Genomic DNA, 56,306 nt, shown 5'->3' with positions numbered 1-56,306 from the left:
GCAGCTCAGGAAGAAACATCTAACGGCAAAGAAACAGTGGGGTATTTGAAGCAAGATCTTTGCCGGGGGCCTTCTGTCCCTAAGCCAAATGGGAGCCCCAAGAACCCGAGTGCGGACCCAGAGCCCAGTGGTGCGCCCTCCTCTGAGTCTTGCTGGTATCTGCATTTAGCTCCACCGCAGCAGACATCCTGGGCAGAGAACCGCTCCCCTAGGTCTTTGTGATCTCCTGCGGGAGCCCTCACAGGTACATTTTCTTTTTTGTGTAGCAGTCAGAAAGCCTGAAAGACATAATTTAGCCACTAGAACTTCTGCTGCCTCACGAACATCACATTTTACCGTCTCCTGTGCTACATCTTAAAAGCAGCACATACTTATTTGGGTGCTAGACAGGCCCCTTAAGCCTGGTTCCTCTTAGGTTTCTGATTCTGCGTCCAAAAATTTTACTGTCACATCCCTCAGGCAGACAGGAGACCAACTGTGTCAACAGAATTCCTTTTTTTTTTCTTAATGTTTAACGTTTTACTTGGAAATAATTTCAAACTTAGAGGAAAGTTACAATTAGAACTCATCGAGTTAATACAGATACAATACTTTATCAAAACTACCATTCGTATACCAATTTGTCAATTGATGCAATTTTACAGGATTTTTCCTCCAATACGGGATCCAGTGTCGGGTCAAATAATGCATTTATTTGCCTTGTCTCTTTAGCCTCCTTTAATCTGGAAACTTTTTCTCTTTTTTTTTTTTTTTGCGGTACGCGGGCCTCTCACTGTTGTGGCCTCTCCCGTTGCAGAGCACAGGCTCTGGACGCACAGGCTCAGCGGCCATGGCTCACGGGACCAGCGACTCCGCGGCATGTGGGATCTTCCCGGACCGGGGCTCGAACCCGTGTCCCCTGCATCGGCAGGCGGATTCAGGGAAGCTCCCACAAAGGTATTTTAAAAGCAAGAGAGGGCTTCCCTGGTGGCGCAGTGGTTGAGAATCCGCCTGCCGATGCAGGGGACACGGGTTCGAGCCCCGGTCCGGAAAGATCCCACATGCCGCGGAGCAACTGGGACCATGAGCCACAACTACTGAGCCTGCGCATCTGGAGCCTGTGCTCCGCAACAGGAGAGGCCGCGACAGTGAGAGGCCCGCGCACCGCAATGAAGAGTGGCCCCGGCTTGCCGCAACCAGAGAAAGCCCTCGCGCAGAAACGAAGACCCAACGCAGCCAAATAAATAAATAAATAAATAAAGCAAGAGAATGTAAAGGAAAGTTGTGTATTAACCCAAAGCACAGCACCATAAAAGATTATGTGGTACAAAGACACTCAGCAACAGGGTGATACAGAAGGTTGTTAAGTGTTATTTCAAGGCCACGTACAGCTCAAATCAAATAATGCTGCCAAGCTGGCCTCGAGAACAGTGCTACTCACAGTGCTGTTCCAAGACTGGGTAAGGAGCGTGCCCTGCGGTGGAGACCAACATAATGCTTCGTTCACTGACGAAGTCTTGCTGGGAACAAAAAACTTCAGCTGAAGCAAACAAAACAATGTGCTTAGAACACAAAGAGCTGGTTGAAGCACCACACTGAATAATACTGCTCTAGAGTCTTGGGTACAGGCCAACGATACATCACACACACACAACCTTCACTCTCACCCTCACCCACACACACCCACACCCCACTCCCCCACCCCACCCCCCCCACACCCTTCACCCTCCACCCTATCCCAGAAGTCATGGGAACAGAATAAAACTGATCAATCTACTGAGACAAATGTAAACTCTTATGTCAGCAGTAGTTAAGCAAGAAGGTGTCTAGTCAATTGCACAGGAAGGAGCGGCACATTTTCCCTTTGCTTAGTAGCAACACTGTCAACCCAGCCTTCCTCCAGCCCAGGTGGATCACCATTAATCAAATTTTGAAAATATCCAATCACATTTTCAGGAGAGGGCAGCATTACTTTTTTAATAAACACGTTCTTGACATCTGTTGATGTGTTGACTAGAATTTAAACTACAGCCACATTTGTCTTGTCTTTAATTCAAAAGCAACTATATATTACAGTATATTCTACTTTAGAATATAAAGGAGACTACAACAGTAAATAACACTACACCCATTAAAGTAATGTAACAGTGCTTGGATCTTATAACATTTCCTTAAAATGCAACAAAAGTAGAGGTTGTTTTTAGCTATCGAGTTCAGTTTGCACGCTTTTCTTTTAACAGTTACAAAGATGTTCAAAAAAACCAGGCATCCTTTCTCTACTAGAAAGGAATGATTGTGCTCGGAGTTCACCATTATCACCCAGAATCAAAAATTTCTTTCCATTCCCTTCTTCCTCCCATACCACATCCCTCAGTCTCTCCTGAATGTGTCTTCTGTGGCCTGGCCCAACCTGATCCATCTCATTCCTAACTCTCAGCTCTTGGCAGGACCTACTTGTATGTCACGAAATTCATCAGCAGATTTAGGCTCAGCCTCAAGCTAGTCTTCAAGTACAAAGTGATGCCACATATTAACAACACCATAGCTAGACAGCAGATACACTTGCTTTCTTTTCTAAAATGGAAAAAAAAAGAAAACCCTGGGACTTCCCTCGTGGTGCAGTGGTAAAGAATCCGCCTTCCAATGCAGGCGACACATGTTCGATCCCTGGTCCGGGAAGATCCCACATGCCTCGGAGCAACAAAGCCCGTGTGCTACAACTACTAAGCCTGTCCTCTAGAGACCGCGTGCCACAACTACTGAAGCCTGTGCGCCTAGAGCCCGTGCTCTACAACAGAAGCCACCGCAATGAGAAGCCCGTGCACCGCAACGAAGAGTAGCCCCTGCTCGCCGCAACTCGAGAAAGCCCATGCGCAGCAACAAAGACCCAACGTAGCCATAAATAAAAATTAATTTAAAAAAGAAAACCCTCTAATTCTATTTACCCCAAACTGTGTTCTAACAGTAGTAGTATCATCATTTTTAATCTTACACAGTACACAGAGACTTTGAAAGCATAGAGCCGGAGGGCGGGGCTTGAGTAGGATTCTTAGTGTCTATCTACCAATGCTGTTTTTAACCTCTACCACAAGAAAAATATTTGCTGAAAGCCAATCTAGTTCCCACGTGAGTCTAACTCCTTTATTATTTTTCCCCCATGCCAATCGAACAAAAAAGAAAAAGTGGACATATATTCATTTTTAAAGAATATCTGTTTCATACCATGAACCTATCTCAGGAGGAAGAATGTTCTCGGTTGACACTTATTCTGTCTCAAAACACACACTGGATATTTCATTTTTAATGCTTTGCCTACTGCAAATTCATTGTAAATGAACTCACTCCACTGATAAAACATAAAACCTTTTAAAAAAACAACAGGGGGGGGCTTCCCTGGTGGCACAGTGGTTGAGATTCCACCTGCCGATGCAGGGGACATGGGTTCATGCCCCGGTCCGGGAAGATCCCACATGCCACGGAACAGCTGGGCCCGTGAGCCATGGCCACTGGGCCTGCATGTCTGAAGCCTGTGCTCCGCAATGGGAGAGGCCACAACAGTGAGAGGCTCGCGTACCGCAAAAAAAAAAAAAAAAAAAAAAAAAAACAGGGGGACTTCCCTGGTGGTGCAGTGGTTAAGAATCCGCCTGCCAATGCATGGGACACGGGTTCGATCCCTGGTCCAGGAAGATCCCACATGCCGCGGAGTAACTAAGGCCGTGCACAACTTCTGAGCCTGTGCTCTAGAGCCCGCGAGCCACAACTACTGAAGCCCATGTGCCCTAGAGCCCATGCACCTCAACTACTGAGCCCACACACTGCACTACTGAAGCCCACGTGCTCTAGGGCCCGAGTGCCACAACTACCGAGCCCGTGTGCCACAACTACTGAAGCCCGCACGCCTAGAGGCCGTGCTCTGCAACAACAGAAGCCACTGCAATGAGAAGCCCGTGTGCCGCAACGAAGAGTACCCCCGCTTGCCGCAACTAGAGAAAGCCCGCAGGCAGCAACAGAGAGCCAACACAGCCAAAAATAAATTTTAAAAATTAAAAAATAAAAAAATAAAAGTTTGAAAAAAAAAAAGCAAAACAGGATAACCCAGTGATGTCCAACAGTCCAGGTCAATATAACCTCACCTTTGATGTGGATTGTGACCCACAAGTACACTACCAAGCTGTTACACGTACTTCCTTAGGTGAGTTTAAGCTGCTCTTGCGGCTGTGGGCCTCTCCACAACTGTCATCTATCTATGCATCAAAAAACTCAGAAAACTTCACAGCAGCATTCCAAAATGGTCTTTATTTTCACATCTAATATACCAATAGGAGTTGGAATAGAAAGAAGCTACTGACTTTCAACTTTACAGTAAGGCCAAATCTTTTCCTATCCTTAGGTCAATTTTATAATGAATAACTGGTGAATGTAATAGGTTGTGTGTCATTTACCACGGTGGTAAATGAAGTCATTACTGCTGTTCAAAAAAGGCCCTAAGGCCATCCTATTAGAAAGAGATAAATGGCACCGAATGATATAACAGAACTAAAAAAAGACCAAGGAGACATCTTTGTTCTGTGAGATCAGAAGCGAGAAAGAGACGACCTGGCTGAAATAAAACAACAGACACATGAAATTTCTCATTTGTAATTTTAATCGAAAGCATTGCTATTCATTTTTTAAAGTCTTTCCTTATAAGCACCAAATTTTAATACCTATATCAATTTGGGGGGAAAAGAAACTCCCGTCAAGAGCTTCCCTCCAGAAGAAAACAATGATGTTCATTCTTCCAAACAATCAAATTCGAAGTCTACCAAAACAGAAACAAAAGAAGCCCACACAGAAAAACAAAAACAAAAACAAAAATCACATTCTAGAGGTTCAGTGCATTTAGCAGCCTTCACTGTGCTGTCTAATCATCCTTCAAAAAAATAACACCCTAGTTCACCAAAATATACATTTTCCATTTGATTTTTAAATTAAAAAATAATTAAAAAAAGGAAACTTGAAGGAATTCACAACTAATTGCCTGACTCCTTTCGATGTCATGTACAGCATATGAAGGTCAGGAAGGCTATTTGCAGCACACATGATTAGGGGAAATTGATTTTCAAGGTTTAGCTTTCTTCCAAACAGTGTAAAATACCCACCTGCACAAGGAGTCAAGGAATAAGAACAGGTAATTCAAGGAAAAGCAGGCATCACTTCAAATTTGTTTACTGGCCTACAAACTGGAAGATGGATGAAAGCTTCAGAGCTTACAGCACTGTGGTAATGAGAATGAAGACCTCTTAAACAAGGGCACTTTGCAGCCAGGATGCCCACCACCTGTGACGTCGCGGGGTGGGGAGGGAGGGCAGCAGGTGAGCAAAGAAAAGATTAAAGGGACACAAATATCCTCTCAGGTAACACTTCTGCTTCCAAGGACTCTAAAATGTTTTGGGGAATTAACAAGAGAGGAGAGACAAAGAAAAGAGGGAGGTGAGAAGTGGGGTGGGGGGGATGGGAGGAAGAGAGAAAGGAGGGAGGTGGGAGAAGAGGGAGCTAGGAAGAGAAGGGGGAGAAAGGTGGAAGGATGGAGAGGAAAGAGGAACCAGAGGGGAGCCAGAGGGCGAAAGCCTTTTCTCCCGGTGTCATCAACTGCTTTCTAAAGTCTTTCAATGTATAAAGAAGAGCTGGAAAAAAAAAAAAAAGAAGAGCTGGCTATAACAAATGCTCTGGCTATAACAAATGCTCTGGAGAGGAACCCTGATGAACATGCTCGCCTGTTCGCCAGGGAGAGGTGTCAAAGCTCTCCACAGGCCAGGAGGAACCTGGCGGCCCCTCCTCCCTGGGAGACTGTCATGGTCACAGAGCTCAGGCTAGCAGGCAGCCATGAAACCTGCTCTCACAGGAAGCTAGACCCTGCCACCTCCGGTATGGTAGCTTTGGTCTACAGACCACAGTCCGGTTTTTAGGAGGAAGAAATGCACTATAAATTTCCAATGACAATGCTTTCATTTGGCATTTCTCTGGGTTCTTTTCTTATTTCCCTGGACTAACTTTACTAAGTGGAACTAATGGAGAACATCAACATTAACTTTATGATGCCCACCATTATTTTTAGCTCTATCTCTACTGCAAATCAGAATCAAGTGAAGTGTAGAAACTAATATTAAAGTAGGGTAATTTTAACATAAAAGGACAATGAGCTTCTTCAGTCAGCCTGCTCCAGCTGGGACGGTGTCTAGCTTGGGGCTTCTGAAGCTTTAAAGTGCACATCAATCTCCTGGCAGGCTGGTCAAGACAGGTCACCAGGCCCCACCCTCCAGTGTTTCTGACTGGGCAGCAGGCTGGGGCAGGGCTCGAGAAACTAGTTCCCAGGGGATGCCACAGGTCTGGGGACTGCCTGTGAGAACCAGTGGTGCCAGACCATTAAAACCACCTGAGAAGCTGTGTCAGGCCACACCCCAGCATCTGAGGGGCGGGGGGTGGGGGGGTGGGGACCAGGGCCTTACATGTACTATACAACTAATTCTGTTTCTTTAAAATGTTAAACAGGCATGATATTTACATGGAGGTTCTGATTTGGCAACACAATGTGGTCAAAGGATACAATTCCAAGTATGAAGGGACACAGACGATCTCCTTCGAGAATTCCACAGGACAATACAGGTGCCCCAGCTGTTCTTCATAGAGTGACAGGGCTTCAGTCAAATTGACACAGTTTCCCTAAATCAAAGAGAGAAAAGCAAACAATAGGATTCTTAAGTCCTACTGAACGTCCCACTCATTTGAAGGTCTCTAATAAATGAGCAATTCTAGCTTTAGATAAAAGTTCAGCTCTGAAAATGAGATAAGGTTTCTGTACTTTCACAAATTGCACTGAGTTCTATTTATAGATCCATTAGCTCATTATCCTTCTACCTCATTTAACAAGCCATTTCAAATTATTCGAGTATGAAGCAACAGAAACCAGTGAGACCAATTTCTCATTAGTGACACAGTCATTGTATCAACACCATGCAATTAGCAAAGATTCATACACATAACCCATTCAAAATAGTCACCACTGTGTTGAGAATGAAGTATCAAAAAGATAATGTTCTTGGCTTCCAGAAACTACAACCCTCTTAAGAGTCTAAGATGTTGACACAGAACTATATTCACACCTCTGTGCTTTCCCCCAAAATCTTGTGATTTATTTTATTTATTTCAATAAGAGAACAAAAGTCTATTCAGGATGTATACACTAAGGATATTCCCCAGTTCTACTCTTTATCAAACATTTTCTCTTGACTTCATTGTTCTAATTTTTCTCCCTTTTTTGCCACCCCTTTTCTGTCTCCCCAGCAGGTAGGAGTGCTCCATGAAATATAGTGGAAGTCTGCTGGGAAAGATTTATTTTTTGAAATGTGTTCTTTTTTTAAACTCTTGAAGTATAGCTGATTTACAATATTGTGTTAGTTTCAGCTGTACAGCAAAGTGATTCAGTTATATATACTATATATATTATTATATATTATATATAGATAGATAGATAGATAGATATATCTATATCTATGTATCTTTTCAGGTTATTTTCCATTACAGGTTATTACAAGATATTGCACAGAGTTGCCTCTGCTATACAGTAGGTCCTTGTTTATCTATTTTATATATAGTAGTTTGTATCTATTAATCCCAAACTCCTAATTTATCCCTCCTCCTCCCTTTTCCCCTTTGGTAACTATAAGTTTGTTTTCTATGTCTGTGGGTCTGTTTCTGTTTTGTATATAGATTCATTTGTATGTTTTTTTTGTGGTACGCAGGCCTCTCACTGTTGCGGCCTCTCCCATTGCGGAGCACAGGCTCCAGATGCGCAGGCTCAGTGGCCATGGTTCACGGGCCCAGCCGCTCCGTGGCATGTGGGATCCTCCCAGATGGGGGCACGAACCCGCGTCCCCTGCATTGGCAGGCGGACTCTCAACCACTGCGCCACCAGGGAAGCCCTGTATTAATTTTTAGATTCCACATATAACTGATACTTGATTCTGGACAATCAAGGATAAATACAGTGACCCAGCTCCTTCAACTTTCTTCCAGCCTCCAACTTAGATAGGATATGTGGAGCTGCAGCAGCCACTCTAGGACCATTAAAAAAAAAAAGGTGAAGAGAATCAGAAATGCTGGCCAAGACACAGGAGAGCTGCTGAATGCATACAGTACCTGCATAATTCTACAGCAGTGATTCTCAATCTTTAATGTATGTATGAATCATAGGGGGCCTTATTAAAATGAAGATTTTCATTCAGTAGATCTGGGGTAGGGTTTATCATTTGAGCACAATTTTCCCCCAAGGGCTTTTCATAATGGATTTAGAAAACAAGATGGATATTTAATACCAACGATTTCCTCTTAACCTCTAAAATTCTTATATATTTATTTATTTAATTTGGTTGCGCAGGTCTTGGTTGCGACAGGCGTGCTCCTTAGTTGTGGCACATGTACTCCTTAGTTGTGGCCAGCAGGCTCCTTAGTTGCAGCTCACCAGCACCTTATTTGCAGCTCACCAGCACCTTAGTTGCAGCACATGTACTCCTCAGTTGTGGCTGGTGGGCTCCTTAGTTGCGGCTTGAGGGCTCCTTAGTTGCAGTTTGCTGGCTCCTTAGTTGCAGCTCACAGGCTCCTTAGTTGCAGCATGCGAACTCTTAGTTGCGGCATGCATGTGGGATCTAGTTCCCTGACCAAGGATCAAACCCGGGCCCCCTGCATTGGGAGCATGGAGTTTTAACCACTGTGCCACCAGGGAAGTCCCAACCTCTGAAGTTCTTAACATTTGGAAGACAACTGAATATATGTGCTGATCACATTCCCTCATAAGAACTTTGCTATCAATTTGCCTCAAAATAGCCAAGTATAATGTAAGATGAAAATTATTCACATATAATAAAGCAGCCTGTGATATAAGCGTTCCTGAGGATGGCTTTCAAAACCAAAGAACCAGTCAGTCATGGGCAAGTGGGTAGACAGAACTATTCCAAGGGCTGGCCTGGGCGGTTTTAACGTAGCACATTCGCTCAGCACATCGTCATCCTTCAGTGCCAGCCTGTTTAGTAACCCATCATCTAGGGTCCTGCAGTGGGAACTGGCCAAAGTGCCCTTGGCCAGCATATAATTTGGTTTCAACATCAAGTTCACCATGAGAGTACATAAACACCACATGTGTAATTTAAGATTCACAAATAGAAAACACTGCCCGGTTGTTTTTAGAACACCTCACTACCGGGGAAGCTATAGAATGGAAATGCCACCAAGGTTCACAGTTCAAGGTTTTCCTTGCCATCTTAAAAATGACACCATGCTCTCTCTTTACAGAGGGTATATGGGAAGTCCTCCTTACAAAGAATGTGGTAAAGAAATAGGATAGTTTCAATTTATGCTTCCCCAAAATTGTCAAAAAGCAGTTTCAAAAAGAAAAAAAAAACCCACAGATACCTACCCAAAAAAAGTAATGTGATACATTTCACTTTTCTATGTATTTAAATGGAACTACACTGTTCTTTTCTTACGACACATGAAGGATGCATAATAACAATCTAATAGCAAAGAATTAAGAAGTTTCTCCTTGCCTCATGTTAGCTGTGGGTGACACTTGCTTTATTACTTTATAGATTTTAGTTCTGTTTGTATCTTTTACACAGCTTGTGTGATTTCTGTAATATAAAAAAGTCTGGACTTCTCTGGTGGTCCAGTGGCTAAGACTCTGCACTCCCAAAGCAGGGTGCCCGGGTTCGATCCCTGGTCAGGGAACTTGATCCCACATGCGTGCTGCAACTAAGAGTTCGCATGCCGCAACTGAAAAGATCCCACATGCCGCAACTAAAAAAAAAAGTCTGGAAGAATACCTCCTTAAGGACACCATTTTTATCTAGTTCAAAAGCAAGCAAAAACAATATGATGATTTAGCAGATCACATGTGTGTAAAACATCTATAAAGAAAGCACAAGAGTAACTGAAACAAAAAAATCACACTAAAAATGGGTTACTTCCAGAAGGCGGGAGGGGATTAGGGAGGAATGCAGACGAGTCAAGCGTACTGGTAACATCCATGACTGCGGGGGGACGGGGAAGTTAATATCTTTGTATCATAACTAATATGAATACCACACACATATTTTTGTACTTTGAAATAACCTACAGTGTTTTTTTATAATGAGGGGTGGGGGGAACCTGCCTCCTAGTCCCACAAAAGCAATTCTTCCCTGGATTCAAATTCCCCTAGCCTGCCAGCGGTGGATCGATGAATCCCCACACATTCCAGGACGCCTTCCCCAGCTCTGTGGCCCACAGACAAGGCTGTCTTCAACCAGTCACAGTGACACTAGTGACATCATGAACTTGCCATTGTGATGCAAGCAGTTTTAGGCAGGAACATTTAGCTTTTGTCAGTCACCAAGTTAACAAGCCAAACAACATTTTTGTCCCATCTTTAATCTTACTCCATTTCTAAGCTACAGGCTCAGGGAAGGGGGGTGGGTGTGAATTAAAGGTATCTCCTGAGCATACCACGTGGTAGTTTTTGAAAGTATTACACTGTGGGAATGACATCAGTACATACTGAGTCAAACCACACTGCAGCTCTTGACTCCTGCTTCTTCAAAGGCCTACGCCCCCTTGGTTCATATGACACATTCAACCACCCAACATACTGTGGGATTCCTGGGTATCATAAAAAGAGATCGCCTTGAGTTTCCAACTATAATGAATGCGGGGGTGGGAAGGATGTCCTAATACATCTTTTGGACAATTCTTAGAAACCAGCACAGCCTTGAGTATTTAAGGTGATTTTTAGTAAAAGTTGGCTGGCAAAGGCCAGGTTATCAAAGCCTGAATCATTAGTATTTAGGAATGGGCGGGGATGATCTGTCAAGTAAGCCTTTCTATTAGTTGTCCATACTGAGAAAGCAGTTCCCCAAGGAAGCAGTGTACCAGGTAAATACAACAAAAGAAAACACTCGTGCTTTCTTCCTAACGGTACCTATTCTCTACTATAAACTGACTGGTTTGCAGTAGATCCAAATTGTTTTCAGTCACTTTTGATTAAAGATGTCAGAGCCTCACAGTCTCCCCAACTTAAGCTCCATGAGACTTCTATTTGCAGAAACATAAAAAGAACCAATTTCTATCAATATATGCTCTGCTTGAGAAATATCCACTTATGAAAAGCCCAACTCACTGAATTCGGGTTGTTTTTATAAGAATAAGACCACTTGGTTTGAGCAGGTTTCATTGTAGAGTTCCTGTAAAGCAGGGGTCAGAACCCTTTACAGGGTTCCTGTAAAGGGCCAGACAGAAAATATTTTAGGCTTTGCAGATCATATAGTTTTCACCAAAAGTGCTCCAAAGCTGCCGCTGTAGCAAAAGCAGCCATGGACGCTCTGTAATGAATGGGCATGACTGTGTGCCAAGAAAACTGCAAAAACTAGCAGTAGATGAGATCTGGCCCGTGGTTTACAGACCCCTGGACCCATGGCATTTAAAAAGTCAATTCTACAATGTGTTTTAAAAATCATTCTTAAGGATCAGGGTAAGAAAAAGTCCATTCGTCGACAGTTGTCTGTTCCCTTGAAGCTTGCCAACACTTTCACCAAGTGCAAGGTCCAGGATTAATTGCCCGTGCAGGGGGAGGAGGAAGAAAACAGGATGGGATGGAAACTAATTCAAGGTGTCTCTTAAGTTGCCCAGCTGTTTTCGGCACTATGAATCTCAGATCCCGTAAACTGTCTGGGGTCTGCTTAAAAAAGTCTCCTTGGGAGAATAAAGTTAGGACCTTTCTAGTAGCTCTTGACATTTAACTATAACAATGCTTTAAAAAAGTTGGGGGGGAGGTGGAATTCTCCTGAAAATGCTGAAGAATTAATTACAGGGACCAGAGTACAATACTGTTTATCTTCTGCTTATGAATCAAGGGATTTTTGTACCAAGTAAAAAGACGGATCATCAATTAGCTGCTTTTGCTGTCATTTTCGAAAAGTTAAGGACTTTAGTAGGTTATATATATATGTATTTTTTACATATCAAGAAATACTAACTTCAAACCTTTTAAAATTAAGAATCCCCTAGAAAATGAGGAAAATACAATTTGCTTCCACCTGGTGGCAGCAGCTCATACTACAGCCAGAGCAGTTTATGAAATTATGTAGATGGCTTTTCCACTAAGAATCTCCTAGAGGATGAGGGGAAAAACCACGGTCTGTGTCTCCATCTAGTGGCAGTAACTCATACTACAGCCAAAGCAGTTTATGAAATTATGCTGATGGCTTTTCCACTAAGAATTTCCTAGAGCAGCGGTCCCCAACCTTTTTGGCACCAGGGACCAGTTTTGTGGAAGACAGTTTTTCCACGGAAGGTGGGGGGATGGTTCAGGCGGTAATGTGAGCCATGGGGAGCGGCAGATGAAGCTTCGCTGGTTCACTCGCCGCTCCCCTCCTGCTGTGCGGCCCGATTCCTCACAGGCCACAGGCCGGTACTGGCCCATGGCCCGGGAGTTGGGGACCCCTGCCCTAGAGTTTGGGGGTGGGGGGTGGAATCACAGTCTGTGTCTCCATCTGGTGACAACTGCTTATACTACATCCAAAGCCCAAGTTTAATAAATCAGAAGGTTGTGGTAACAGGACACAACAGAACTCATTAATTCCCTAAAAATGACAGGTCAGCTATTTACAAACTTACTGCTTGAGAACATAATCCAATTATACTGGTCTGTCCTTGAAATTTTTTTCAGTACAATACGGTTTTATTTATCCACTTCTCTATTACATCTTTAACTACTTCCTTCCATATTGACAATGTTGGGGATGATAGAATTAATATATTGCATAATTGCTCAATTGCTTTATGCCACATTACAAATATAACAACCTCAATAACAATACTAATACCATCACCACCAACATGATTACTGAAAATATACAAAGGATTTTTGCATATACTTGTCCCAGTCTCCCCCACTCACCACTATTTTTAATAGTTGTACTATCCCTACATTGTCAGAGCATACAGCCATTACATACTATACGCACTCCCTTTTAACCTTCATTTAGTCTTAATTTTACAAGTAACTAAATAGTTAGTGCTACCATTAGTCTTTATGTTAAAGTCTCCTTAAGTATTTTGGCTGTGTGAAGCACAAAACATAAAATTTGAGAGTTTTGGGAAAAAAACACTTAAGTAAGTCTATACCTGTGTAAAATATTTCCCATCCTGTTTCAATACTTTCATTGAGAGGTCAAGAATCAGTCTGAGAAACTCCCATGTGGAATCTGGATGTAAAAAAAAAAAATTAAGTTTTATAAATATGAGTTTACGTGCATGAGAAACAACATCTAAAGTCAAACATTCACATTAATATTCAACAATACAAAAAATAAGAAATAGCCATGAGCTTCTTTAAGACCCAATATTCGAGGGCTTATTCGTGAATGACAGCATACTGTCACATATTTTGTGTCTTGGACACACGTGCACATACACGCATACACAAGCAAGATCAAAAGCAAATGTGCATGTACGTAGCAGTGTCCTCACCATACCCATAAAGATTTGACACAAAGGCAGTGGTTGAAATCTGAAAGACAACAGCTTTAAGTAACGGGGAAAGCAGCAACATCTCAAGAGAGAAACTGCAAGGGTGAGGGTCAGCGAGGGTCATCAGGTGGTGACCCGAGTCTGGAAACTCAGCAGGAAGACAAGGTAATAGAAAAAACATGAACACTGAAATCCTAAGCTAGCAGTAATTTCGAGTGGTGGTCTGAGAAGGGGAACTGTCTCTGGTGTGGCTTAGAAAGGTCACCATATTGTCCCAGTACAGGTTAAAAAAATCACAGTATGTAAAAATAAGTTATCCAACAAGCTAGTGTCTCAATGGTATGAGTCATTTTATTTCATGCTTACTTCAAACAACTGAATTAATTTTTCTCATTTAATGGCAAAACAGGATTTGACCAAAGCCAAATATAGCCATCTTTCCACCTCTGGCCTCAGTTTAACTACCTTTAATAAATGAAGGAACTTTTCTAGACAATCTCTTAATATCCTTTCATTCTCACATGGTGCCAAGAAAAACGTTTCCATGAACATTATCTTGGTTAAAAAGAAAAAACAGAATCTACCTTCTTCCGGAGATGTGGAGATTGGAACAGCTGTCAAATCATTAATCACATAATCAAACTCTCTCCCTTCTTTGGCGTACCTCTTCAGTACTGGAATACAGTCTTCTATTAGAACCTTCCAGAGAGAACAGGAACAGATGCGGGTGAGCCAACACATATGGAAGTAGTTAAACACTTGTAAAAGGAAAGGGGAGACGGCATGTGGGGGTTGAGGGCCACAGCACCCTGCCGCACAAGCAAAAATGACTTCCACCCATACCTGCTAAGAGCTAAAATTCAGGACCTACTGCATGCTTTACAACTCCTCGCAGGTACTATTATCATCCCCATTTTACAAATAGAGACACAAACGAGAGAGGTCACAAAGCCTGCTCAAAGGCACCCAATAAGAAACGGAGCCAAGAAGCACACCTAGATCTGAAAACCAAGTTCACACTTTTAACTCTAATCTATACTGCCTATCCTACTGCATGTATTTTCTTCTACTTTTAGTTTTTCTTTTATACTAAGCACTGAATGACTTTGTTGTCTATTGATTTATTTTTTGCACCTTACCTCTAATACCTCAAGTACTGATGGTAATAAAGCCATGTGATAAACGCCAGCTCTCACAATCACAGAGTTATTAACAAGCAGAGTATAGCAGGTAGAAGCTGGAATTCTCATACAGATCCTTTACAGTAAATACAGGAAATAAGTTTGGGGTTTGCCGTATCTTTGGAGTACTGAAGCTATGAGCTAGGGACCCACCTAGCTGTAGGCAAATTCCTGAACAAGAAAGGAGTTATTCTCCTTGTCTTTTCATTTTTCTACTTAACAAAAAACATGTTCGTGTATAAAAAAAAAAATCACATGTAACAAGTCAGAAATCGAGCTTGCCACAATTCCCTAAGATAAACTATTCCAGATTTTTTCCTATAAATGCTCTTACACATATCCTCAAAACCACAATTCTTGAAGAAACTGGATCTTCCTGTCCGGTTGTTACATAACTCGTTTCATTTAATGCATCAAGTGCAACCATGCAAAGATCTAGAAGGCACTAACACCTCAGCCGCCTCCAACTACGTATCAGTCTTGTTTGATATGTTCAGTTTTCCCTTGTGCTCAAAGTCTTGTGCACATTCACCCGCACATAAACACAAATGCTTGTTCTCGTTTGTATAACTAGGATCACACACATCGTTCTGAACTTGGCAACTTTCACCTAACACCATTCCAGGTAATGATGTTTTTTTAAAAATATTAACATACCACTAAAAGTGCTATATATTCTTACCATCGTCAAGTCTTGGTCTCTACAAACACAGCCATAACAAACCTCCTTGTATAGATGACGGTTGCCTGGATGCCCAAACATTGGGTTGCCAGAACAAAAGGCATGTGTACTTTACTTTTTAATTCTGAAGGCAATTCTTGCTCCATAAAGCACCTGTGTCCTTGCAGCCTTCCCAGTACTGGATGTTGTCCCCGTTGTTTTATTTTGTCGAGTCCCTTGCTAACTTTTCACAAGAACTTCATGCCACCAATAGGGGCAAGCAGCTTGTCATAAGTTTGCAGGCTATTTGACTTTCGTCTTCTGAAAAGTACCAATGAAAGCGAGTACCCCTAAAGCTGAATTCCTCTGCCAACTTTATGATTAACCTCTCTATCCAAAACTTTATTCCCTTTCTTGTCCCACACCTGTTCCCCTCAAGCCTGAGGAGTATCAAAGAAGTTGGGGGCGGGGGGTGTTGAAACTGAGCAGGGCCCTGCGGGCCCTCCCGGGTACAAAACCTTTCTGTATCCCTACACCTAACAATCTGATACATAACTCTGGGATCTTCGACAGGAACTAAGGCCCCCACCCACGTGGAGGCTGGTAACTTCAGGCTGAGCACAAGTACTTACAACCATTAGACTGATGACTGAGAATCCAGTTAACACCACCGGGGTACCTCACCACCAACCAATCAGAAGAAAACTACACACCCTGCAGCTCTCCCCTCAAATTTGCCTTAAAAAACTCTTCCCTGAAAACCCATTAGAGCTTGACCTGCCTGTTCCTGCTTGGCCCTTGCAATAAACCTTTCTTTGCTCCAAACGCTGAAGTTTGTTTGTTCGGCCTCACTGTGTATCAGGCACACGAATTAGGTTTCACCAGTTTTGATGAGCCAACCAAGAGACTGTGCCCGAGACAGGTCGACCCTGGCCGAGGGCAGCCTTCTTCCCCGAGTCCCCAACAGCCACCAGAGCTCACTTCACTCAGAGGAACTTGGAGGGACGCTCCCTGGCGATGCCGGATGCCAGCCCTTTCAGCACAGGACTGTTTAGAACCAAGAAACATTCTGACCTACGGCCCACCTTAGGTATTGGTTTGGGCTGAGTCTCTCCAGCATGCGTGAGCTAGGAATTCTACCGGCTCCGTCTAGGTTCATTCCCTTTCAGGAAGTGAGCCACTCTGGGTTCACTGAGAGTCAATCTGATTCTCTTTTGGGAGTCAGACGAATCTGTTTGGAGGCCTCCATCTGGGAGTGGGAAAGCAATTTTGAAATATACCTTATCTGATCTCTTGTCTATGCGACCGTATTTGTTTTTTATATCTGTGTATCAGTCAGTACTTGCATTGGCTGGTTAAGATATCTCTGGTAATGGAGCTCATACTGACACCATGGTTATTCTTCCCTATTGCACTGGCTTCACCTACAGCAAAGAAATCTTCCCTTCTAGTTACAAAAAACATGTTCATGTAAAAAAAAAAAAATCACATGTAACAAATCAGAAATCGAGCTTGACACAATTCCCTAAGATAAAGGGACTAGGGGACTAGGCTTGGTCATTTGGCTTCACCTCTGATAGGGCATTGGTTGGCTCTCTCCCCTTCTGGGGCTAGGGAACTGTGACCCTGAGATTGTTCTGCATTGCATTGGTTTGCTCTTTGCTTGGTATTTGACACCACCAGCCATGAATAACTATGGATGAGCACAGCTCTGGTCCATCTTGTAGTCCCCTAGAGTACATTTTTCAGAACTGGGAGATCAGCTTTGCTCCCATGAATGAAAGAAAATATTCATCGTAACACTGCCTGGCCTCAGTACGCCTTGGGATCTGGACAACAATGGCCCTCTAAATTATAACAGCATCTTTCAACTAGAACTGTTTTATAAAAGGGAAGTGAAATGGGGTGAAATTCCTTATGTATAGGCTTTTATGCTATGTCATATCTAACTGAGCCTTTTGGAACTGATTTGGCTTTTATTTTGGGTGTGAGCATGAGTGTCTTGGTACAGGAGTCCCAATCCTGTTCTCTCTTCCTGGTTTTAACCCTCTTTAAGGGAGTCTTGGTAACCTGAACGCTGATTCAAGTTCATCTGGAAGGGAAGCATGTGAATGTGCGTGAGTGATATGTATTACTGTCTATTACTGTTATTGATTTAAACCGAATTGGCTACTTACAAACTGAAGGAAATCTCACCCTGAAAATGGCTAAGATGGGGCTCTTCTGACATTCCAAAACTAGTTTGTGTGTGCACAGTTAGTAGAGGTTAGCTAATACCTTGGAGATGAAAATGATCTACCTGGGCTCTCAGAAACTTTAATCGTCTGTGATCCCTGACACCGGGGTGGGAGTGGGGGGGACGGGGACAGGGAAGGGGGCTTTTTAAACACAAACAGGAAAACTTTTACATCTGTGTCTATATAGACATATGTATGTCTATGTGTACATTATAAATATGTGTCTATCTCCAAATGGCATTGACAAGATTGGTTTGTGGATGAGTTCCATTTAACTGACCTAAACAAAATTATGTGCTTATTTAAATTCTCAGAAATATAAAAAACTAGTTAAATTTCAGGGTCATGTGATCTGGGAAACATTATTAAATTGATATTTGGTATTAAATCTAACTTAAGCATGTTGGTTTAATATACACATGTCTTTAGAGTCATCAGTATTAAGTATAATACTTTTATTGCATCTAGGGTTACTGAAAGTTCATATTGTTATAAAATTTGTCAACAAAAAAAACAACTTGATGAGACATTTGAGTAAATTAAATGTAAATTAGCTAAGTTTTCTAGGAGAAACCTTCTTTTCAAATGTTTAAAAAATAAGGGAAGGGCTTCCCTGGTAGCGCAGTGGTTGGGAGCCCGCCTGCCGATGCAGGGAACACAGGTTCGTGCCCCAGTCCGGGAAGATCCCACATGCCACGGAGCAGCTGGGCCCGTGAGCCATGGCCGCTGAGCCTGCGCGTCCGGAGCCTGTGCTCCGCAACGGGAGAGGCCACAACAGTGAGAGGCCCGCGTACCTCAAAAAAAAAAAAAAAAAAAAAAAAAGGCTGATGACGCATGCGCCCTTTTTGGCCAACTGCATCATTGTCGAAGTTCTGCCGCTTTTCATGTGCTTTAAAGGCGAGTCCAATCTACCTCTTGAAAACTGTTTCCTGCAATTCTGCATTGCTTTCAAATCCTCTTCGTTGCCTTACCTCAATATATTTTTGGACGATAGTTATCATTTATAACTCTGCAGGTTTGTGAATTGCAGTGCCCCTGAGCTCCATTTTTCAACTCGCTTATTTAGGAGCTGGCCGCAAAACCCCAGGATTGCTTCAGGCCCTATTCTGGTTCCGGGGGGCAGGCTGATCCTTTGGTTAATTCTTCTTCCTGATTGGAAATTAGAGTGACGTGCCTGTCCAAACACCTAGAGCTAGTCTCTCATTGGTTCCCCTACTTCCCGTTCATCCTCCGGCCAAATTGCACACTGTATGAAACAGGAGGTTAAAGGTGCTGATTCTCCAAGTGGGGAGATTGTTAGTAAAGCGGCTGGAATGGCAAACCCGCGCACCAGGAGATGAAAAATGAGGTGCGTTTTAGAAACCTTTCCCGATCACACGGTGTACCATCGTCTGGGTTTCCCATGCAGGTTGTAGCTATAGGAAGATTTCCTTGAACCTGGAGATTTGGGACCCTTGGAATGGGTACCACGCAGTATTACTTTAAAGGGTCTGCATTTGCTCACCCAACCTCACCAATCCTCTCAGCCCCAAGATTGCCCAGCCTTATGTCTCATCCAGCTGTGCGTCTAGATGTGGTCAATCCAGGTTGCATCACAGCCCCTGAACGAATTTTGTAAAAATTTCTCTTTCACTGTCTTTTTTTTTGTAATTTATTTTTATAATGGGGTATCTGATTTTCACTGCTGTGTTTATGCCGCTTTACACCCACTTGATTCACTTACAAAGAGATATCAATAAACGTTTTTTTAAGATTCTTAAAAAAAAAAAAGAATAGGCTGATGCAAGACTGGAGTTTGGTTTTTTGGTTTTCTCTCTCTGCTGGCAAAACAAAGTTTTCTTACAATGCTAAGCTGCTTTCAATAACAGATTGTGAGTTTTTTTGCCTTTCTGAGGGATCTGACTGTAACTTTCTATATTTGCCTTTGAGATCTTTTATTGTCACTTTGGTTAGGTGAATGGGTATTGTTTCACAATGACCTATGATCTTATTTGACCAGGTGTTTTGAAACTTTTTAATATTTTTGACAAACGTCCCAAATATCAAATTCTAACTGACGTTCTTTTGACCTCCAGCTAACTTTAGGATGCTTCAGAAGAACCCTAAGGCATCTCAGAGATTAAATGAACTAGGATACTTCAGTATGTTAAATTACATGGGAAGCATTGTCAAATGAATGTTAAGCCTTATCAGGTTATACGGTATGGGCAAATGTTTTTATATTCTTAAAATTATATGAAACACAACATTATAAATCAACTATACTCCAGTAAATTTTTTTTAATTATATGGAATTTCTCAAAGTCTGGTGTGTCCTGATAAAATGTTACTCATAGTTCTAGTTATTATAACCAAGTTTTTGGTCAATTACATTGGGATCAGGTGTTTAACTGTACCTTTTAAGTCTTGTCACTCAGTTACTGTTTTACTGTTTTTCCAAAAGTGCTTCATCTTCAAGAAGATTCATAAAAAGGACTTTTTGACATGTCCAAGTCTCAAATTTCAGATCATATCGATGAACTGGGTAAGCAATTACAGAATCCTAACAGAAAAACCTGGCGTCTTCATAAACACTGTTAACAAAAAGGATTACTGAGTGAACTGGTGAATATGGTTATAATTTTTATGGTTTTTGTCTAAAATACTACTGGTTTTGATCTGTGTTTTCCAGATATAAGGAAACACTTCCCCTCAAGCTAATTATGACTTACAGCAATGAAACAATGATTTTTTTTTTTCTACCTGAGCCCTCCAAAAATTGGCAACTCAGATTTCCCAGCAACCTTATCAAGGTGAACAAGAAAGGTCACTACCTGACAAGCGCAGGAGTCTCAAGATGTTTTGGAGACCTCTAGAAGAGAGGAATTCACCCAGATCTACAGACATGGCAGGCAGAATCTGTGGCAAGCCCTTGGCATAGCTTTCCTGGCCCTGAGGGGCCTTTTAAAAATTCAGTCTGGGATTCCTTATGAAAAGTTCCAGCACAGCCAATTTAAAGGATCAATTACACGTATGTAAATAAATCAGACCAAGTTTGTGAAAGTCTGATTTCCATAATTTGGCTAAAATATTTGGTAAAAAATGAGGGTAATTTTGGAGAAAGATTGTTTCAATAGATATTAAATTCTAGTTCTGTTGGGGTCTGTATTTATTGCCTAAGACTTACTTCCCAGATAGCTCCTTGTTATATAGTTGTAAAGTTTAACCGAATTATTAAAGACACTGAGCTTGTTTCTGAAGCTTATAACAGCAACCTATCTTGAGATGAAGATCAGATGTCCCATGACCTGTGTGTGACAAGGCCCTATCAAAATTGAAAGCTACTGTGTTAACCATATTGTTGCCCCCAATGTTCAGGATAGAAAGAAAATTTTCTAGTGAAGTTGTCAGGGTATAACTACTCATACATGACATATGTAATTGCTAGCTTTAAGTCTACTGCTAAAAGCACATACACACTGCTCGTGTTACAATTCGGTATAATTAACTAAATGTGTAGCCTGTGAAATGTTTCCCCATTAGCATATACCTCTGAGCCTGTTGACAGCATCTGATTAGTTTTCCCCCAAAGTAGATACCTAGGCAAATTTATATAAACAAAAAGGAGGCCTAGCACAGAGGAACATGAGGGACCCAGGGGGAGGCAGCAACCACCCTGACATCGAGGGACAAGTACTTTGGTCTACTGAAAGATTTGCAATCAAAAGGGGAAATGATAGAAAAATCTTCACATATGGAAGTATGGGGGAGTTTAACTTAAACTTTACTGACCAGAGCGGCCTGGTCATATGGTACATATGCTTTGGCCATTGAGGAGGGGAATGAATTTGTCAAGTCAAAATGGAAGACATGTGGTTCAGACATCCAAGGTAGAACTAGGTGGCCTTTGAGGACGTGATTTTAGACACATCTGTCTTGTTGAGAACTTGAATTTTCTGAACTGTATCAGACTCTGGGATACCACCAGCCATTCTCAAAGTAGTGCTGGCTGGCAGCTGCAACCTTATCTCAAGGTCTCCTCTTGTAACTATTAAATTTTTTAGACAACAAAACTGCTTTAGATCATACATTAGCAGAAAAAGGAGACATGTAATGGCCAATAGCTCCTTTCATGTTAATATCACATCAAAAGTTATAACCTACTTAGGGGGAGACTTGTAACCAGTTAATGTAATTTTATCTAAGTGCCAGGTCCAGATTGGTTTTCAGGCTCATTCTCCTGAATTTCTCAGGGAATGATATCTACTTTCCAAGGTCTGTGTGGGTTGTCACTACTACTCCTACTCCTAGATCTGGCACACCAAAACAGTGGACTAAAGAACTGAGATCTTTTTTTTTAAAAGAATTGTTTTGATGTGGACCATTTTTAAAGTCTTTATTGAATTTGTTACAATATTGCTTCTGTTTTATGTTTTAGTTTTTTGGCCATGAGGCATGTGGGATCCTAGCTCCCAGACCAGGGATCAAACCTGTACCCCCTGCATTGGAAGGCGAAGTCTTAACCACTGGACCACCAGGGAAGTCCCAGGAACTGAGATCTTAATCATACAAGACTCTGATTCAAGACTTGGAACTTGGGAGTATTTCCAACTCAGTGTCCACTCCCCAAGGTGAGGCAGGACTATGCCCCATTTTAGCAGGAAGCAGACAGACAGGTCATCACCCCATTCCCTCAAAGATTTGGAGAAGGTTGAAACAGGGGTGGGGTATTAAAACTGAGTCATCCATCTCCCCAGCCCCCAAAAGTGGACTCCCTCGGCGGAGTTTATGATTAACCTCTTTATCCAAAAGTTTATTCCCTTTCTTATCCCACACCTGTTCCCATCAAGACTGAGGAGTATCAAAGAAAAGGGGAATTTAAAGTGAGTGGGGCGCCGCAGGCCCCTCCCAGGTACAAGTCTTTCTGTGTCCCTATAGATAACAATCTGATACATAACAGAGTTCTTAACCAGGAACTAAAGCCCCCACCCAGGCAGAGGACAGTAACTTCAGGCTGTGCACAAGCACATGGACCCAGCCTGGCTGAAACAAGATGGCTGATGATTTGAGATTTCTTTAACACCACCCTGTTACCATCAACCAGAGGAAGGTCACACACCCTGCACCTTCCCCCAAATTTTGCCTGTAAAACCACTTCCCTAGACACCACCAGGGAGTTCGGGTCTTTATCACATGAGCTGCCTGTTCTTTGCTTGCCCTTTGCAATAAACTTTGCTCCAAATTCCATTTCAGTTTGTTTGGCCTCACTGTGCACTGGGCACACGAACTTGGGGTCTACAACACCAGTTTATATCCTTTGCACCTTTAGTTAATATTTTAAAATATTAGTAGGGGCTCTTTGTATTATTAAAGGGATTAATTCCCTATCATGTTTGTTGCCATTATTTTCAGACTTTTGGCTTGGTTTATATAGTATGATGTTACTACTTACTGGTTTCTTGTCTTTCATTATGAGGTTTCCCAACTCCAAGGTTAGATACTCTAAATTTCTCTAAATGTATTAGTTTTAGTATCTAGAGCTTAAGTCATCTGAAATTATTTTTTCTATGGCTTCTAGGGTTAATTTTGTTCTCATGCAGATGGACAGCCCATTATGTCGACATTTACTAAATCAACTAAACCTTTTCCCAAACTGAAAACACTTAGGTCCATATATTAGCTTTGTGTCTACACAAACACCAAGGTGTGGTCAAGTCTCTGTGCCATACTTTTATATTTGTCATCATCATACTTCCTCTATTTGCTTACTGTACTTCACAGTAAATTAATGAGGACAAATCTCCCTTCACTGTGATCTTTTTTTAATTTTTTCTTGGCGAGTCTTAGATAATTACGGTTTCAAGAGAACTTCAAAATCATTTGGTCTAATTCTAAAAACCCCCTTGGGGATTATGGTACTTTTTCATCTAAGAAATAACTTGTCTCTCCACATATTCACACTTCAGTTGCTTGTCTATCAATAAGATCTTAACATAATTCTATCAGTCTCAAAATCATTCCTGTTAAATTTATTCCTAGTATCAACTGGTTATTATTTTGAAAACGATTTCTGGCCCACACTCAATTTCCATTCAAACTTTTGCATTTACAATAAGGAAAAAAGTTTTAGTCTGCCTTTATCCTATCGCTACACCAAATTCTCATGAGTTCAGCTTGTTTTCTAGATGAGTTTTCTATATTTTGTGAGCATTCATGTCCTCTGCAAGTAATGTGGTTCTGTCTATGTTTCTACTGTTTTCGTTTTCCTACCTTACTGCATTAAGGAGTCAAAAACAAGGTTAAACAGAGCATCCTCTTCTACTTCCTAGTTTTAGTGGAAAACGCTTATGTATTTTGCCATTTAATACAGTATCTTTACATTTCTGATCGTTTCTATTATGTTTAGGTAGTTTCCCTTCTCTTGTAATTTTCTTACCAAGTTTTTATTAAGACTGCTAAATATTCTCAAATGGTTTGTCACCTGTTAATACCAAATTATTTTATTATTTTTATAATGGATTGTGTTGACAATAGATTTATGGATTGTGTTAAGAGATTTAAGATTCATATCTCTTCGGGCTTCCCTGGTGGCGCAGTGGTTCTGCCGATGCAGGGGACGCGGGTTCGTGCCCCAGTCCAGGAGGATCCCACGTGCCGCAGAGCGGCTAGTCCCGTGAGCCACGGCCGCTGAGCCTGCGCTCCGCAACGGGAGAGGCCACAACAGTGAGAGGCCCGCGTACCGCAAAAAAAAAAAAAAAGATTCATATCTTTATACTTAACTAAATTTTTTTTGGACATAACTGAAAATTCTTTAAACTGCTAGATTTACTGCTTATAAATCTATTTTCTAAAAAAGGATAACATTAATTATGTTTTATAAATGATAAACAGTTGCAAGGACCTGGTATTTTTTTAATGGTAGTATTTTAATGGCTAAGGGGCTTGCCTACTGCTGTCCCACAGACCAGGAACCCCCACCCCTTTAGAGCTCCAGGAAAACTCTCAGCCTCATAAGAATTTTTCAGACTCCCCCTGGTGGCTTTTCTGTTCCTGAAAGGGAACTCCACAGTACTGAAGGTTTAGGTTTGCGGTTCTTGTTACATTTTTTTCTTAATCCATAAGTCAACCTAAGGAGCCGCCAGGGAGACATGAATTTGAAACATTCCTCTAAAGTTACCCTATAAATTGCCCTTTAAACTCCCTAAACTTACTGTCTTCATCTACAAAATAGAAACAGTTGCCACTTGATACACATGTGAGGATTAACACTTTAGGCAGAGGGTCTGGCTAACAATGCAAACATTTGCAAACAATGGTAACTTTTAGCTCATTGTGAAAAGTCTGTCATGCTCTGAAGAACCTAAATTCCCCCTCTTCTTTTTCATGTGTATAGCATTATATTTTGACTTCCGTGTATACTATAGTATGCTCACTGCCAAAAGCATAGTTTCCATCCATTACCATACAGTTTGATCCCCTTTAGCCATTTCACCCTCCCCTACCCCTTCCCCTCTGAGAAGCACTACTCTGTTCTCTGTATCTATGTATTTTTATTTGGTTTTTTTTTTCCTTTATTTAAATTTTTTTTTACATTCCACATGAGTGAAATCAGTATTTTTACAGTATTTTTCTTTCTCCATCTGACTTTATGCTAAGTGGAAATAATACCCTCAAGGTTCATCCACGTTGTCACAAATGTCAAGATTTCTTTCTTTTTTTATGGCTGAGTAGGATTCTATTGTGTATGTATACACCACATCTTCTTTATCCGTTCATCTGTTGATGGACAGTTAGGGTGCTTCCATATCTTGGCTATTGTAAATAATGCTGCAATAAACATGGAGGTGCACGTATCTTTTCGAATTAGTGTTACCCTTTTCTTCAAATAAACACCCAGGATTGGAACTGCTGCATCCTCCCTCCCTTTTTAAACTTTCCAACAGTGTAAGTGAAATACGTACTTTCTTTTCCTTTTGCCCATAAAACTATCACAACTGCATTTTAACATTGATATAATTTCTCTCTGTTTAAAAAATTAACACACGTGGGCTTCCCTGGTGGCACAGTGGTTGAGAGTCCGCCTGCCGATGCAGGGGACGCGGGTTTGTGCCCCGGTCTGGGAAGATCCCACATGCCGCACAGCGGCTGGCCCTGTGAGCCATGGCCACTGAGCCTGCGCGTCTGGAGCCTGTGCTCCGCAATGGGAGAGGCCACAACAGTGAGAGGCCCGTGTACCGCAAAAAAAAAAAAAAAAAGAAAAGAAAAGAAAAAATTAACACATGTACCATGAAATCGAATTTGGATACACACGTATTAGAGAACATGGGTAGGTGTAGGTAATTTACATAACAAATGAAAGCATTCATCTATATGTTTATAAAACTAGAGGTACACATTTAAGATTCTGGTCAAATAAAAATATGCATTTGCTTAGTTATCTTGTTCTACCTAATAATGTAGGTATGGGCACCTAACATATGAATCCTCAAAATACAATACAAAATGTATCCTATAGGGCTTCCCTGGTGGCGCAGTGGTTGAGAGTCCGCCTGCCGATGCAGGGGACACGGGTTCGTGCCCCGGTCCGGGAAGATCCCACATGCCGCGGAGCGGCTGGGCCCATGAGCCAAGGCCGCTGAGCCTGTGCGTCCGGAGCCTGTGCTCCGCAACAGGAGAGGCCGCAACAGTGAGAGGCCCGCGTACCGCAAAAAAAAAAAAAAAAAATGTATCCTATAAACTATAATGATCAGTCAACTTACAAGCACAGTAGAATTTAGGAACTTATTTGCTTAGCAAGAATCAATTATTCCTACATCAAACATCATCTACACCCTCTAATAAGTACCTGAATTCCTTCTCAAAGACCCAGACACAGAAAGACTCAGGCTAAAGAGACAAAAGTCAAAAGTGGTGGTTGCCAAGTCATAAAGAAGGTACATGGCATCTTTTATACAAGAATGACTTAATGTTATTAAATTCAAAGAATCTGGAGTTAGCCATTTCTTTCTTTCTTTCTTTCTTTTAAACTATATGTACACACCTTCCCTGAATACAAATGTATATAGAACTCACATAAAGAGAATAAAGGCTAGCAGAACAGGCTACCTCAAAATACGGTGCTTTGGCACATTGAACATTTTGAGCTGTAGGCACTTGAAAATCAGCAAATGTAGGGAGAGGCTTTCTCTGAACTCCCCTTTATCTGCCTAAAGACACATCCTCCAAAAGGAATTCAACTGCCATAGATCCCCTCCCCGAGGAATTCAACCAGGGAGGATGGCCTCTTATCACAGCAGATAAGGCTGACACCACACCCAGACAAACTCTGTCACAAACTATCATACTTCTTTTTCTACTCTTCTAAGGGCCCTGTTCATTTTTCCTAAGTCATTTATTCTCCCTTAAGACTCCTACATCCCTCTGACCCTATTAGGATCATATTTAAGCCTAAATTCTAAAGCTACCTCTGAGTTGCTCATTTTTCTGTGCATCTCCCATAAATACATGAGTTTAAAACATTTAATAACTTGTTTTTCCTCTTGTTAGTCTTTTATTACGGGGGTCTCAGGCAAGTACTAGAAGGGTAGAGGGAAAATTTTTCCTCCCCTACAAGATGACCTATCATCTTGATTATTTATCTTCTTAACCAATTATACTTAAAGCTGTTTTCAGAAGGCACAGTTCTGATCAACATATTATCAGTTGACATAATAAAAAAACATTATCTGATAAATATAATTACCTGATAGCAGTCTCCTTTAAGATTGTCTAGGACATCACCACATGTTTTTCGCATGTATTTCTTACATCCGTCAATCACCATTTGGTCAATGTTCGAAATAGGTTAAGGAGAAATTTCCCCTGGATTTGGATGTATCAAAGAATTCTGAGATATACTTTTTAAAAAGGTTAAGATGAACATAACATTTTTTAACACTAATTTGCATATCTTAAGTTTAAAAAATGATAAATGAGACAATGACTTCATTTGTTGTGCACCAAGGACACTCAAAAGGAACTCAATTTTCTTCTAATGAAGAAGCCATTTCAGCAATTGCTGAACAGTAGACACAGTACAAAGGTTACTGTTACTTGCTCTTTAATTCTCAACTCTGCTTCTTTGTTGGTAGCCATATAAAAAGGTACTGGTGGGCTTCCCTGGTGGCGCAGTGGTTGGGGGTCCGCCTGCCGATGCAGGCGACACGGGTTCTTGCCCCGGTCTGGGAAGATCCCACATGCTGCGGAGCAGCTGGGCCCGTGAGCCACGGCCGCTGAGCCTGCGCGTCCAGAGCCTGTACTCGGCAACAGGAGAGGCCACAACAGTGAGAGGCCCGCGTACAGGGAAAAAAAAAAAAAAAAAGGTACTGGTACTAAGTCGAAATGTTTGTTCAAGGTAGTCTTTATAACACATTTACCTCGTAACATTAACTTGAGTCTTAAGACAAAAAACGAGGAAGAAAACAAACAAAGCCCACTTAACTTGATCTCTTATACCACAAAGGATATCTCTACCATAGTGACCATCTTTGGTTTCAGTTTGACTATTTCACATAATATGCCCCCATCTCCGCCTCCTAGAATCAGTACATCTTTGCCAGTGTAATCTTCTTTGCCGCTGCCCATGATGGCCCGGGTATACGCCAGATCACTTTCCGCCAAATCTAAGGAGAAGAAACATCCAAAATGGTGACTATAACCAAAGCCATACACCACCTGACTTATACCAGGAAGTGCTAGAATCTAGAAAATTCAGAAATTTTCATTTTCAATCTTTAAAAACAGCAGTATACAGAGGTGTTGTTTTTCTGGTTTTTTGGATTGTGGACTTTCATCAACCCTACTCATCTTAACACCCAACATAAAATGTTACCTACATAGATTATATACATATATACTTTAGTCAGTAGGAAGAAAATTCAGTCTTTAGACTGTTCTGATATGATAATTAAAAAGCAATTGCATGTGTCCAGATGAAATATGAAGCAGAGTTGCTTCAAAAGAATATGAGAGAGGGCTTCCCTGGTGGCGCAGTGGTTGAGAGTCCGCCTGCCGATGCAGGGGACACGGGTTCGTGCCCCGGTCCGGGAGGATCCCACATGCCGCGGAGCGGCTGGGCCCGTGAGCCATGGCCGCTGAGCCTGCACGTCCGGAGCCTGTGCTCCGCAACGGGAGAGGCCACAAGAGTGAGAGGCCCGCGTACCGCAAAAAAAAAAAGAATATGAGAGGTATGTATGTCCATGCCTCTCTCTCACTTTGTCACAGACATATATATACACTACCAAACGTAAGGTAGATAGCTAGTGGGAAGCAGCCGCATAGCACAGGGATCAGCTCAGGGAGATCAGCTCTCGGTGCTTTGTGACCGCCTAGAGGGGTGGGATAGGGAGGGTGGGAGGGAGGGAGGGAGACGCAAGAGGGAAGAGATATGGGAACATATGTATATTTATAACTGATTCCCTTTGTTATAAAGCAGAAACTAACACACCATTGTAAAGCAATTATACTCCAATAAAGATGTAAAAAAAAAAAAAAGAATATGAGAGGGAGAAAAGTAGACCGGAGTTCAGGGGAAACAAGATTGGCCAGGAGTTTATAATCGTTGGCACTCAAGGGTGAGTATATGTCGGTTCATCTTACTGTTTTGTCTACTTTGGTTTGGAATTTCCCATCTAAAAGACTTCTTTAAAAATAAGCAACATAAAATAGATAACCAACAAGGACCTACTGTATAGCCAAGGACCTACTGTATAGCACAGGGAACTCTACTCAATATCTTGTAATAACCTATAATGGGAGAGAATATAAATAACAATAATATATATTCATATACATATGTATAACTGAATCACTCTACTGTACACCTGAAACTAACAACACTGTAAATCAACTATACTTCAATAAAAATTTTTTTTTAAAAAGGCAATTACATTTTCTTTTGAAATACAATCTAAATACTAATCACTAAGAAAACTAAGGAAAAAAGAGTAACAAGACAAAATTTTCATGGCTCTACTATAAAACATGAAAGCCCAGACAAGCCACAGGTTAATCCAATGCAAATACTCATATCAAAAAAAAAAAACAACCCAGCAGGGCCATGGACAAATCTGGACAAATCCACAACGGTGGTATGTGTCAGGAAAACACAATCTAATACATTGTCACTTTGTCATGCGATTGGGGTAGGGATGGAATACTTACTAACATCCCCACTGAGGATGAGAATATTTCCAAATTGTTTTGAGTGTAAAATTTTAATGTTCTGGTAAGGTGAGTCTTCATCATACACCACTTCATCTATGTCGTACTCAACCAGGCGGCCATCTGCAGTGGGCCAGTATCTGTCAATGGCCCCTCCTCGAACTATGGGTGGTAATCTGGAAAAAAAGGAAAACAGGAATGAGTCTTAAAAGAAAGGCTGCTTAGGTGAGGCTGCCTTAAAAGAGGACCTGGGAACAAGCATGTGCAGGAGCCACATGACCCCAGGCAGACTCCTAAATAGTACACAACCAATCTAAAACTTGCGCTTTGAGGTTTATACAAACATGGCCACTACCAAATTTCAACACTGTTGTACATTAAGAATTTACTTTTTAAAAAACCTTTCTGGCATACTTTAAATTTTCCCTAAAAAATGTTGAAGGAGAAAATGGCCATTACAAACATCATCCTTCACCCCCAAATACTCCAGCAGGAATCTGTTAAGATTGCCTACATAGCTACTTTGTCACTACCACATCCATTGAAGTCCACATGGATGGAATACCAGCACCTAGTAAGGAATCCATGTTCAAGTATCCCCAACTGCCAATTATCTCCTTCAGAGCTATTCTACTTTTGAATGAAGAATCATATACTGTATTTTGCTGTTTCGCTTTTTTACCCTCATTTAATCGAAAATAGTCCGTTGCAGGAATAGACACAGACAGAGAATGGACTTGAGGACACGGATGAAGTGAGAGATTGGCATGGACATATATACACTACCCAACGTAAAATAGATAGCTAGTGGGAAGCAGCCTCATAGCACAGGGAGATCAGCTTGGTGCTTTGTGACCACCGAGAGGGGTGGGATAGGGAGGGTGGGAGGGAGACGCAAGAGGGAAGAGATATGGGGATATATGTATATGTATAACTGATTCACTTTGTTATAAAGCAGAACTAACACAGCACTGTAAAGCAATTATACTCCAATAAAGATGTTAAAAAAGAAAAGAGAAAAAAAAAAGAAAAGAAAATAGTCTGTTGGCGTCGTCACCTCTTCCCCGTGTTTCATGACATTGACATCACAGCAAAGTCCAGACCAGGTGTTCTGCAGGAAATCCCTCAAGTGGGTTTGCCTGAAGATCTCTTCAATAGAGTCAAGTTGGCATATCATGCAAGCATCACATCAGGGGCACGAGATGTGTTCCTGTCCTATTATTGGTGATGCAAAGAGTGACCACATGGTTAAAGCAGATGCCCACGAGATCCCTACACTTGCAAAGGTACCGTTTTTCCTTTTGAAATTACTAAGCAGGGTGTGGAGCGGTCCTGTGAAACTGAGTCAAGGTCCTGATCTTTCAACAAACCTTCACCAGTGGCTTTGGCATGTAGAACATTCTTGCCTGAACCAATTATTACGAGAAGAGCTGCAAACTGATGATTTTCTCATTCAGTTCTTTCTGTTAATACTGAGTATTTTAGATAGGGTGAATGTACTAGAAACTAACAGCAGAGGACACTACATGAAAAGGAAAACCAGACCTGGAAAGGGGGCTTGGCAAATTAAGTGGAACACAAACAAGATGAGAACTCACTGCATACATAACACAACCATGGGCAAGTCCTGTGTTCTCAAGTACAGTGGGGTTTACAGTAAACAAGCCACAGGTACCTAAAATGCTGGGCTGGGCTACCTCTGACTCGCTTTGATAAGTCTTTGCTCTTCCGCTCACCTGTTTCCAAGAATACAGTCTGAACTTGTTACAGGTTAATAAGGCTTTCTATGAGGAAATACTAACATCTGCAAAAAGCACTGAATTTACAAAGCAAATTCCCATAAACTGTCATTTAATCCTAACTCCTCCTAATTTAACCACTTCTTCATCTTCCAGGAGAACAAACTCAGCTGTTGGAATTAGGCAGATCAGAGGTTTTTCTTGTAAAATGTGGCACCCCAAACAGGACAAACCCCGAGAGTAGGCAAACAGGACTTGGGGGAAGCCTCTTCCACCTCTGGCTGATCGGTGGTGGGTGGCATGAGGTGGGAGCATGAGCTACCTGTGACACTGGATGAAAGTAACAAATAGCAACTCAAGGGCTTTCAGGGGAGGAAACTTACCCCTCGGGTCGGACAACTGGCCAGCTATCGGCAATTACTGAACTATGCACAAACCCAATGAAAACAATGTCCATTCTCAATTGAGTCAGTGGTGCCTTGGGTGCAGGTAAGAGCTCTTTCCTCCACAGCAACACAGTGGTTTTTAAAGAGATGCAAAGAAGCAAGGATCTTTTTCTTTTTAACATCTTTATTGGAGTATAATTGCTTTACAATGATGTGTTAGTTTCTGCTTTATAACAAAGTGAATCAGTTATACATATACACATGTTCCCATAGCTCTTCCCTCTTGCATCTCCCTCCCTCCCACCCCTCTAGGTGGTCACAAAGCACCGAGGTGATGCAAGGATCTTTAAGGATGGGGAAGCCATCACCTTGATCATACCGAGCAGGACCCTGTGGGGCTCCTGGGCACAAAAGCCTTTCTGTGTCCCCCATTTCTTGATTACAAGAAACGGGGCTTCATTCAGCCTTCAAGACCTTCCCTGAGTGCCGATGGGCAGTTCAAACAGATGCTAATTAGGGAAGGGAGGGGATGTGCAGAAGAGGGAGGAACAGTCAAAGGAAACAATAGTGCAGCCTTGGGGCAGGGTCCTGGTTCCCCTCAAGGGACACACATAACAATATCTTTGAGCTGTTTTGCAGATACTGAAGCCCCCACCAGGTGGCAGAAGTTAACTGCATGCTGCCCACCAGCACGTAGACCCCAGACCAGTTGCAACCAGAAGGCTGATGATGCTGACGCCCACTTACCTCCCCACCAGCCAATCAGAAGAATGTCCACGAGTGGATCACGCTCTCCTTGAACCATTACTATAAAACTCCTCACTACCCCCTCCAGGTCGGGACACGCAGTTCTGACGGCATTAGTCCACTGTGGCCCCCTTTGCCTGGCAAAGCAATAAACCTATTCTTTTCTACTTCACCCAAAACTCTGTCTCCAAGATTTAATTCAGTGTTGGGGTACAGAGGCCGGATTTGGCTTCACTAACATGAAGCACATCTCCCTGAAATGGGCTTTGGGAGATATTCTGGAGCCCTACATAACTCTCTTTTCAACCTTCACTACAGAAAGTTGAAAATAGATGGTAGAGAGAAAGACAGAATATGTCCCGGGCCTCAGGTACACCTTGTAAATTGCAAGAATTTTTCTTTTCAACAAAACATTACTGATGTAAGCTTGTTTTTCCTGTTTCTTTTCTTTTGAATAGCAGGATATGAAAATAAAGTTTCTAATGAATCCCATGGCTTCTTAATTCAGATTTAAATCACTGGCCACAGGGGAGTAATCATTTCAGATGTTACTGAGTCATTTGTTAATGATTCAGTCTCTAACAATGTCATTCCCCAGACAGAAAAGTGGCACCATTCTTGTCCTTTTGAGGCCAAAAACAAAGGGCCTACAACAAAGTATTCCCAACAACTTCCTGCCCCCTCCACCCTGATTTTATGAAAAGATGTAAAAACAGTGACAAGGAAAAACAAGGCCTGTGCTGTTTTGAACTGAAGATCGGAAGTATAACTGCATTCTCACTTCAAAAACTCCCATATCAAAACCACAAAGGAACCAGACTTCTCATGAGTGGGGAAGCCCATAAATGCATTCCATCTATTTGCTCACTCCTAGAAGTAATCCCAATAAAAACCAGACCAATTAAAAAAAAATCAGGCATTTTGATGTTGGCCAATTCATTATCACCGAGTTAAAGACACAGTGGGAACCCGTTCAATTCAGATGGACCAGGAAAGATTAGGAAAATTCTGCAAGCAGGAAAAGAGGGAAATTCCAGAAAAGATTGTAGGTGTGGACAAGTTCTTTAAGGATGGGGAAGGGCCCGAGGACACGTAAGCTGAACTTGGGTGGGGTAAACAAGTCTGGGTGCTCCAACAGGTTTCAATCAAGTGGCCGAGTTCTACACTGTGTCCTGCTCTCTTCACATGCAGTTTCCTGCTTTGTGTCCATGTTGGAGGTTAAACAATTTTCCAGTTATCTTACATCTGCCCTGGGGCTTTCCTCTAGGCTGATCAAATTTAGCAGGATAAGCCATTATGTACTTAACTGTTCTTAAACAGCCAATAAGGACTCCCTCTTGTGGAAAGTGCCCTGAAATGGAGAAGTCTGTATTCTGGATGGTCACTTCCATCAGTGATGCCCCGACCTTACCGAAGTCTCTCTGTGTTTCTGCATCTACGGGTTTGCCTTTATGAGCAAGGGACAAGCCCACTTTTGAGGGCCTGATAAGGAGCCACCCAGGCAGGGCAAGGCAGAACCGCTCAGAATTACCTGCTGTGCAGCCATGATTAATTCCCAGGACCTACCAGACTCTATCCCTCGCAACAAATGTCAAAACTATTACTTCTATCAAAGCTCTTTTAACATCTGACACCACTGACAAATACTTCTGTTCTGTCCAACAGAACATTTCTGGCACCACAGAAATGTTCTTTATCTGCGTTGTCCAATATGGCAGTCACTAGCCATTAGCTAGAGACATGAGGCGAGACTGAGGAACTGAACTGTTTTTTTATTAACTTAGTTTTAAATAGTCACATGTGGCATATAGTGGCTGCACTCCTCAAGAAAGGTTAATGGTCTTCGTTTTCATCTGAAAAGAACCCACCAGGGGCTGCTCAAGGTGGGTGGCCTCTGAAACTCTTAGTACCTTGCAGTGTCAATGTCATCTTACCTGAAAGCACTGAGGCAAATTTTCTATCATCCCATGCTGTCATAAATCTCTTAAAACTGCTTAATTCTACTCTGGGGCCCAGAACTCTGAGGAAAGACAAGACAATCTTTTCTCTTTACTGGACAGGGTCGAGGCGTTTTCTAGCTCCCCTTCGAGGTGCCAGCCCCACCTGATTCTCTGCGTTACACAGTTCCAGCCCCTTGGAATCACTGTACACTCCCTTCTGCCTTTGTTCCACTTTGTCTAGCATCTCTTTCTCTCATATACAGTTAGTCTTCTGTTGTAAGGGCCCACTACCTCAGTCTACCAAGTGGCCAGAAGCAGAAGTCGACTTTGATCTCTTCTACATCTTAGACACTGCTCAGGGATAACACCACCATTCTGATTATTTTATCGATGAACCAAATATAAAAGAACATTCAGGAGTGGACTTACCGCTTCACCCGCTCAGTACTGTCCTGACTCAATTCTTTCATTCTTTCTTCTACTTTGTTCAAAAGCTGCAATCAAAAGAAAAGAAATGGGCTTATCGAATAAGCTGAGTGGAACAGGAGGTTGAGACTGTGTTGGCAGAGCTGTGATACTGGCAGATGCCCAGATACACCTGTCCTCCCTAACCCCTACAGCAGCCTGCAGGCCTGGCACAATTCCACACGCCACTAGCGCAACACAGTGTCAACCTCGCTTCAGCCTAAAGTACCAACAAAATAATGGCAAAGGGAAAGCCTCAAGAATATTGCAGCTGTAACATCCTGGATAAAGGTTTACATTCCCTCCAGTGCAAAAGTAAAATCATAACTCAGTACTCAAGCAGTCAAGGGAAAGATGACAGCCAGGTTCCTAAAAACTACTGAGGAACAACTATTTTTCTTCTAAAATCACTTACTTGAAGGGAGGCAAGTTTAAAATTAAGTGAATATTTAAGATAAAATAGAAATTTTATTGAAAAAAAATAAGTGAAACTCAGCAAATAGGTGAAAATAATTTTATCATTAAACTGAGCAGTTTTTGTGATCCTCAAATACTTGAGTAAATAAAAGTGGAAAACTGACACTGTCAACTTCTTTGCCTTGTGCATCACCGTCGTAACTCTGAAGGTCCAGCAACACCAATCCATGCGGGTAAATTCTCAAATTGGCAAAGCTACAGAGGAAAGCATAATTTTAAGGTTAGGAATTGTATCACGGCACTCAAAAGAAAAAAGACACCAACCCAGTTAAAAGGCAAAACCACCGCTCTTTTTTCCCTATATTACATAATTGTCCCTGTTGCTTTCTCATTAGAGCCTCTTCATGGGGGCAGGGAAGCCAATCATTTAGGGAAGATTTTAGAGAGAGCCATCAAGTGCTAAGGTTTTCAAAACAGGTTCTTGGGTCCAGAAAGTGATTCAGCAGCAAGTCCTACGCATCTGATTTTTAAGAAGGTTCCCCAGCAGTGATTGACTCCTCCTTAAAAGGAAGCGAGGGTGGTGAAGAGCAAACTGGGTTCTCCCAATTACCCTCAGAGTTCAAAACAGAGCCGTGGTATTTCTTTTGTTTGTTTGAATAAATTTATTTATTTATTTATTTTTGGCTGCGTTGGGTCTTCGTTGCTGTGCACGGGCTTTCTCTAGTTGTGGCGAGCAGGGGCTACTCTTCGTTGCGGTGCGCAGGCTTCTCATTACAGTGGCTTCTCTTGTTGTGGAGCACGGGCTCTAGGCGTGCGGGCTTCAGTAGCTGTGGCACACGGGCTCAGTAGTTGTGGCTCGTGGGCTCTAGAGCGCAGGCTCAGTAGCTGTGGCACACGGGCTTAGTTGCTCTGTGGCATGTGGGACCTTTCCGGACCAGGGCTCGAACCCGTGTCCCCTGCACTGGCAGGCAGATTCTTCACCACTGCGCCACCAGGGAAGTCCCCAGAGCCGTGTTTTTCTGACTGCAAGCAGGTGGTGGCTAAATTCACTGAGCTCGGGGCCTGCAAGCCAGATCCAGCCCGCGGCATGTTTTGTAAAGCCTGCAGATTAAGTATGTTTTTTTACATTTTTAAAGAGTTGCTTAAGAAAAAAGAGGGAGTATGTGACAGGGACCTTAAGTAGCTCCTTACAGGAAAAGCTTTAACCTCTAATTTAGTGTATCTGACCAGCTTTTTTATGGAATAAAAATAAAGAGTGTATTACACATGTGTAAGAATTATCTGAAGAAACTTTTCTTTCAATTAGACATGTATATTTCTATACATGCAGATGTGTATGTGCACATCTGATATAAAATCACTTCTTACTATAAGGTGTGGTTAAAGAAACGTTTGAATGACACTAAATAAGATGAAGAATTCTGTTTGGAGAATACGGGCAGTGTGCTTAGATTAAAAAAATAAATACAACTGTGGGAGTTCCCTGGTGGTCAGTGGTTAAGAATCCGCCTTCCAATGCAGGGGACATGGGTTCAATCCCTGTTCGGGGAACTAAGATCCCACACGCTGCGAAGCAACTAAGCCCTTGCGCTCTAGAGCCTGCGCAGCACAACTAGAGAGCCTGTGCTGCAACAGAAGATCCCGCGTGCCGCAACGAAGATCCTGCGTGCCACAACTAAGACCCGATGCAGCCAAATAAATAAAATAAATATTAAAAAAAAATACAACTAGTTAATTTTCACCTTCAGCCCTTAAATGGCCTCAAAATCAAGTTCAGGCCCAGGACACCACAAACTCATCTGCACCTGCACGAGCTGACCACCCCCACCCACCACCACCACCAGTCACATAAAGGAGAGGGGCCAGGGGTAAAGGAAGGAGAGAGAAATGCCACCTCTTAACCAGCTAGGTGGTTCTAGCAAAGAATCCCCCACCAGAGAACCTAGGAACACAGAGAATGCCGAAAGGTAGAGTCAAACCTCACCGGATTAAAACCGGAAATAAAGAAAGAGGAAAAGTTGCAAGGGGGAGAAAATGGAGACCAAGAAAAAAGGTGACTGAGGACCAGGACCACACACAAAGGCGTCATTAACCAGAAGTGAGGCCACCCTTTACACACACATCCACCCACACATACAAACACACATCCCCACCCCTACACACACACACACACACACACACACACACACACACACACACACTGCTGAAGTGCTCAGACCTGAATAGGAGCACTCAAGGCCGCCTCACCTGCCGTTTTTGTTTACGTAGGTCGCTAAATAGCCATGGTCCTGCCAGGTGTGCACCGACTCCATCATCCCCTGCTCCTGGAAAATGGACTGGAGGCCTTTCAGAATGGTCTCACCATCAGCTGGAGAACAGGGGGAGAAGGCAAGATGGTCAGAATGAAACATTCAGAAGCAAAGCCAGCGAGGCACAGTTTGATGAATGAACTTTCAAGAAAACCTGAACAGAGCTGCCAGCGTCGCTTATCCCCTTTGTCATGAGCTACAACGTTCTGAACCCTATAAGGAGAGGCTTCAGATTACCAGGGAACAAAATAAGAATGGCAACACCAACCACAAAACAGCTGTGCCAAAAATGCAGACAGATATTCAGGAAACTAGAAATAGTCTAACAAAATATTCAGGCTAGCCAGAAACCAGAAATACAAACACAATAAAAGACATTCCACTTTAGCTTAAGTAAGTTAATGAGAATACAGAGTACTAGAAAAAGAATTCCATCCACTGTTGATGGGTATCATAAAAAACTTCAAAACTTTTGGCTTTGTGTTCCAGGTTTTCTACAATAAGGATGGCTTGTTTTTATTATTGGAAAAAATAAATGGCGCCACTCAGTAACCTATCTCTAACTGGTAGAAACTGAACAACAATTCAATATGGTACAAGCTGCTAGGCACTGTGACCCCATCTCCCATCCCACTACCTGCTACCCAAGTGGAGCTCAGGTCAAGGACTGAGGTCAAGGTTATAGAAATTGCGTTAACCTCTGTAGGTTCACTTGAAGCCACAATCTTCAAGAACATCCATCATTATGATATTTAGATAAAAACAAAATGCAATTTATTCTTATCTAGTTGTACCTGCAAAAGTACTCACTCCTTGAGAAGGGTAAGATAAAGAAGCAAGATGAGACAAAAGGAATTACTCTGTATTCTCAGGAGCCCACCACAGGCTGGTGCTTTTTCCACACAAAGGAAAAGAGCAGGGGCTGCAAAGCGTCAAAACAAAGCATCCCTGTGACCTGAACCGAGGGCAAAAGAAAAAAAAAACAAGATCCACAGCTGACCACAGTGTGGTTTCACAAGAAAATTACACTAGAATTCCTTCCAGAAACTAAGGAGTGCCAAAACAGACTGGAAGGATTTCCACAATCTACGCAAGAGTCTATCTCCAATGACATTTGGAACTATGCTCCCAACACCTTCCAGTGCACAATAAGAACGAAGGCCACAAACTGGGTTCAGAGGCCAAACTGGGCAGCACATGTGTCTTATTCTGGCCTATGCAGACATTTTAAAAAATGTAAATTGCCACTTACATAGCAGATGATTTCATCCACTCCAACTGTCGTGGGTGGAATAGTGACCCCCAAAAGATATGTCCACACCCTAATCCCCAGAACTTGGGAGTGCGACCTGATTTGGAAAAGGGTTTTTGCAGATGTAGTTAATTTAAGGATCTAGCGATGGATCATCCTGGAGCCTCCAGGTGGGTCCTAATTCCAGTTAAGTCCTTATTAGAGACTGAAGCCTGGAAGACCCAGGGAGGAGGAGGAGGGGGAGGGGAGGGGAGAGGGGAGGGGAGGGGAGAGGGGAGGGGAGGGGAGAGGGGAGGGGAGAGGGGAGGGGAGAGGGGAGGGGAGGGGAGGGGAGGGGAGGGGAGGGGAGGGGAGGGGAGGGGAGGGGAGGGGGAGGGGAGGGGAGGGGAGGGGAGGGGAGGGGAGGAGAGGGGAGGGGAGGGGAGGGGAGGGGGAGGGAGGGGAGGGGAAGGGGAGGGGAGGGGAGGGGAGGGGAGGGGAGGGGAGGGGAGGGGAGGGGAGGGGGAGGGGAGGGAGGAAGACAAAGACTGGTGTGATAATGGCTACAAGCCAAGAACACGTGGAGCCACCAGAATCTGGAAGAGGCAAGCAAGGACTCTCCCCTAGAGCCCTTAGAGGGAGTGAGTGTGGCCCTGATGATACTCTGTTTTCAGACTCTAGCCTCCAAAACTGGAAGAGAACGCGTTTCTGTAGTTTTAAGTCACCCAGTTTGTAGTACTTTGTTACAACAGCCCTGGCCAACTAATATACCCACCAAAAGTCCTATTTTAACTCTGCTTAACAAACAAAAGCAAATGGAGTAGCAAAAATGGCAGTGAAGGAGTGATTTTTTTAATCTTCTCAATCTCCAAACACAGAGCAATTAGGCTAGCACAACCAAACCTCACAGACAACATTTAGAACAAAACTAAATGACAGACTGCATCCCCAAACAGCACACCAGGAGTAGGTAGAGACAAGCAGCCCTGGCCCACAGACCTGGTGGGGTACCAGCAAGTGTGAGAGAAGTGAGCAGAGCGAAGGGACTGCAAACCCCCATAAAAATACCAACAGCGGCTCACCCACAAAGGAGGGGGGCTCCTCCTTTCAGAAGGCAGTGAGCGCCCAGCAGGTCGCGGGGACCTGGGCAGGGTGGAAGAGCCACGACCTGTGCCCGGCCAAAATGAACTGAGGCCCCTTCAGGAAAAAGCCCCGCATCGGGAAGGGACCACTGGAGCAGCGGCCACACCACGGCCCCACCCGAGCACAAGCACCGCCCAGCATGAGCAGTGGCCTCCAGTCTCATTCGAGTCTCCCTCGTTCCCAGCAAAACTGTGCCTTTGGGAAACTCATTTGGCAAAGACTAATCTAGCTGGCTTTGCTATTCTGGAACTGGTTTCAGGAAATTAAAACGGGGAGGCCTGAATTATATCCCCCAGAACTGTGGTTTTAAGACTGAATTCAGCCCCTGAAAAAAATTTCAATTTCAAACTTGATACAAAGAACTGACCTCGTTCCATTTGTGTTTGTCAACGAAGCCTGGTGGGGTCGGGCCACCGTGGAAGTGACTGAGCTGCGGGGCGGTGGAGACAAGTGCGCCCAGCAGTACTTGAATTGTGACTAGGAAAGCCACTATGCAATTATTCAATCCCTCCCTGGCCAGAACAGATGTTTTCTGTTTTGAAAGTGTATAAAACAAATCATCACTCCTGGTAAACGGCCTCAAGACCGTGTTCAGCTGGCACATCACAAAACAGGACACCAACTCCCCATGCTGGTGAAGAGGGCTGTGCAGGCAGGGTCATCCTGCGGATCACTGGCCAGGCTGTGCACCGACTGAGGGCCCTGGGGCTGAGCTGGAGCAAACTCTGTCCCCTGGGCAGGAAAAGGGGGTGTCTTTGTCTGATACACGCAAAGCCCTTGACTGCTGGCCAAGCCCAGCGTGGCAACCATCCCCTTTTTCTAACTGGCACGATTAGCATAAAGGCACTGAGTGGGCTAATGGAGGCCCTCCAGCCAGGTTTCAAACTGAAGGAAAACAGATTACAAAAGAGATCCAGTTTAGTGTTCCCTTATTTCTATACTGTGGGCTTACCCCCGCAGCTCAGTAGAAATAGCCCGGGTCTGAATGATCCTTCTGGCTGTTGCCACCGCCCAGTCCCTGTGGCCAGGGACATGGGGACCATGCCGTTTTGCCCACTGTTCACCTCACTTCATATTCACCTTCCTCCTGACCTGGGGGCTCCCCTGTCACCCAAGCTGCTCCCAGCCCTTGGAGAGGACTCCAGAAAGCAGAGCTGGAGCTGAAACAACTACCTAGCATCTCTTTTCCAGAACCAAGGTTTTAAGATGAAAACTGGAAACCAAAGAAATGAGATCCACTAGCCTTAACAAGGTAGCTTCCTTGGTCATCTTGATCTCAAGTGCTCAATAAATGTTTTGTGGCTAAATGAAAATTTCATCTAGCTAAATTAATCATCCTTATTCCTGTATCTCTGCAGAGCTTCTGGAACACCTAGACCAGTGGATTTCAATCCTAGCTGTGCATTATAACCACCTGGGGAGTTACAAAACTTCTGATGCCACATCCTAGACCAATTAAAGAAAAATCTGGGGGTGGAATCCAGGCAACACTTTTTTAAAGCTCCCTGGGAAATTCAATGTGCAGCCACGTGTGAGAACCACTGATCTAAACCACTAGATAAAAAAAGAAAAATAAACCCCCACTAACTCCAAGCTAACTACACTACAGTCACCAGAAGGTTACAGAAAATATTCAACACGACAGGAGGCCTGAAGAAAGTCCGAACTCCCTGCTAGCTATAGCCACAGGTAACCCGTGACGGGCCCCCAGAAGATGCTCTGCAATCAATTATCCAATTTCAACCTTTATGCCTGTCTAGTAAGGAGCACGTAACATGACCAAACAAAATGTGCTTGCTCTATCAGGGTTCCTCAACTTGGGCTGAAAATACAGTGTAAGTGACTTTCCTGTCCCTCACAGGACTTTTGATAATCCTAGCCATACCCACTAAATACAAGAAGAGCCCCCCTTTGTTAAAAAAAAAGACCTCACACCCCAATTTCCCAGGGGCAGAAGGGAGGTGGGTAATGCAATCCCTTGAGAACTACTAGATGCTCTACACGTAAGCGAGCAGGAGCCTGGGGTCAAAGCGCACCCAAATTTGGGAACACAAAACAGCAACGTCATAAGTGCCTATGAATCAGAAAATATGAAAATAGATTCAATGCTAAAAGAGATATAAGTACACTGCTTTCAAGTAGACATGGTAATCCAAACTAGGCTAATAAAATGTTGCTTGGCACAAGTTCTTAGAAAACTCTGCCCAGGCAAGAATGATGTGCAACTAGTAAAGCACTCAGAGCCTTCCAAAGTGCTCAGAAACACAGAGACCTGTCCCAGGGCAAATGTGTCCTTTGTCCAATGGGCAACTCAGTGTCCTCGTTTCCAGACCACTGCCCACTTTGTGTGTGTTTATTCAACAATAACTTAAGAAGAATCCACTTGGAGGTCTGCTGGAGGTCTAGTCCAAATATACCGCTATCAAAAGAAGACAAGGGGGCTTCCCTGGTGGCGCAGTGGTTGAGAGTCCGCCTGCCGATGCAGGGGACGCGGGTTCGTGCCCCGGTCCGGGAAGATCCCACATGCTGCGCAGCGGCTGGGCCCGTGAGCCATGGCCACTGAGCCACAACAGTGAGAGGCCCGCAAAAAAAAAAAAAACAAAAAAAACAAAACAAAAAAAAAAGAAGACAAGGGAAGACAAGGTTTCATCTCCCTGCCTCATTTTGTCCCAGGGATCCATTCATAGGCCTCTCTTGGAGAATGAACCTCATTCCTCTGACCCTGGCCATCAGCTCCAGACGGCCGAATCCCAAATCTGTACATCCAGCTACAACCTGCCTCTCACCCAAATGCTCACCACACTGTCCCAATCTCAAGTCTGGAATAAAACCCAGACTTCCCCACTCCTTCCCACCAATGGTTAATACCCCTGCCACTTAAGATCCCCCTTAACGGTCCCCTGAAGCTTCTCCCACAAGTCGCCCACCACAGCCTCTCTGCACCACTCAAACTCACTGGCCTCACAGACCTCATTTCATCAAACATCAAATGGAGGCACCACTTCACAGGGTTCCTATAAGGAAGCCAGCACCAATGTTCGAGCCCTCCATCCCTCACAGTCAGGCACTGCCATTTAATCATTATCCATAAGGTGGGCAACCCTGTGGACATAAGTAGATTAGCTGCACCCCCCAACATTACTAGCCCAAGTAGAAAAGAGAGTCCTCCCCAATAAAAACCTATGACACCAGGTGCCCTGCTTCAGTTAGATTCCCTCTTCTCCAGCTTCAAGAGGCTAAAATACTGTAACCTCCTTAACTAAGTGAATTCCATTAGAGAGGCTGCCCTCAGGAAATAAGCAATTCTCACACTTCCAGAAAAACTCTTGGACTCTCCACCCCATGACCGTGACTTGTGCCTTTAAGTCTTTTCCAACTTCAAACACTTCAACTAAGAAAACTCTGGACATAAATTATGAGGGCTTTAAGCTACACAATGCCAAGTCTCTGCCGCTGCAGGGTCATCACCCTGCACCAGCTGTGGGCCAGAGCCACACTAGTCCCCCCCCCTGCAAAATTAGGTGGCTGCATTCCTCTCTGCTCTCACATTTAAGCAGCACCTGGCTTATAAAATTAGAAGATGAATTTCTATTCTTGCTAAACGTATCTTTATATGCGCTGGAAATGCCACACTTCACCATCAAGGACCACCCCCCCCCCGGAATTTTACTGTCTCCTAGGTCTCTCTCTCCCAAGGTCTCTCTCTCCCACAAAGCTCGGGCAATTTAAGCTCCAACAGGTGGTTAATTATTCCCGTGGTTGCACCATGCCCAAGTAGTGAGGCCCAAAACCCAGCCTCCTTCCATCCCACCTCCCACTCCCCAGACCCTGGAATTTCCAGAGCCCCCTGATGTGCCTCCTCCATGCACACTTCCCATTTACCATCAAGGTCAGACGCCCCACCCCCCCCCACCTCCCCCTCTCAGAGATCTGCACTCTCTCAGTGGGAAGATGGCCCGAAGCTGTTGGCAGATCCGTTTGCAGCTCCCTGCAAGGGGAAACTTAAATGCAGGTATCCTTTCCCCAAAACCCCAGACTCTCATGTCAGAGAACCTATGAGCCAGGCTTGGGTTTGTACAGTTTACCAGCTTTCTGGTCTTCTCGACAGACCCCTAAACCTAAAAGAGGAAGATAAGGAAAATGGACTCCAAATACAGTTTGAAATCATTCAAGTATCTGCTTTAAAAATCCTCTCAGATATTCTCATCTTCACAGTGGTGTATTCACAGGACAGTATGCATTGGTCAAAGCTCACAACTGTACACTAGGCACTTCCCTGGTGGCGCAGTGGTTAAGAATCCGCCTGCCAGTGCAGGGGACAAGGGTTCGAGCCCTGGTCCGGGAAGATCCCACATGCCTCAGAGCAACCAAGCCCGTGCGCCACAACTACTGAGCCTGCGCTCTAGAGCCTGCGAGCCACAACTACTGAGCCCACGGCCACAACTACTGAGCCTGCGCTCTAGAGCCCGCAAGCCACAACTACTGAAGCACGCTCACCTAGAGCCTGTGCTCCGCAACAGGGAAAGCCACCGCAATGAGAATCCTGCGCACCGCAACAAAGAGTAGCCCCCACTCTCTGCAACTAGAGAAAGCCTGCGCACAGCAACAAAGACCCAACACAGCCCAAAATAAATAAATAAATAAATATGTGAAAAAAAAATGTACAACCAGCATCCTACTTAATGGTAATAGACTGAATGCTATCAGTAAGGAGGCAAGGATGTCTCAATAAGGCCTAGAGGTCAAGATGTGCCCAAGGTTACACATTTAAGGCTTGTAAGTGGTAGAGCTAAGAGCTAGGATCCAAACTCAAGCAGCTGGGCTCCAAAGATCCAGTGCTTTTAATCATGACACTGTGTTGCCCCCTGCTTAGTTAAATACGGGACAATAAGCCATTTGTCCCAGACACCAAAACATCAACAGGTTATCTACTTGTGATAAGGTGAGAGATCTGGGTTTCCCCCTTTCTATTTCCCTACACCCTGCAGGTAGTCTAAAATGAGCACATAACTTAAACAAAAATATGTAAAAAGACAAATGCATAAACCATTATTTGAACAGCTTCTGGAGTTTCTTCAAGCAAAGCCATATCCTTCATTAAAAGAAAAAAATATGCATGGGAACTCTTAACAAACAAAAAACATTCACAAAATGTTTTTTTTAAGACCTATCATATTCCAAAGGGAATAAAGTGATAGTAAGCTCTTTTTCTCTCCAACCTAGACAAACCCCACTTAGGAACACTTGGACTGACAGGCCCATGATCCCCTTCCTCACAACCCCAGACCAACTGAGCCACTTAGCTGCAACATTAAACAGTTCAAAAATTCAGTGTTAAACCATTTATAAAACCTACACCACTACTGTTTCCCCAAGTGTGATCCATGGCACCGGTTCTAAGAAAAAGGGTCCCATAAGTAAGTCATAGGATGTAATGTACAGCATGGGTGACTATAGTTAATACCGTACTGCATATGTGAAAGTTACTAAGAGTAGGTGTTAAAAGTTCTCATCACAGGAAAAAATAATTTTCAACCTATGTATGGTGACAGATGTTAACTAGACTTATTGTGATCATTTCACAACATATACAAGTATCAAATTACGATGTTGTAATTAGTTGTAACCTGCAGCTAATACAATGTTATGTGTCAGTAACACCTCAATAAAAAAAAGAGAAAGGACCCCATGTTGAACCCAGTTTGAGAAATCTCCTAATATTTTCTAGAAATTCAGAATGCCCATTATCCTATCAGTCTTGCTTGACCACTGTGATCTGCAGTCCTTCAGAAGAGACAATTTGGTGCTAAATGTAACAGTATCCTAGAAATTGCTCAGGATTCTCACAGGAGAAATTTCCATTCCAGAGAAAACAGTCATGCCACACAAACCCATGGAAGTGTTATCTTAAAAATCAAAACGTCTTCATAAAATTCTGCTTTAGTAACTTAGAGAGGTCAAGTAAAGTAGACCAACCTTCAAATCACATGCCAACCCTTTATTTTCTGCCTCTTCTTTTGCCAGCAGTACTTTCCTTATCTTTCAGTAAGTGAAATTCACACCTCTTTATAACAGATCATCTTTACCCACTGGCACAATTTCAAAGTACTCAGCGCTAAGTACTGCAATTAGTGTTAAGTGTTTTATGTATCATTTGACACTCTTCCAAACATTTTATTGGACATCCCACCCAACAACACAGTGTGTGGGATATTGGTATCACTGGTGCCTTCACGCAAAGGGCGAAATTAAGATACATGAGAAACTACCCAGAGGGTCAAGTCAGCTCAGGAACCCAGAACACGCTCCTGGCTCTTACCAGTTCCTTTTGACTTTGCCGCTTAGCCATGAATGCCTTTGATCACAAGTGCGGCCACTAGCTCAGGAGCTCACTCCAGAACACAGGTGACATCATCAGTTTAACAAACTGCAGGCCCACCACAACTTTGGGCTCCAGAGTTGCCTTTTTCCTGGGGTCTGGAAAAATGCCCAGTCGTAAGGGTTTAAAAGAGCATTTGTGCAATGGTTTACATACTTGGCTGGCAGAATTCAACTGAGGAGGTTTCCTGACTTTTCAAAAGAACTGAGCCTGTATTTAAACTACCATGAAATGGTGGTTGGAGCCGCAGCACACACCAGCAGGCTTAGGTTACAACTGCAGTGAAATGGTGGATTAAAATGCGCAGAGCATGCGTGACTCCAAAAACTAAACTCAATAATAGCTTTCTTGAACACGTTTTTAAACAGAGGCCCAACCACAATCCAGTAACTTTCGAGCTAATCCTTACGTGCCAAGGGTTAGTATAACCACGGTGGTCTCAATTCAAATTATAAAGCCCGTAATTCCAAATCTTACCCAGGGTCCCAAATCCAACACCAAAAGCTCTAACTTTTCAAAGCTATGAGAGACCACAGCACTTCAGTCTACCTCCCAAGAAGGTAGGGAAGGTCTGTGAATGCTGATTCAAATACGGCCAATTTCATTATACAATTAAGAGGATTCAAAGAATCCAGGACTTCCCTGTTGGTCCAGTGGTTAAGACTCAGCGCTTCCACTGCAGGGGGCACAGGTTTGATTCCCTGGTGGGGAAACTAAGATCCCACATACCGGGCAGGGAGGCCTAAAAAAGAAAAAAAGAAGAGGGGCTTCCCTGGTGGCACAGTGGTTGAGAGTCTGCCTGCCGATGCAGGGGACACGGGTTCGTGCCCCGGTCCGGGAGGATCCCACGTACCGCAGGGCGGCTGGGCCCGTGAGCCATGGCCGCTGAGCCTGCGCATCCGGAGCCTGTGCTCCGCAACGGGAGACGCCACAACAGTGAGAGGCCCGCATACCGCAAAAAAAAAAAAAAAAAAAAAGGAGGATACAAAGATTCCAAATTGGTAACTCCTCCACTGCAAGACAAAACTAGCTTTGCCCCACAAAAACAAAACAGACAAAAAATCCACAAATCATCCACCAGTTGCTTATTAAATTGGAAAACACTCTTTAAGAAACATCACCTGCAAAGCTTCAGGTTACTTGAAAAAATACCTCACTTGTTAGCTGGGGTGATTGTTCCTAAATGCCTGGATTATGGAATCAATTTCTTAAACAGCTGTTATCCCTTCCAAAGCATTTAAAACAATAGAGAACTATCAAGTAGGAAATAGATGAGGCTTTTTGATTCAAAGCACAAACTAACTTTACCCTATACCACCTCTACAGGTTTAAAGACATAGGTATAACTACGGAACTATACTCTAAAAAACCATTAAGGTTTACACAATTTTTTAATGGCAAGCTCACAAAATGAATTCCCAGCAGTGTGCAATTATTCAGCCTGGGGTCAAATACAGCATGATCAGTGCAATTAAGAATCTTGCAAAGTTGGGGAAAGGGGAGGTTTTTTTTTTAAAATCCCAACAAAGCAAAGGAGCATGCCAAACGTAGTCAGACTCTAACAAGGAACCTCCCCCCAAGCAGTCCAGAAAACATTTTCAAAGACAATGAAGGTATGAGAGAATACCTATGTCACACAAAAATATACCTTCCCCAGAGCTGTTAGAAAATTCTGAGTCCAGGTTCTACCTGGAAGCACAAGGAGTGTGAGACTCAAGTGTGTGTTGGGTGAGGATGGAGAATCGGGTAGAAATGGACCTTCATGTACCTTGGAAGTGCTGATAAGGAGTTTCAACTTCATCTGTAGAGTAATGAGGACTCACAGGAGGGCTTTTAAATGGGAAAGGGGACAGGGATCTGTTGCGTTCCTGTTGACTGAGCCCTTCCCAAACAAGGGAGGGAGACAAGTAGGGAGACTGTGGCCAAGGACTGTAGCCAGGAAAAGGGTGAGCAAGGAATCTGAGAGGGTAGCAGGTAGAATCCATAGGACTTACTGACGTAGATGGGTGCCTCGAAGGTTTCTGATACACGGGGTTTTTTTGTTTTTAATGAGGATCCTATTATAGTGGTTCTCATATAATCAGCATCAGAATTGCTAGGAGGAAAGCTGGTTAAAAATGTAAATTCCAGGTACTACCCTCCCGTCAAAGACTGTGATTCACGTCAGTCTAGAGTGGGGCCCACGCATGCATTTTCCCATTCATCAGCCGCCCAAGGTTTCATCGTTAAAGCGGGTGTGGATGTTCTCTATCACAGTGGTGGATAAAGTGTGATGGGACAATGATAATGCTGAGGGGGTAGGGAGAAAGCTTTTTCTACTCTTGAACAAAAGAATCAAAAAGCTAGATGCAATCAAAACTGGTTTAGGTTTTATGCTTATAGTTATAGCTATTTAAAATACATGAAGATGGGCTTCCCTGGTGGCTCAGTGGTTGGGAATCTGCCTGCCAATGCAGGGGACACGGGTTCAAACCCTGGTCCAGGAAGATCCCACATCCCGCGGAGCAGCTGGGCCTGTGCGCCACAACTACTGAGCCTGCGCTCTGGAGCCCACAAGCCACAACTACTGAGCCCACAAGCCACAACTACTGAAGCCGGCATGCCTGGAGCCCATGCTCCACAGCAAAATAGGCCACCTCAATGAGAGGCCTGCGCACCTCAACGAAGAGTGGCCCCTGCTCGCCACGGCTGGAAAGGGCCTGCGCGCAGCAACGAAGACCTAACACAGCCAAAATAAATAAATTAAATAAACTTAAAATACATGAAGACAGTGGGAGGGAGACAGAAGAGGGAGGGGATATGGGAATATATGTATACATACAGCTGATTCACTTTGTTATACAGCAGAAACTAACACACCATTGTAAAGCAATTATACTCCAATAAAGATGTTAAATTAATTAAGTAAGTACATGAAGATGATCTGCTTCCGCCAGAAAGGAGCTCAATAAATACATGGAAGAGCGGGAGCTTGGTGGAGAGGGTCCAAGATGGTTCAGGAAATGGGGGGTGGGGGGTCACCTGAAGCCACAGGCTTTGCTCGGTAGGAAGTGCTAACTGACCCCAGTGCAAACCTCAGGGGAAGGTAAGGCCCATCCTCCTTCCCTGCACCACGGACACTTGCAAAAAGAACCAGGGAAATTTTGCTGATGATTTGTCATCCAGATCACTGCAACAACCTGGTTAGAATTTACACCGGGGATTCTCTACTCCAGCACCACAGATATGTTGGCTTGTCAATGCTGTGCACTGTAGGATGTTTAAAATCACCCCTGGCCTACTAGATGCTGGTAGCACCTCCCAAGGTGAAGAGACAAAAAAAGTCTCCATATAGTGATAAATTGGGGGGGAGGGGGGGAACACGCAGCCATTGCCTTAACTTAGAGGCTTCCTGGTTGTGGAAATTAACAAAGGACTTGGAATCAAATATACAGGGGTTTGAATCACAGGTAGCCCACTTAAAAGGAGAAAAACTTCAATGGGCCTATTTACTCATCTTTAAAATGGGGATAAAACCCACCATATGGCTGTTGAGAAGATTACATAAAATAATGTGTTATGCACTTAGGGCAATGCCTAGCCCAGGAGGCAATTAGTAAACACTGGCTTTTTTGTTTTCAAAAAGATGTTTTGAAGAAGCGGGGACACTTGCTTACAGCTTTGGCCTGAGTGGAAACCTCCTCCCAAAAGGAACAATATAGAGAAATGACAGTCTCAGTTCTCTCTCCAGCTCCTGGGGGCCCTGAACCTGGGGTCTATGGACTCCCAAGGGCCAGGGGACACAATTCAGGGGCTCTGTGAACATGGATGGCAAAAAGCATACATCCTTATTTTCACTAATTGAAACTTAGCATTTTTTTCAATTATGCTTGTAAAACCACACATTATCAACTACCTGGCCACTGTCACAACAGAAGCACAGCTTTTCCTGATCAAATGACAGCTGAAATACGGATTTCCTTGGCTCTACTCCGAAATTATGGAAATTTGGAAATTATGAGGCCTGCAGCTAGACTGTATTTTGTGTTATGAAAGAAGCACATATTACTATTTACTATGTCACATATTAGGGGTTTTATTTTGAGAATGTTATTTTAAATAGATGGGTTATTTTTTGCATTTAAAATTCTTATTCTGAGAAGCGCTCCACAGGCTTCCCCAATGAGGGCCAAAGGCACACAACTTAAGAATCCCTACCCTCAACATTTTTCGGCTAAGCCCATAATTCCCAAGCAGGCTTATGGTTTTTCTTGTTGTTGTTTTGTTTTGGGTTTTTTTTTTTTTTTTTTTTTTGGCCGCGCTGCGCACTTGTGGGATTTCAGTTCCCCGACCAGGGACTGAACCTGGGCCATGGCAGTGAAAGCCCAGAATCCTAACCACTAGGCCACCAGGGAACTCCCATGTCCTTAATTTACTAAATAAATTTCTGTTATAAAACTAATTTGTTAATTTGAATGACATAAGTCACTTTGTTTCCCTACATAAACTATAGTGATCCAAAGGACAGACACAACAGCATCAGTCACATTTCCTCACTCAGGACCCATCCTCTTAATTCTAACAGTAAATGTGTGCCTCGTTTTCCCCTAGTGGACTTGAACTAGCTTTCCACCTTTACCATAACATCAGTCAGGTCCATTTAACCAGTACTTCTCAAACATCTATGATGTATCAGAACTGTGTCCAGGATAAAAACTCTGGAGGTCACCCTTCAAAGACACTCCCAGCCCGGGGAAGAAATGGACATGGAAAGGAAGACTGCAACCCTACCCTTCCAGGGCGGGCAGAGGTCGTGCGTACCTCACTCGGTCTACGCAGAACACTTGCTGGCTGCCTAGCATAAACAAACCACGTGTCCTCCACCTGCCCAAAGATGCTTAAGCTATACTAGTGTGGGACATGTTTATTCTTGTTAGCCTCAGGCTAAGAAGTCACAAAATGTTTTCTGGGCTCAAGAGTCTTCACAGTCCAATACTTCACTTACGAGAGGATCAAAGGTGAGATTTTTTTTCAGCAGAAGTTAAAATTTCCTGAGTTACCTCATCAGCCAGAACTAAACAGGCACCGCCAGGCCCAACCTATAATTGCCCTCAGTGGCCCAGTGGCTGCTGGGTACTAGCTGGCTTGCACTGGTAACCAAGTTATACAGAATCGTAACATAACATAACTAAGTGGTTCAAGTTTAATTCCATTAAAATCACATCGTGGAACTGGGGCATGAGGAAGGATTACTGACAAATGAGAAAAAGAACATGATTCCAGGCTCCACAGGCATTTGACTCACCCTTGAGTCACATCCAATACTCACACGCCAAGATTAATGCCTTTTGACTCATTATTATCAATTAAAATAAATGTTTTTGAAGACCTCACAGGTGGTAGACTTCTCATCAAGTGCCCCTTAATGAAAACCGAAAACAGATCCTAGTTTAGCCGATCCCCTTATTCTACAAGGGTGGATACCTACAGACAGCAAGGGCGACATGCCTCCCCCCAAAATCAAGTGATGGGGGGAATACAATAAGAATCAGGGTCCTCTTACTCCCAAAACAGTTTTGTAGGGACTCAAGATCTAACACAGATGCATACATACATGTCCCCTTAGGATCTCTTTCTAGAATATTCACCTTGTCATCAAAACTTTCTCATCTTTGAAAACAAAAAACTTTCTCATCTTGAAGATCAAACAATCTGGGAATTAAGAGTAACTGGCTGGGGGACATCCCTGGTGGCGCAGTGGTTAAGAATCCGCCTGCCAATGGGCTTCCCTGGTGGCGCAGTGGTTGAGAGTCCGCCTGCCGATGCAGGGGACACGGGTTTGTGCCCCGGTCCGGGAAGATCCCACATGCCGCGGAGCGGCTGGGCCCGTGAGCCATGGCCGGTGAGCCTGCGCGTCCGGAGCCTGTGCTCCGCAACGGGAGAGGCCTCAACAGTGAGAGGCCCGCGTACCGCCAAAAAAAAAAAAAAAAAAAAAGGCTTCCCTGGTGGTGCAGTGGTTAAGAATCCGCCTACCAATTCAGGGGACACGGGTTCGAGCCCTGGTCCGGGAAGATCCCACATGCTGCAGAGCAACAGAGCCGGTGCGCTACAACTGCTGAGCCTGCGCTCTAGAGCCTGTGACCCACATCTGAAGCCTGCACGCCTAGAGCCCGTGCTCCACAACACGAGAAGCCACCGCAATGAGAAGCCCGCGCACCGCAACGAGAGAAAGCCTGCTCGCAGCAATGAAGACCCAACACAGCCAAAAATAAAATAAATAAATTTATTTAAAAAGAAAAAAAAGGATCCGCCTGCCAATGCAGGGGACATGCGTTCGATCCCTGGTCCGGGAGGATCCCACATGCCACCGTGCGCCACAACTACTGAAGCCCGCGCGGCTAGAGCCCGTGCTCCGCAACAAGAGAAGCCACCGCAATGAGAAGCCCGCTCACCGCAACTAGAGAAAGCCTGCGCGCAGCAACGAAAACCCAACGCAGACAAAAAAAAAGAGTGACTGGGAATTCTCAATTATTTTTTACTTTCTCTTCACACGACTAAATTATTTGGATGCCACTTCCATACCTCGGCAACTTCGAACCCGCCAGCTTCTCCCGCTCCCTTCCAAAACTGCACGTCCATGGTTCTCTCTCCCTCTCTAGACGGTGCCTGCCCAAAATGTTCAAGTTCTCTCATTTTTTCTTCATACAATTAAGGGAAGGTTTTCCCCACTTCTACAATAGAACACAGAAGTCCATTGGGAGCACCCATTTCAACAGGCAACACCTGAATTTAGCTGCAAGCTGTTTAAGGCTTCAGGCAAGGACACTCAGGCTGAGGGAAGGGCAGGAATCTTCCGGCCTCATCGTTACCCTGCTTAGAGCCTGGAAAACTCACACTCAATAAGTACAGGTGAGCGCTCACACAAGACTGCCACCAGAAACTCAACTCAGCAGCTTAGTGGCTTTGAACCCCTATTTCTTCCTCAAGCCTCACCCTCCCAGTGAAACTGGCAGGCTAATTACTCAAGAAAACCTTTTACAGCTCCAATCGCCATTTCATCTCCTGATTCTCCCCAGCCGCCTCCCTTCCCTCCAGCCTCACCTAAGAAAGGAGGGAACTAAGAAATGCTTTTTCTCCTAGTCACTTCCCCACCACCCAAATACGCTGATATTACTTCACAACCCTGTAACGTTTTCCAGCAACTCCATTAACATTAAAAGCCCTGGGGGATGGGGGTGCCCAACGAAGTGCGCCCTATCCTTCCCCCTTTTTACCACAGGGAAGAAGCAGCTCAGACAGGTTGAGAAATAAAGCCAAAGTCACAAGCAGAGCCAATCAACACAGGACAGAAAACTAGGTCTTGTCCAAATCCCTAAGGTCTTTTTTTTCCCCCTCATCTTATGCCTTCGGAAATCCTTTAAACTGGGGAAGAACATGCAAAGTGAGTACTCAGAAGTTTAAAAAAAGGGGCAGGGGAGAAAGAAAGTGTAAAAGTAATGTTTTCAATGGTAACAGAAAAGGTGGCTCCAGCCAATTGGAGGAAGACGGTGAAAAAGCAAGACCTGGGTGAGACGCTCCAAGTGGGACAAACCGGAAGCGCAGATTCAAGTCTGCGGCACTCACAGGTTTAAAAGCCACCAGAGGGACTTCCCTGGCGGTCCAGGGGTTAAGACTCCGCACTCCCAATGCAGGGGGCACGGGTTCGATCCCTGGTCGGGAAACTAAGATCCCGCATGCCGCTGGGCCCGGCAAAAAAAAAAAAAATCCACCAGAAAAAAGACCAGCAGTCCTACCCCTCCCCCTCCCCCTCCCCCCCCCTTAGACGCACCCAGGAAAAAAGGATGCAAAATACCCTTCCTCTCCACAATTTCCGCAGTCAGTCCGGACTTTCCCAGCCCCCTGTTCTGGCCGGCTCGCAGTCTTCCGAGCCTCCCCGATTCGGAGACTTATAGTTCCCGCGCTGGGACTTCACCCCCCACCCAATAATAATATAATCATCGTTTCCTTTTCCCGTGCCCAGTCCCTTTCCGGGGGAATCTCTCCTACGCGGTCGCCTGAGAATTCTGCGAGCGCGGCGCGGTCCTGCCCCAGGCCCGGCTCACACGAGGGGAGCCCCCACCCCCGGGGGAATTTACCCGCCTCGGGGAACGGGGAAAGGTCCCGCGGGCGGGCCCCTCGCACGCCCCCCGCCCCACCCGGACTCTTCCTCCCGCGCCCAGGGCGCGAGGGGACCCCCGGCGGGGGCGGCCGAGCCCGCGAAGGGCGCGGGTGGGCGACCCGGGCCCCGGAGGGCGGCCCGGTCGGGGTCGAAGAGGGAGCCAGCGCGGCCCCCCGGGCCCCGCGCTGCCGCCGGGACAGAGCGCGGCGGGAGCAAGAGCGCGGCCTCCACGCGGGCGCCGGTGCAAGCGACAGCCCGGGAGACGACAGCGCCGGGGCTGGGGCCGCGCGACCGTCCGCATTGTTCGGCCCGCGGCGCGCGCCCCGCCCGGCCCCGCCGGCCCCAACCCGCCCGGCGGCGGGAGCGACGGGGCAGGTGGCGGGCGCGCGCCCTCACCTTTGGTGCCGAGCATGAAGTCAAGGGTGCTGTGCCGTGCTGCTGCCATAGTGAGGCGAGGCCCTGGGCCATGCCTGGGGGAGGCGGCCGGGGAGACTGGGGGGCCGCGCGGCGTGTCAGTCTGCGGCCGGCGGGGAGTGCGCCGCGCCGGGGAGGCTGAGGGTAGGAGGTAGGAGGGACCGCGGGGAGCCACCCGGGGAGCGGGGGCGGGGTCGGGCCCGCCTCCGGGAGGGAGGAAGCGAGGACGCTCGCAGCCCCGAACTCCGAGCGCAGCGTGTGAGGCCGCGCTAAGGCAACTGTGGAAACGTGGGCGCCGTGCTCCCCGGCGTGCGTCACCAATGGCCGCGCCCCGCGCCGAGGATCTGGCGGGCGCTCCCGCCATCCGTTAGGTCACCTTAGGTTTAAACCACGCAGCACGACTTCCGGGGGGCCCACCCCCTGCGCTTCCCCCAGACCGGCCCCCCGAGCCCAGGCCCCTCTGATTTCCTGGCCAAGCCAAGAAAATAAAATGCTGGGAACCACCCTGGAGTCTAAAAGTACTGCCGCCTTTTCCTTAACTCTTCAAATGCTACAATTTAATCTATTAGAATTGTCATTTACATTATCTATAGCCAGGGCCGGCTCTGCGTTTCCGCACAGAACAGAAAGCTCTTGGGTATTCAACTTAGTTGCCTACGTTTTTGCGAAAAATGGGAATGGGGAAGAAGTGAGAGGAAAACGTTGTTAATGTTGACTTGAGAAATTACAGCTTCTAGAGTTGCTCGTCCACCACTGATGTCTACATTCGTGGCAGTGAACCTTTTCGCTGTGAGCTTGTCTTTGACTTCGGGGTTGTAGCTAGTGATCAACAAGATGCGACAAAGGAGAGAACATCAGTGTCTGGCCACTAAAGCCCTCTTTATGACACTGACAGTATCACTGGGCAAATGCCTCCATCATCCCATCAGTCCTCTGTGCCTCTATAGGCGCTCCCAGGCTCCTCAGGAATTGCTGTAATGGCTGGACAAAGTCTAGATCAGTGAACTCTTGTACCTCCACAAGCGCAGGAGGAACCTAGATATGAAGCTTAATCTCTCCTGCAAACAGTCCCTAGTGGCTGTTTTGCTGAGTCCTTCACCTTTCCACAGGAACTGGGCAGTGTCTTCACAAGTGTCCTTTAATAGACCATCCTGTTAAGAACCGGGGCCCCCTTTCAGCCCCCACATTAATTTTCTCCAGCCCAGGCCACCTGTTTGTTGCC

General features: G+C 44.3%; 1 protein-coding gene across 1 annotated transcript; it reads right to left on the bottom strand.

Moving 5' to 3' along the window:
- Nucleotides 1-4,606: 4,606 nt before the first annotated feature.
- Nucleotides 4,607-55,187, bottom strand: SMS (spermine synthase). The gene is made up of 11 exons (XM_082681960.1): nt 55,067-55,187; nt 37,719-37,839; nt 35,636-35,726; nt 35,019-35,083; nt 29,778-29,953; nt 28,083-28,237; nt 27,319-27,408; nt 14,103-14,217; nt 13,174-13,253; nt 6,566-6,681; nt 4,607-5,120 (listed from the first exon to the last, which is right to left on the bottom strand). Exons 1-11 carry the CDS (start codon nt 55,113-55,115, stop codon nt 5,081-5,083), a joined length of 1,098 nt encoding a protein of 365 aa, XP_082538086.1. The 5' UTR covers nt 55,116-55,187; the 3' UTR covers nt 4,607-5,080.
- Between the last annotated feature and the right edge of the window lie 1,119 nt (nt 55,188-56,306).

The sequence above is a fragment of the Grampus griseus genome, assembly GCF_964374135.1.
Source record: "Grampus griseus genome assembly, chromosome: X".
NCBI classification, from domain to species: domain Eukaryota; kingdom Metazoa; phylum Chordata; class Mammalia; order Artiodactyla; family Delphinidae; genus Grampus; species Grampus griseus.
The sequence above is the reverse complement of the archived record's forward strand: the minus strand, read 5'-3'. Positions and strand labels throughout refer to the sequence as shown.

What these genes read in the sequence shown, in the direction of transcription:
- SMS (XM_082681960.1), bottom strand. Translation starts at nt 55,115, where the DNA reads ATGGCAGCAGCACGGCACAGCACCCTTGACTTCATGCTCGGCACCAAA. An exon ending in AAGGCAAAGAAGTTGACAGT is followed by an intron (nt 35,084 to 35,635) that starts GTCAGTTTTCCA and finishes TTTTGATTGCAG; the next exon opens with CTTTTGAACAAAGTAGAAGA. An exon ending in CATCCTCAGTGGGGATGTTA is followed by an intron (nt 28,238 to 29,777) that starts GTAAGTATTCCA and finishes TCTTCTCCTTAG; the next exon opens with ATTTGGCGGAAAGTGATCTG.